At 40.1% G+C, this 72,089-nt stretch overlaps 1 protein-coding gene and 1 non-coding gene across 2 annotated transcripts; one reads left to right on the top strand and one right to left on the bottom strand.

Moving 5' to 3' along the window:
* Nucleotides 1-23,499: 23,499 nt before the first annotated feature.
* On the bottom strand, nt 23,500-66,435 carry TAS2R1 (taste 2 receptor member 1). The gene is made up of 2 exons (XM_049769025.1): nt 65,559-66,435; nt 23,500-23,579 (listed from the first exon to the last, which is right to left on the bottom strand). The coding sequence occupies exons 1-2, from the start codon at nt 66,433-66,435 to the stop codon at nt 23,500-23,502; spliced, it is 957 nt and encodes a 318-aa protein (XP_049624982.1).
* LOC126002132 (U6 spliceosomal RNA) lies at nt 50,016-50,122 on the top strand. Its single transcript, XR_007492907.1, has one exon. It is a non-coding gene; the product is annotated as a U6 spliceosomal RNA (small nuclear RNA).
* Nucleotides 66,436-72,089: the final 5,654 nt, after the last annotated feature.

Below are 72,089 nucleotides of genomic sequence, written 5' to 3'. Positions count from 1 at the left end.
CCTGGTGATGTTCAGAGGTTACTCCTGGCTATGTGCTCAGAAATCACTCCTGGTTTGGGGGACCTAATGAGATACCAGGGGATTGAACCGCGGTCTGTACTAGGCTACATGCTTTACCACTTGTGCCACCACTCCGGCCCCAATGTCACCAAGTTGAAGGCGCCATAAGTGAATTAGGAGAAGAAAAAATATTCTTCAGGAAACAATGCTTTCTTTTCCTGACCCTCTTGGTAACCTAGGGCAATCCCTGGGTTGAGTTAGGACAGTTAGAATCTAGCACAAACTTTTATGTGGCACAGAGGGTAGTGTCCCACTAGCCCCATGAGTTAAGTGTCAAGCAGCTCCTCAGGAATGTTTTCTTGAGCTACATGGCCTGGGAGCTGCTTCCCATCACCTGGATTCATAGGATCTGTGTCTCTTTCTTTGTAGGAAAAGGAAAAATTAGTCCTAATCTCTGCCCAGGCTTTTCCAGGATTGACCCCTCTCTCTCTCTCTCTCTCTCTCTCTCTCTCTCTCTCTCTCTCTCTCTCTCTCTCTCTCTCTCTCTCTCTCTCTCTCTCTCTCTCCTCTCTCTCTCTCTCTCTCTCTTCTCTCTCAATATTATTTAGAGAAATATGAAGGGCAGGAGAGAAGTGGGGAAAGATAAGGCAACTTCTCCAAAAGTTCACATCCAGAGACTTGCCCTATCTATCTACTTGAATAGCATTAAAATAATAAGATATTCAGAACCAGAGGGTACAATTGGTAGGGACCTTACCTTGAACATGTTAAATCCAAGTTTGATTCCCATATGATGACCCAAATCCACCAGAAATGATCTTTAAGTATAGAGTCAAGAGTAATCTCTAAGCACAGAAAGGTATGACCCAAAACTAAAAATAAGATAAATAATATGATCTCAGGCCAGAGAGCTAGTACTGAAGGTACGGTACTTGCCTTGTGTCAAACTCCAGTGAAATTCTCTACACTGCACATGGGCCCATGAACACTGCACACAGTGATTCCTAAGCACAGGGCCAAGAAGAAACCTTGACCACTGCCAGGTGTGTTTCCCAAACAAAGAAAACAGCCTAGCTCATGAATTCTTGATGAATTTTGCCTCGAAGATGTGGGCATCCTTTTTCTTCAAAGATAACTTCCTGTGGATACTTTCCCTGTATTCTAAGGCATTGGGTGAAGATACATACAAGAAGCAGACCCCCCAGATGTTACCAAATATGAGTGGACAGTTAACCAGAGATGTTGGTTCTTTTTCTGCAGAAAAATGCAGTGAACATCACATAGATTCTGTATGTGCAATTCTTGAGCTAGTTGATGGTTCACTCAGGGGTCCTCAAACTTTGTAAACAGGGGGCCAGTTCACTGTCCTTCAGACTGTTGGAGGGCCAGATTATAGTAAAAATAAAAATTATGAACAAATTTCTATGCACACTGCATATATCTTATTTAGAAGTGAAGAAACAAAATGGGAATAAATATAATATGTGGCCCGCGGGCCATAGTTTGAGGACCATTGATCCTAGCTAATGGTGAGCAAAGTAATATTGTACCTAGAAAACACCAGGTTAGGAAGGTCAAAGGGATCTGCCATGAAAGTCATTGGAGCAGGAAGACTGGGATACACGGAAACAGAATGTGTGGATTTCAGACTAGACCTGGAAACAGAACATCTGGATTCCATACTGAATCAATCACTGACTTGCCCCTTTGTGATCATCATATTGTAAGAATTCTCAATGCTTTTGAATTTAGGAGTGTCTTGGCCATTAGAAATGGCTGTAGGGCCAAGTGATAGCAAAGTGGTAGAGTGTTTGCCTGGCATGCGGCTAACCCAGGACGGACCTGGGTGGATCCCCAACATCCCATATGATCCCCCAAGCCTTCCAGGAGCGATTTCTGAGAGCAGAGCCAGGAGTAACCTTTGAGCACCACTGGGTGTGACACAAAAAACAAATGAAACAAACAAACAAAAAGAAATGGCTGTGATTCAGGTGAGTATAGTTGTGGTGCTTATGAATTATTTAATGGGGGTGGGGGTGGGGAGAGGTGTTTAATCAAAACTAACTCCTTTAAAGATGAATGAATATTCAGAGATGTTTTGGGTACATGTATACACACACACACATATATATATATATATATTTGGTTTTTTTGCTGGATATGTGTAAATTTAGGATGAGGAAGAGCTGTCCATACATAAATGATTTGAATGTTATTTAGTTTTGCTCCTGTTTTATATTATGTTCATTTCAGAGAATTGGCAGAATGTTCTTCTTTGTTCTGTTTCTCTTTCAAACATCAAAGCAGAATGTAAATACTTCACATGATATACTCAAAATAGTTTCCATAGGACCCAACAATTCTGCATCTCAGTATCTATTTGTAAAATTGGAAGATATGGACACTGGAAGTTATGTTCATTCCAGTGTTCATTGCAGAATTATTTACAAGAGTGAAGATATGAAGAGAACTGAAGAGCTTATCAGGTGATTGAATAAGGTGTGCTGAATTTCACTCCTAGTCTGTTAAAAAGCTGAAATTTTGCCATCTACAACAATATAGAAGATGCAGAAGGGTATTATCTGAAACAAAATAGCATAAGAGGAAAACGACAAGTATTGGGCTGTGTCACCTATAAGTGAAATAGAAGGATTTATATGATGATCAAATTAATTTCAAGAGAAATCAGTGAAGCCTGATGATAGAATTAAGACTAATGCCATGGGGCCGGGCGGTGGCGCTGGAGGTAAGGTGCCTGCCTTACCTGCGCTAGCCTAGGAGACGGACCGCGGTTCGATCCCCCGGCGTCCCATATGGTCCCCCAAGCCAGGAGCGACTTCTGAGCGCATAGCCAGGAGTAACCCCTGAGCATTACCGGGTGTGGCCCAAAAACCAAAAAAAAAAAAAAAAAAAAAAGACTAATGCCATGAAGAGGAGATGGGGAAGGAAGAGAAGTGAGAAGTATAAGAACAATTTTCATATCAATTCCCTGATCAAGAAAATTTCTCCCCCTCAAGGTTTATCCATTGCCTCATCAAGTAGGCATAATTTGTGATGGAAGATGCATTCATACTGTCAAAAGGAAAAGAAGGGGCTGGAGCAATAGCACAGCAGAGAGGGGACTTGCCTTGCATGTGGCTGACTAGGTTCAATTCCTGGTGTCTTATATAGTCCTCTGAGTACCACTAAGAGTAACTCCTGAGCACAGAGCCATGAGTAACCCCTGAGCTCCTCTGTGTGTGTCCACCCCCAATAATAATAAAGGAAAAGGAAAACAAAGTTGTTATTATAGTTTTTTATAGTACCAACTAAGTTCTGGTTAGATAATTTAGTTAAATAGGGATAGAACAAGAGAGAGGCATGGATGAGGGAGGGAGAAGAGAGAGAGAAATATGGCCACAATTTGAATTTCAGGCTTTTTGGAGTCAGGGACTGACAGAGCTGAAAAAATACATACATACATATATATATATACACACATATATCTTGTGTTTATATATACACTATTATTTCAAGTATAAACATATTCTTCAGCATGTCCTTTAATAGAAACAGTACTAAAGTGCACATATTCCAGCTTATGTGTAAATGGCAGAGAAACTATTGCTAATGATGGGTAGAAGGCTAAGTAGAGTTGGATAAAGTCCACTGGGGCACTTGTTAAGGCATTAATGACCTTGGCAAGGAAGGATGAATGCTGGGAAAGGGGTGGTTGGCTCTGGCTAGTCCGGGTTCCACTGCTAATTGTGACATCATGAGTGGTGCTGCCCATATGCCAGGAATGGAAGTCACCACATCCAGAGTGGCTGCTCCTTATCTCAACCATGCCCTCTGCCTGTCTTAGCTCTGAGTCATTCTGATAATGTAGTGTGCTGTTGGTGGTTAGTCTGTGGGACTCATGCTAGCATGAATTTTTTCATTTGTTTTTGGTTTGTGGGCTACAATTGATGGTGGTGGTGGTGCTCAAGGTCACTCCTGGCTCTATGCTCAAGATTCACTCCTGGTGGGCACAGGAGACAATATGGGGTGACAGCCATTTAACTCAGATCAACCTTAAGCAAAGAAAGCATCTTATCCCCTGGACCATCGCTCCAGCCCCAAAGAGTGGATTTTTGTTTGTTTGTTTTCGGGCTACTACCGGTAGCGCTCAGGGGCTGCTCGTGGCTCTGTGCTCAGGAATCGCTCCTGGTAAGCTCGCGGGAACTTATTGGATGTTGGGAGTCAAACCTGGGTTCGTCCTGGGTTGGCTGAGTGCAAGGCAAATGCCCTACCACTGTGCTATCACTCCATCCCCCAAATTATAGGATGCTTTTTTTTTTTTTTTTGGTCTCCAGCCACACCTGGCAGGGGTTACTCCTGGCTCTGTGCTTAGAAATCTCTCCTGACAAGCTCAGGGGACCATATGGGACGCTGGGGATTGAACCCACGTCCATCCCAGGTCTGCTGCTTGCAAGGAAAACACCCTACTGCTGTGCTATCACTCCAGCCGCCTTCTTCTTCTTCTTCTTCTTCTTCTTCTTCTCTTCTTCTTTCTTCTCTTCTTCTTCTTCTTCTTCTTCTTCTTCTTCTTCTTCTTCTTCTTCTTCTTCTTCTTTCTTCTTCTTCTTTTTTTAAATATTCTTAGTTTACTTGTGCAACCTTGAAGCCTTTTCATCACAAGTGTTTGCAAAGTTTGCAGGTACGAGAGGAAGTCTCAGAGGGAAAAAGGGATGTTCAACAGGAAAGTTGAAAAATCAAAAAGTTTGTTTTTCTGGAAAAAAATAGCACAGTGGCCTGGACTCAGATCCAGCCCGAGCCAACTTAGGTTGGATTCTCAGCTCTGTGTGGTCCTTCGAGTACCACTGGATACATCCCTAAAAGTTTCCAACACTGACAACTGAGGCCACAGCATCCTCATACCCTGGTATTGAAACACTGCTTGCTTACCAAATATCACTGGGGGCCCTAGCCTCCTGAAGCTCTGATTGGAAGAGACCCCTCCTAAAAGCTTTTGGATAGGGGCCGGAGAGATAGCATGAAGGTACAGTATTTGCCTTGTTTGCAGAAGGACGGTAGTTCAAATCCCGGCATCCCATATCGTCCCCCGAGCCTGCCAGGAGCAATTTCTGAGTGTAGGGCCAGATGTAACCCCTGAGCACTGTCAGGTCTGACCTCCCCCCCCCAAGAAAAAGCTTTTGGATATACAAAATATTTTTAAAAATACATCTTAGGTTTCCTTAACAATATATGAACAAACATATATTTAGAAATATATATATGATGTATATGTCTATATCCTATTTCTTTACATATAAAATGAAAAACTACCAAGTATGAATATACTTAGAAATATTTTTTCAATCTTTGACTGTATTAATGGCTGAAATGGATATACCCAACTTTTTTTATATAGGAAAATATTTTTTGCTCTCATAATCATCAAGTGAGATGTTCCTGGTCTTGAGGGAGTTTGATCTAACTCTTGATTCAAGATGATTCAGAGCTCCTGTTCTCATAAAATTATAGGTCCTCAGAGGATTCTGTTTCTACCCAATGGAAGGAATGATATGGCAGAGGAAGTGTCACCTGCTGCTTTCCTACTGCAGTGACAAAGTGACATGTACCACTTCTCAGTGGTGGCTACTGGGTCACAGCCAGATATAGATGCAAAGCTGAGCTGGGAATATTGGTCCAAGTAGGCAACCACCTATTTTAAAATATTACATTCCAGGAGGAGGAACACAATTTCAGTTCATGACATTTTATTTGGATCTACTCCTTTTGGGAATAATAAATTCTCTGTGTTATTCATGATGCCCAGGGCCAAAACCAGAGCCTCCCACAGGTAAGGTATATGCTCTTCCACTGAACTGCATCCCTGCCCCCTTGGAATAATAAGTAGTATTAATTGGTCCCATATGAATTGATAAACACTACCTTAAGAATGTGAATATCATATCAATTCTCCTTCAAAAACAAAAAGTATCTTGAGCATTGAATAATGAGCATTCTACTCTTTCTTACTCTCACACGACTAGTATTCTTCTTCCCAGGCACTGTTGTGTAATGTTGTTAATTAAAATATATCTCCTCTCCATCGGCCCTCTGAGAACTTTAGAAATTTGAGGAAGAAAGAATCTAGGTCATTTCCAATGATTTTATTCATTTCACCAGTAATAGAAATCATTCTTCTTTTAGATAGTGGGCATGAAGCCACATTTGATGATATTCTAACAATGTAGAGTATTTGGCTTCATTACCCATGATTTAAAATGCAAATGTGTTAGGGCTTCCCAGTGAACAGTACAGTACATGGACCTATCCAGTCCCAGTCCCATCTCCATCATCCTGTTGCTTCACTAAGTTCTAGCTGGTGAGTTCCACAGAAACCCTGTGTCTTAAAAGACTTTATTTAGGAAGGCATAAATGTCTGATCTTCCCCGAGTAGCCTGGACTCACAGTACCTGACCTTACTCTTCATTTTCTTCCTCCACTTATACTTGGCATTTCCATTCACCCTCCCGAGATCAATGTGTTCATTATGTGTCCACCAAGCAATCTGCAGACTATTGGTTTGGGCCCATCTCAAGCAATGAGCAAAAGAGCCTATACCAATGAATGCATAACGTAGCAGATGGGTTTCCATGCTTTTTTGGTTTTCAGTCAACAAAACTAGACTGAAAGAGAACTTGATCAAATTATTAGTTGACAGAGCATTAGAAAGAATTTTTGCAGGTAGAGGAACATTAAAAAATAAGTCACAGGGCCGAGAGATAGTATGGAGGTAGAGCATTTGCTTTTCATGCAGAGGGACGGTGGTTCGAGCCCCGGCATCCCATATGGTCCCCCGAGCCGGATAGGAGTGATTTCTGAGTGTAGAACCAGGAGTGACCCCTGAGCGTGGCCGGTTGTGACCCAAAAAAACAAACAAAAAAATTACATTTCCCATTGTTCAGGAACTGCTCCCAGCTATGGTGCTCGGGGACATGTAGTGCTGGGAATTGATGGGATTCCAGAAAACCCCTTTGAACCCTCTCCCTCATACTACATGTAGTATTATTTCTGTAATGTGTATTGCAAGGGTTCAAAGAATTAAGTTCAAATAATTAATTAATTAAAATTAAAACTATTTTCTTGGGGTCTGAGAGATAATGTAGAAGGTAAGGTAACCTTGCATAGAGCAAACCCAGTTAGATTCCTGGTGCTCCCTGAGGGTCACTCTAAGGCAGAGGTCCAGCTCGGTGCCTCTGCCCCCAAACAAATAAACCAATTTTCTTTGACTTCCATCTTATTTATGTTGAAGAAATATCCAAGAACTTGAACTTATAAAACAAAAATGTAAGAATTAAATTTGATCCTTTTTTCTCACTTTAGCAATAAGTAAGATTCACCCAGAGATATATGAACTGAAAGAGAAAAAGGCTAAAGAATTTAAAGGAAAAGTAAAGGGGCCTGATCGATAGCACAGTGTTAGGGCATTTGCCATGCACGCTGCCCAGGATGGACCCAAGTTTGATCCCTGGCAACCCCAAGTGGTCCCCCAGACTGCCAGGAGTGACTTCTAAGGTCAGAGCCAGGAGTAACTCCTGAGCTCCTCCGGGTGTGACCCAAAAATCCAAACTCCCTCAAAAAAGTAAAGGAAAAATAAAAATTAAGAAAGCATCACATCTCACTGAAAATGTAATTTTCAGTAAAAGATTGTGCTTTTTATTTAGACAATTCTCAAAAACTTGTGAGAATTTCCATTTTTGTTTCATTATGCCATGGTAATTGTAGTAAGGAAAAGTAAATGCAGAAGTGATTATTTAAAGCTGAGATGGGAAATTTTAAATGTATGATATTTTTGAGAATTAAATTTAAATACGTACCCATTTTGTGTTGCAGAAGTATAAAATAGAAATGCAAATATAATGAACAAAAGAAATGATGAAAAACTTCTGTAAAAGAAGAATTTGTTCCTGTATTTAAAAACAGTACATGGTAGATGTTAAATAACTTTGGAATTTATATTCAACTGGTCCTATTTAAAAGATAAAATCAAATGACTGGGGTGCAGTGATAAAAGTGCTCACCATGGGCCCGGAGAGATAGCACAGCGGTGTTTGCCTTGCAAGCAGCCGATCCAGGACCAAAGGTGGTTGGTTCGAATCCCGGTGTCCCATATGGTCCCCCGTGCCTGCCAGGAGCTATTTCTGAGCAGACAGCCAGGAGTAACCCCTGAGTGCCGCCGGGTGTGGCCCCCCACCCAAAAAAAAAGTGCTCACCTTTCACATAGCAGATCCAGGTTGACTTCTGCCTTCCCAGATGGGCCCCCAAGCAACACCAGAAGTGATCCCTGAGCACAGACTAGGAGTAAGCCCTAAGCAAAGTTGAGTGTGACACCCCACCCCCCCAAAATAAGTAAATAAAATTAAGGTTTGGGGTTGGAGCAATAGACCGCTGGAAGATCATTTACCTTGAACTGGGTTAAGATTCCTGGCATCTCATATGGTCCCTGAGCCTGCCAGGAACAATCCCTTAGCATAGAGCCAGGGATAAGCCCTAAAACAGCTAGCTATGAGCCCCCAAAATAAAAAGTAAATAAATATTTTTAAATTAGGATAATTCTAAACTTCTAATAAGGCATTTGAAATTATATCTTAACAATTCTTTAAGTTTGTAAAACATTTGGGGTATTAAGCATGTGTAGAGAGACACTTTGTTTTCAACATTGTTGGAAAACATGTGAAGATGCCGATTTGGGGGCAAGTGAGATGCACCAGATATTTGCACCCAAACACCTGTAAACTGAAAACTGATTTCTCAAGAGTTCCAATGCCTCATCTTTCTTGCATTATATAATAATACAATGGATCCCCCCCCCAAACCTTTGTGGATAAAGAAACTGAGTCCAGAAAAAACTAGATGGAAATATACATCATAATACCTGATTTGTTTTTGGTTTTGGGCCACACCCAGCAGCACTCAGGTGTTACTCATGGCTCTGTGCTCAGAAAGTATACCTGGCAGACTCTGGAGACTATATGGATACCAGGGATCGAACCCTGTAAACATTTCTCTGGTAAGAGGTTAGGTATAAACTTGCTTTCCCTTATTAAATAAACCTGGTGATGCAGCAAAGTACAGTTAATAATTATAGTGATGCCAGGAATGTTGACTACTCATGAAAATCACTAAAAAGTTACATGAAGTAAAAGATACTTGTGTTCAATTAATTGTGTTGAATTGTTGAAAGAGTAAACTTTTGAGTTCCACAATGATCTCTCATGACCTTTACAAGAATAAACAGGTATGTAAAGTAGAGTTGATATTGGTAGCTAGAAAGTCCAGTTAGAACACAAAGTAAAAGAAATATAAATTTGGAAAAAAAGTACAGTCAAAGTCTGTCCAATTTTGATGATTTGTAATGAGTCATTGATGCCAATCAAGGGCCCAGAGTCATAGCACAGTGAGTAGGACATTTGCTTTGCATAAGCCATCCTGGGTTTGATCCCTGGCATCCATATGGGTCCTTTAAGCCTGCCAGAAATAATTTCTGAGCTCAGATCCAGAGTAACCCACTGAGCACCACAAGATGGTTTCCTCAAACAAAAAATAATATATAATCATAAATAAAAAATAATGTTGATCAATAATGCACTTGATCCGCATTTTTTTTTCTTTAAACAGCTGCTTTTGTTCCTGCTGCTTCCAGAATGCACACACACATTCAACAGTCCTAGGGCTTTAATCTACACTTCCTCCCCAATGCCATTTCTTCTCCTGCTCCTCCCCAGTCTTGTTCTGTCTTTTCATTTTGTAGCTGGGCAAGCACCAGATGTTTAGCCAGTTACATCCTCTCCTACCTGGGCTGGGGAATTGATCCACTGTTCCTTTCTTCCACAATGATCGATCAGAAAATTTTCCCCTCTCTTTTCTGTTTCTTAATTCTGCCAGATTCTTTCTCATCTGAATATAAGTCAGCAAAAGGAATCCAATCACATTTTAAAAGGGATAGTGAGGGAATATATACAGTGTATTCAACTTTCAAGGCACTAAAGATGATGGCTTTAAAAGAACACAAGTTTAGCATACATTTCAGAGTCAGTTGGAGTATGGACCTACAACAAATATATGATCGCTCTCTCACTTTTGGGGGAGCACATATGATTTTGAAAAGAATCTGCATTTCCCTAGCTAACTCATGTAAACCAAGGGCAGAGAAAAAAATATTCAATAACTCAACTACAAACATGTTTGCTGTATTCATGGTGTTTAAATAAAGATATTATAAAAAAATAAAAAATATTCAATTATTTCAATAAAAGGGAGAAATGTCTTTCTGCAAATTGGCAATTATGCTTAATTCAAATGATTAGTAATAATTTCTCAGATTTAAAAATCCAGACAGCCTGATAGTCCAGGGGGAACAACAATTTATTGTTTAAAAACTGTTAAAGACGGTCTTTTATAGTTTTATATTTTCTAGTCAGACTAGTCCAAAAACAAATCTGGTTGCTATTTTTAATTTTAACTCAACTCCTTGTTCACACACTTTTTGCCGCTGAAGTGGTTACCCTAGAGAGTACCACGTCAAAATGCAAATATAAGTTCACACCAGAGGTTCATAAAGACTAGGCAATAGGTATTATATGACAAATTTTTTTGTCCTACAAGACCATTTCTGAAATAAGAGACGCTTTTGCATTTCAAAAGAAACACAAATATTTGTCCTTTGCTGTCTACTTTTATTGAACTAAAAATACCTGAAGGCCACTGCCTTTAACTGTTTTTGTCTTAAAAAGGGAAATTATGTTGACAGAGAAACTTACCCTGTGATTAACTACAGATCCAAGCTTGAGTGTTTGGTGAAGGGTCAGGGGCATGTTTGTGATACTCAAATTGCTGTGCCTGGAAAAGCTGCTTGGAACTTTCCATTTCTTCACTGTCCCAAAGCCAGCTTACAGCTCACAAAATGTGTGCCTACAGCAGAGATGCTTTGGCAAAGTCCCTTCACAAGTTCAGGTCCTTTGGTACTGAGACCCTAATCACGGAACTGTGCTTCTCCTCAAGACAAGGGACTCTGATTAATTCTCATAGCTGGGTTCACTCACTAGTGTTGGTGAGTATTATCCTTACTTAGCTCAGGGATAAGACTGGTGTGAGTCAAAGTGCCCAGAGGCAGAACAAGGCATTGTTCATGTGCCCCACTGGTTGTTCTAAACTTGAGGTCAGTTATTGATCTTAGCTTAATTGAACCAAGGTGCCTGTGGAAAAAAAGATGGCACCCTTGATGGAGTGACTCACTAGTTGTCCCTTCCTGTTCCATTGAGCCTTATTCGCAATACCTCTGGGGTGCTTTGTTTTCTGCAAAAAACACTGCAAGTTCCTTCTCCTGTTTTTTGAGGAAATCATGAAGAAATTCGGGCAGGAGTTGTCTGCAGAATGGGATGGGGAAAAGCAAGGCTTGCAAAAGAGGCAGAAGGAGGATTTCTTTCCTTTTTGTTCTGAAAAATGAGGAATATTTTGTTCACTTTTAATTTTTTTTGCTATTTTTTAAAATAATAATTAAGTACCTTATTTATAAAATTGTCATACTTGAGCTTTCAGTCATATAATGTCACCACACTTCACAGAGTGCACATCTTCCCACCACAATGTCCCCATTTTCCTCCCACTCACCCACACATTCCTGGCTTGCCTCTTGGGCAGATGTTTTATTTTTCTTTCTTTTTTTCCTTTTCTTTTTTTCCTTTTTAACACTGTGGGTTTGCACTATTGCTAATGCAGAGACATCATGCCTATTACTTTATCCTCCTTTAGCACCCAGTTCTTGTTACAATGATCATTTCCAATGATCATTGTCATGGTGGTCCCTTCTCTACTCTATCTTCACTCTCCTGCCTCGTGTGTACAAGCTTATACCATTGAATAGTTTTCCTAGTCTTCATCTATTTTATCTCCTGGTTATTAATTACCATACTATCTTTTATTTTTATTATATCCCAACAAATTATACATGTATCCTCTACTCTTTGACTCATTTCACTCTATATTCATCCAGGTATAAGCATATTTTATCATTTCATTTTTCCTAACAGCTCTATAGTATTTTATTGTTTAGATGTACCACAGTTTCTTTAGCTATTTATCTGTTGTCTAGGCCACTTGGGTTGTTTCCAAATTCTGGCTATTATAAATAGGTACTTCGATAAACATAGGAATGCAGAGGGCTTTTCTGCATTGTGGTTTTAGGGTTCCTAGGGTATTTCCTCTAGGAGTGGTATTTGCTGAGTCATATGAAGCTCAATTTCTAATTTTTTTTGAGGAATATCATAATGTTTTCCAAAAAGGCTGGATCAGTCTGCATTCCCACTAAAAAGGGAGATTTTAATAGGATGATCCAAATATTGATGCTAATGCTGATCTGCTGTATCCTTTTGGATTACATTCAGATCTCCAGGATAGAAAAGCCCATAAGTGGCAGTTGTTCATACAAAATGAAAGTGTCATGGGTCCCCACCTGGAAAAGTGGTCCAGAGGTAGGAAGAACTTATATGGTTTGCCTCTGTGAATGTTTAGGTCATTGTTTGTTTCACGAATCCATCCCTATTTGGTATTCATGACCTCAGTGTCCTTGCTGAATGCTAGAGCTCCAACCTCCTACAGCTGTGGTCCAAGGAGGATAGAAGGGGCATTTTCCTCCCTTTACAAAATCTTACTAGAATTTGTACAGAGCACTTGTTACTTGCTAGTTACTTGTTATTCATTGTTACTCCCGTGGTTAACAAACAACAAACAAAAACAAACAAAACACAGTCATTTAGTTTGGGCAGATTCATGCAAGTAAACATTAGGTTTGATGATAACAGAAAATTAGGGTTATTATTGGAGAGAAGGGAAGAAGGTGGGACATTGAGGAGCAAGCTTCTTATACTCCTTGCCATGCACAGCACTTCAGTAGGAGAAGAATTGATCTGATATATATTTTTTTTTCATTGAATAACCATGAGATACACAGTTGCAAAATTGTTCATGATTGAATGTCCTTCATCAGGGTGCATTTCTCACCCACCAATCGAAGAGTTGACTTTTTAAAAAGTGATCATGACAGATAGGCCCTAGAACTGAACTAATAGAAGTCAATAATATATTTATTTTGGTATATATAGAATTGCATCCTGGTTAGAAAGCCCATAAAATCCACTCATTATCTATTGAATCATTAAGTGGCTAGAGAATTTGGAAACATTCAAGATAGCTAGAGAAATAAAATTATTATTAAATAAAGAAAATAGAGCAACAATAGAGCAACTGTTACTGAAAATCATATTTACAGTACAAACATGCTCTCTGGATGCCTATATTCATTGCAGCTCTATTTACAACGGCCAGAATCTGGAAACAACTCAGATGCCTGGCACAGCTAAGTGACTAAAAAACCTGAGATACATTTGCACAATGGAATACTATGAAACAGTCAAGAAAAATGAAGTCATAAAATTTTCTTATACATGGATGAACATGGAAACTATTATGCTGATTGAAATGAGTCAGAGGAAGAGAGATAGACAGAGAATAGACTCAATCTTTTTGGGATTTAAGAAAAATAAAAGGTAGTATGGTAATAATACCTAAAGACAATAGAGATGAGGTTTGAAAGGATCAGCCCTTGATATGAAGCTTGCCACAAAGATTGATGAGTGCAGTTAGAGAAATAACTACACCAATAACTATCATGATAATGGTAGTGAGTGAAATAAATAGAATGCCTGTGTTAAATACAGGCAGATGGTAGGGGAGGAGAGAGATGGGGGCATTGGTGAAGGTGCGGTATTCTTTTTTATAACTGGAAACGTGTTTGCAATCATGATGCTTAAATAAATATATTAATAAATAATCTGAAACTCAATCATGAACAAAGTTTAAAAAATAAAAAAAATGATATTTACCCACTTGGAAGTTCTAAAACTAAATTATAAAAACTTCTTATCTTTTTTGCACGAACATTAGGGACTCAAGCCTTCAAAGAAAAATCTTGGTTAGTAGCAGGGTTATCTTTACTTTTAGAACAGACCCCTCCAAAAAAAAAAAAAGCACAGAAAATCAAAGTTGAATTTTAAATTCAGTTGCTATGACAACTACCACCATGACACTCCATTTCATTAGGTCATGCTGGTTCCATTTGTTTTTTAAGAAAAGGGTGTATTTTAGTTGCAGGGAGACAACGATGATGGATTGAGTCCCAGTCTGGAGGTCAGAGGCCGCTTTCTATTCTCAGCGGCCAACATTGATTCTTGTGGCCAAAGGCTCCTTCCTCAAAGGCGAATCTTGGGCTTTGTAGTCACTTTCTCTGAAAAGAAGAGCAATGGCCAATTCTAGCCACCCTCACAAAGGGTCAGTGGCCCTGAGAGAATTGGCAAGTCTGTGAGGTCCCCACCTTAAGATCACTGACCAGTTGTGAGTTTTCTAACTAGGTAACACTCACCTCTCCCCTCACACCTGTCAAAGAAGCAGAATCCCTGCAGTCCATTCATGTAGAATGTTCTTTCCTTGGCCTTTCTTCATCCACTCGCCTGAACAACTGCAGACTCGGCAGCTTCCAGACTTTCAGGAGTTGTTTGGGTTCAAATGTACTAGTTATAAGAACTATTTGCAGTCCAGGCTGAGAGAGGAAGCAGTGTTGTGTGGGATGAGACAAGGCCTCTGAGAGTTCAGTGAAACTCTGAGCAGCTCAGAGCCTCTTCTGGGATCCCAGTCTGCCTGGAGATCTGACTGAAGAATGCCTGGGATTATCTGTCCAATCGACACTTTTGTCTGCTTCATAAATGTATTTGATGAGTTTTTCCTTCTCAGTCGGAATCCATCTCCTGCCATGTTTAGACATGCACTGAGACTGGCAATTGCTCTATTTCCATAAAGTTGGGAAAGTGACTTGTGTCAAAATAAACCCTTCTGCTTATAATGTTTGGTTCACCTAGAAAATTTGAAACTGTCGACATTCTCCAGATTGAAAAATCAGTTCTATAATAGAGTTATGTATATGGATATATGTATGCATATATATTTTATATGTATATTTAGTTTTTGTTTCACACCTGGCTCTGCTCTCAGAAGTTACTCCTGGGAGACACCAGAGACCTTATGGGATGCATAGGATCAAACTCTGGTCAGCCATGTGCAAGGCAAATGCTCGACCTGCTATTCTGTAGCTCCAGCCCCGGTTCTTTGTTTATTTTTCCAAGGGAAGGATTTTTTTGATATCCAGTGATACCAAGATATTTACTCTTAGCTCTTTAGTCACTCCTGGAAGAGTGAATTTCAGATAATTTATGCTGTGCTGGGAGTTGAACCCAGTTCAGTAGCATGCAAGGCAAATAAATGCCTTACTTGCTGTACTGGTCTATTCGATCCCAGCCCTGTAAGGTATTGTTAAAGGTCTGAAAATAAGGGTCTATGTGAAAATCCAGCATGGTAATGAACTTGCCAAGAACTGTACAACTAACTACCCAAGCCACTTTCCACCCACCATTTACAGGGTCAATTACAAATCCAAGCTCCAAGAGCCAGAGTTTTTGGGACCAACACTGACACCATTTTAGTCCAGAGATAAAGAGTTCTTGAATAAATCTTAACCTTTGCTTTTTACCATATTTGTACAATCTTCAGAAAATAGCCCGTCAACCCTCAGGTTCCTCATTTATCAATTAGAAATAGTACAAGCCTCCTAGGACTGTGATATTTCAAGGGATGGATGGATGGATGGATGGATGGATGAATAGATGGTGGATGGATAGACGAATGAATGGATGGATGAGGACGCAGCTTGTTAATAAAGCATGGATTCCCAGACAGGGCATGTCTTGTGTTTAAATATTGACACAGAGAAACAGGAGTCCCAGCAGGTGGGTGTAGGGTTTGGGCATTGAGGAGGGTTTATGCTCATTCTTGCTTGAACAACATTGATGCTTTCTTCCCACTTAGTGCAAAATGCTGACATAATAAAATATAAAGCTCATAATCTGCACAGAACCTTATCCAACCCAGACTAAATCACTTTATCACACACTTGAAGTTCTCTTTAAAATAATTTTTAAATTAAGTATTAAGTAGGGCACTGTAATTTTCATAGTTATTCTTAGAGATTAGGGCATATAATGTTCCAACTCCAGTTCCTACACCAGAGTCCTTTTCCCACCACCAACATCCATAGCTTCCCTCCCACCTCCCAGACCACATCCTGACCAGGGACTTATTTTTGTTTTGTGGGTTACACCCAGCTTCTCTCAGGAATTACTCCTGGTGCTGTGCTCAGAAACTGATCCTGACAGGCTTGGGGGACCATATGGGATGCCAGGGATCAAACCAGGGCCCATCCTGGGTTGGCCGTCTGTAAGGCAAAAGCCCTACCGCTGTGCTATCTATCACTCCAGTCCCTTCAGGGACATTTTGAAGTTTGGTTGCTGTAGATTGGATGTTTTACTTTCAGGATTGTTGGTTCTATGCTTTAGAATTCAATGGTCCTCAAACTACGGCCCGCGAGCCACATATTGTATTTATTCCCATTTTGTTTCTTCACTTCTAAATAAGATATATGCAGTGTGCATAGAAATTTGTTCATAATTTTTGTTTTTACTATAATCTGGCCCTCCAACAGTCTGAAGGACAGTGAACTGGCCCCCTGTTTAAAAAGTTTGAGGACCCCTGCTTTAGATATACAGATAGTTTGCAATTCTGTACCATCCATATGCTCTAATCCTATGTTCCCAGCTCTTTTCCTTCCCATTCATCTATTCTTTTTTTTTTGGTTTTTGAGTTACACCTGGCAGCGCTCAGAGGTTACTCCTGGCTCTACACTCAGAAATCGCTTCTGGCAGGCTTGGAGGACCATATGGGATGCTGGGATTCAAACCACCATCCTTCTGCATGCAAGGCAAATGCCCTATCTCAATGCTATCTCTTCTGACCCTCATTCATCTATTCTTACTCCTCCTCACCACTCCATTTCTTTCTTTCTTTCTTCTTCCCTCCCTCCCTCCCTTTATTTTTCTTTCTTTCTTTCTTTCTTTCTTTCTTTCTTTCTTTCTTTCTTTCTTTCTTTCTTTCTTTCTTTCTTTCTTTCTTTCTTTCTTTCTTTCTTTCTTTCTTTCCTTCTTTCTTTCTTTCTTTCTTTCTTTCTTTCTTTCTTTCTTTCTTTCTTTCTTTCTTTCTTTCTTTCTTTCTTTCTTTCTTTCTTTCTTTCTTTCTTTCTTTCTTTCTTTCTTTCCTTCCTTCCTTCCTTCCTTCCTTCCTTCCTTCCTTCCTTCCTTCCTTCCTTCCTTCCTTCCTTCCTTCCTTCCTTCCTTCCTTCCTTCCTTCCTTCCTTCCTTCCTTCCTTCCTTCCTTCCTTCCTTCCTTCCTTCCTTCCTTTCTTTCTTTCTTTCTTTCTTTCTTTCTTTCTTTCTTTCTTTCTCTGATATTCTTATTGTTATGATCTATGGCCAAGGGTAACCTGGATACTCCTCCCATATCTTCCATCTATTGTTATTTTACATACTGCAGATAAGTGAGATCATCAAGTATTTGTTCTCCTTCTGACTCACTTCACTTAAAATAAGATCCTCTCATTCCATCCAAGTCGCAGGAAATTTCATCATCCCTTGCATCATATCCCACCATGCATATGTATCACCACCTATCTATATCATATTTTTATTATTCACTCACTTATTGTTGGGTACCTAGATTTTTTTTTTTTTGGTTTTTGGGCCACACCCATTTGATGCTCAGGGGTTACTCGTGGCTATGCGCTCAGAAATCACCCCTGGCTTGGGGGGACCATATGGGACACCGGGGGATCGAACAACTGTCCTTTCTATGCTAGTGCTTGCAAGGCAGACACCTTACCTCTAGCGCCACCTTCTCGGCCCCGGGCACCTAGATTTATTCCACTTTCTGCTAGTGTGCTGAGTGTTGTTATGGATAGTGATGTACATATATCCTTTTAAATGGATGTTCTTGTGTCCTGTGAATAGATACTAAGAGGTGGAATTGTTGGGACTTGATGTTTTCTTTCTGCTCGACTGGAGGAACATCTTTATCATGTGAGGATTCAAAGACAGTGGCCAGAAATTCAGGTCTCTGTAAGAGAGGGAGGAAGTGGCACAGGCCTCTGGTTTCACTCTGCCACACTTAGGAAATTACGCAAACCATTTCCCAGTTATTGGAGCTTCCTTAGGATATGTGGGATCCAGAGGTAGCCTGAAATTCTTCTCCTTGCCTATCCATAGAAGAATCAGGGACACTTGCCTTTACTTTCTTTACCTGTCCTTTGTCAAGGGAAGAGTTAACTACTTAGATTCTGAGAACTCCATGATTCTATGAGGATAAAAAGTCTTTAAGCAAGTCTCTTCTGAGAAGAGGCCTTTATTTTCAACCATTCTTATTCCAGATTGAGAAACTATCTGGGCCATAATGTTAGCTATACATCACACTCTCCTCCAGACTCTGCTGTTTTGCTGGGATAGATTTACAAATTGTGGTGATTATGTAATAAAGCATTCCATAAAGAGACAGACCTACACACACACACACACCTCACATCACCCCTTCCTAAGATGGCTACTCCTGTTTTCTCACTACTTAGCTGGGCAAGGGCTGGCATCCAGGGCTGGGGTGGAGCTGCAACTTGCATACTGGCAATGATATCAAATGTCAGTGCCTAGAGAGGATGAGGGAGACTGGGGGGCAGCTAATATTCTTTGATGAAAGCCTGTTCCATGTCCACCATTAGAGTCTGTTTCTGGGATGAGAGTTACACTGGCAACCAAAAGAAAATTCCTACTAGTAGCAACCAACATGAACTTCCACACATACCCCCTTGTCAGTACTCAGGTCCTCATGTAATTATCTGTTTAAACATCATCAATTTTCCCTGCAATCTGGCTCTTTCTTGTCACTGGACAAGAGGGTAGAGAAATTAACTCACCCAAACACGTTCTGAATTTGTGCTTCATGGAATTCTGCAAACTGCTGGTCCTGGTGGAATACATAACCATGGGCAGGGCATCATTACAAGTCTTTCCCTGAATGTTTCACAGAGATGGGGTGAAACAGGCGAAGCACCTGAAACCAGCTGTGGTGTTAAGTGACTTTCTTTCCTTTTGATCAAGGTACAAGGACCAATGACCACCAGAGGAAAGGAACTCCTGTAATGACAAAGAGAAAGCAGTGGTCTTGTAAGCCAAGAATTAAAAATTAGGGCCAGAGCGGTGACCCAAGATGTCTGCCTTGCACATGCTAGCCTAGAACGAACTGTGATTTGATCCCTGGCATCCCATATGGTCCCCCAAGCCAGGAGCAATTTCTGAGTGCATAGCCAGGAGTATGTTGCTGAAAAACTAAAAAAAAATTTGAAAATTAAAGAATTGAAAATGAATGCTACATGCCATGAGGAAAGACAAGGTTTGGAGAAAGGTATGTAGAGGTATAGAATAAAAGGCAGACGCTGCTTGGTGGCTTACAGCAGAAGATTAATGGAATAAATAGGAGTTACCACTATCACTAGTGCTGAGTCCATCTGATGGAATTGTTTGTAAACTCTAAAACTTACAGTTGGCAAAAGTGGACAAAGAAGCAAGGTATTTTATAGAGGATTTAGTCTTTTTCTGTGGTAAATAAACATGCTGGTTACAACCATCCCAAAGCTGAATCTACCATATAAACTTTTTTAAGTGGATTTGTGTTTTAAAAAATAATTTAAAAATACATTGTGCATCATGATAGTAAGACTTTGACACTATAGTACTCAGTTAGGTGACTAGATCAACATATCAGACAAGAAAGTGTAAAGGTAAGACCTACACTTCTGCAGTCACCCAAGAAGTGGCTAAAAGTGGCATTATAAGGCATCAAGAAAAGTTCAATTTTTTGATGGATGGTATAAGGTAAGTTGGCTGGACATATGGAAAAGATGATTATACAAAGCTCAAAAAGTCAATTACAGATGGAGCCCAGATTGGATGCAAATGCTTGAACAAGACATTCTTCAGAAGAAAGTGTATTCATGACTGTGGAGTAGGTACAAATTTGTTTAAACACAAGTCACAAAATGCCAATTGTAAAGAGAAAAAAACCCAGATAAATTGGAACCATATTCAAGTTAGAAACTTTGGTATGTTCTTAAGACATCAAAAACAAACAAATAAACAAACAAACATAAGAACAGATCAGAAAGGAAACCCATGTTACAAGAGAAGATTTTGCTAAGTATATCACTGAGAAGGAACTTAATTCCAGGACACATGCAGAACTTAAACACATCATCCAGAATTAAGGTGAAGCAAAGGATGAAGACTTAACTAGACACCTTAAGGACATTCTCCAATCATAATTAAGCATGTGAATGAAGATTCAGAGGCAAGAAGTAAATGTACATTTAATTACAGGAAATAGCACCATATGTTTCAAAGAACAACAAACTGCAGCATGAGTGAGGAAGGGTATGGAATAAAGGAGACCTTCAGGCTCTGAGAGTGTCATTCCCTTAAAAACATGCCTGATAATAAGAATAAAGAAACTTGTCAGGGCATGTGATACCTACAAGTCAGGGATTGACCCAAAGAGATTCTGCATCTATGTTCATCAAAAGGCAAGCAAAGACCTTCATAGCAGCACTGGTTGAACCATTCCCAAATAGGAAACTACTCAAATGTCTACCAATAGCAGACTGGATTAGGATGCTAAAATTTAGCCACACATAGAACTCGAATCTGCAGCTATGACAATGGCATGATATAGATACAGCAATGTATGATGTCACAAATGTCACCTTGTGAGCCAAACAGCAAATGAAGAGAATCTTTTAGACCTCTGAAAAAAGGGATTACTCTTGAGGGAGGTTTTCTGGGTGCTGTTATTCTTCTGAGTACTGGCTGCCTAGTAGTTTCATTTTGTGAAATTCATTACCTGTGTAATTCTGTTGTTGCTGGGTTTTTTTTGGGGGGGGCACACTGGGTGGTGCTCAGAGGTTACTCTTGGCTGCACTCAGAAATTTATTCCTAGCAGGCATGGGGAACCATGCGGAATGCCAGGGACTGAATCCACGTTGGCCATGTGCAAGGCACATACTCTGCCCACTATACTATCACTGCAGTCCTGATCTGTGTATTTCTATGCTGTGTTGCAAATAAAATGTTTGCCCCTAAATTGTTATTTGGAAAAAGACATTCATCAAACATCCACAAGTTCCAAACATCAACACACAATTTTATCAATAAAGTCAGTGGGCTTGAAGACCAAAAAGACCTGAGTCTTCTGTCATGCAAAATTTTGTGTGTAAACTTGACTGGGTCAACGGGCACTTAGTTATAAATATGATTTATGGGTGTCTGTGTCTGGCTGTTTCAGGGAGAGATTAGCATTTGAATCGGCAGACCCCCTGAATGCAAGTGAAGTGCAGAATAGTTGTAGTTGAAATGAAGTAAAAAGTTTAGAATAGACATTTCACCCGTTGAAGGCCAGAATTAGAGGTGAAAGCGGATATGACAGAGAAGAAGCTTTCTGACTAATGACTTAACTTGGAAGCACTGTTTTCTCCTGCCCTCAAGAAAAAATTGGATCACCAATCCTCTCAATTTTAGATCTTCTGATTCAGACTGAAGCTATAGCATTGACTTCCTGCAAATCTTCTTAAAGATAACATTTCTTGGGATTTCCCAGCCTCTGCAGTCATAAGAACTTATACTTGATACTAACTTGATCTCTAGGTCCTCTGGATTATTTCCGTATCTCAGAAGAACCCCTAATGCAACCTTACATTCCTTTTTCTTCACTTCTAGACCAGTAATCCTACCCTAAAACATTCTGCAGCTCCCCTTCTTACTATCCCACACAAGGAATCACTTGGCATCTTCTGTGATATAAAGGTGATTTGTTTGTTGTCACAGTCAATGACAGATGCACCAAATCTGTGTCACTGAGTGTTTTGCTCCATTTTGGGACCTTACCTTAAGCTGCTGATCTGTGTAGATTTGCCCACTGAGCCAAACCAATGGACTCTGGCTCTTCTTTTCACTCTACCAACAAGTTACAAGTAGTTATTGATCCCAATTAAATGTCAAAGTGGCTGCTGGTCATTAATGTTTCATGTAGCCAAAAGAGACAAATGAATCCAAGTTACACTTGTGGATTAGTGAGGTGTCAGACAACTTGAAGCAGGCAGTAAGGCCAACTTCTTCTAGAAGTTCCCCAGTCAAGTAACTCGGACTCAGGAAGGGAGCTACAGTTTGGAGATGCAAAAATTGAAGCCAGATAAGATTAACTGGTACCATTCAGTTAGGAGGATGCCTTTTAAAAATGAGAAGTTTGAAGAGGGACAAAGGAATGATAAGAGAAGAAGAATGAGGGGAGGAGAGCTGTCTACTCAGGTTCTGTTTGACCCCTAGTATCTCATGTCGTCCCCCAAGCACCTTCCAGGGTACTTCCTGAGTGCAGAGCAAGGAGTAACTTTGGAGCACCAGTGGGTATGACCCCAAAGCAAACAAACAAACAAACAAACAAAAAATAAGCATGGATCACTCAAACTCAAAGTTCTTCCTTACTGATAAAATCCTAGCAACAAGTTCTTAACTGCTTAGAATCCCTTTCTATGAGGTGGTGATGATGCAGTTTGGGAAAAATTCTTTGAAGATAAACTTTTCAAAGGCAACCAAGTGGTACATACAGTCTGCACTCCAACTGTTCCAAATGGGCATCCCTTTCCTTTATGGGCTACTTTCTGCTTTCACCTCCCTAAAGAAACTAATCTTCTCTTAATGACATTTCTTCTCTCTCTCTCTCTCTCTCTCTCTCTCTCTCTCTCTCTCTCTCTCTCTCTCTCTCTCTCTCTCTCTCTGTCTCTGTCTCTCTATCTCTCACTCTCTCTCTCATAAGTCCTAAATAAAAAAATTTAGTTCCTATTCACCCTGAAATTCTTTTCTGGTTTTGTTTTGTTTTGTTTTTGTTTTTCGGTCACATCAGTGATGCTCAGGGATTACTCCTGGCTATGCACTCAGAAATCGCTCCTGGCTTGGGGGACCATATGGGACAAGGGGGAATCTAACCCTGGTCTGTTCTAAGTTAGCGTGGACAAGGCAGACGCCTTACCCCCTTGCACCACCGCTAAGGCCCCCTGAAATTCTTTTCTGGGAAGACAAATGATGAGCCTGGGGAACCCTGAGCAGAGCTAAGATTAGAATTTACTTTCCTTTGCCTGCAAAGAACAAAACCCTATCCTCAAGCCCCCCAAAAGCTGCATTGTGGGACTGGGGAGAAGTTCTCCATGGCTGCAGGAGCTGTAAGCTAACTTTCCTAGTTAAATCACCTCCATATAAAAGGAACCTGAAGTATCCCAAATAGAAGACAATAGTTCACTCTCTCCCATCTCTCTGCTCTCTTTTCCTCTTCCTCTCCCCTCACCTTCCCTCCCTGACTCCTTTCTTCTCCCACTGCCGCCCACCCTCATGGATAAGATTGAAGAATCCACAGGGATCATCTCAGTGACCACACAGTGAAATTTATTTCTCAAATGCGGTCTTTTTCTGGGCTCTGCTCTTCCTCATTCTGAAGAGACTTAGATTTCCAGAGGCTTCTTGCTTCTAAATCTGTGAGAGATGAGGAAAACATGCTGTCTTTAAAAGCTTTGCTCTAGAACACAAATATTTCATGGAGAAAGTCCCACTGTTTTGTCCTGGACATCCTCCATTGAAAGGGACCATGAGCTTGTGTGTGTGTGTGTGTGTGTGTGTGTGTGTGTGTGTGTGTGTGTGTGTGTGAGAGAGAGAGAGAGAGAGACAGACAGACAGACAGACAGACAGATACTTGGGAGTAGATATTGGTAGTCTCCCAAAGGGAGATGATAGGGGGAATGAAGAACAGAAGTCATTGATAATTTTTTTTTTGGTTTTGGTTTTTCTGGGTCACACCTGGCAATGCTCAGGGTTTACTCCTGGCTCTATGCTCAGAAATCGTCCCTGGCAGGCACAGGGCACCATATGGGATGCCAGGATTCGAACCACCATCCTTCTGCATGAAAGGCAAATACCTTACCTCCATGCAATCTCTCCGACCTCCATTGATAATTTTTAATAACCATAAATCATTCCTCCCTTCCCCCCTATAGTTTTGAGAGGGGAAACATTCAATAATGATGCACTGAGTAAAGATACTCAGATGTCAACCAGGTCATCTGGTAGACTAGGATCTACCCTAGTGCTCAATAGTGACTATCACCACAGGAGATGACATTCCATTTGATTAAAATGTCATCAATTAGAAACATATCAACTTTGCAACTAAGGACTCCTGGATGATCATGTAAAACTTACTTTCACCCTACATTGTTGTCCCAGTGTAGTGACTTAACAAACACACTAAAAATCATAACACAATCCAAGTGTTGGGAAATGATCTCTATGCTGGTCAGAGTCTCTTATGGGTGTGTGTGTAAAAATAACACCCCACTGTACTATAAGCAACCTTGTAACCATGGTGTTTAAACAAAGTAATTTATAAAAAGGTTATCATATATATCAATTTAAGATAAGAAGCAGAGGGAAGAAGGAAGCACTTAGTGAGCATAGTAGAGTTGACCATATACAAATGAATTTTATTTGTGTCCTAGAAAGAAACAAAAAGAAATTTTTTTCTCTTATTTTTTGGGTCTGGGACCACACCTGGCAGCGTTCAGGAAATATTCCTGGCTATGTGCTCACAAATGACCCCTAGTGGCTTTCAGGGAGCCATGTGCAGTATCAGGGGTTGGCGTGCGGTCAGGAGGATGCCAAGCAAATGTCGTAATTCTTGTACTACCTCTTTAGCCCCACAATTATTTCTATAAAAGCCATTGTCTTTGCCGTAGGTTAATTATTAGACAGGACTAACCCTGTCTGTATTGTCCATGAAGGTTGAGAAGTGCTGAGATTCCGGTAACCGTACAATCACTGAATTCATTTGGGCATCCTCCTTCCCAGGCCAATTTGGAAACATTTACTGAGGGTTGGGTTCATTATGTAATAAAGTTAACTGCTTTTTAATAAGGCGTCTAACTGACCATGTATGTACATGGTCTCTGCGGTTGTAAAAATTGTAAAAGGAAGCAAAACTAAAAATGAATTTTTATATTGCAGATGGTAGAGGCTTTGTGCAAATCGTTAATTTAACAGGTGAATTATACTGCCATAAAAGAAGTGTCTGCATTTCTGGAACCCCTTCATTTCTTTTGCCTGGGGATCTGCTAGAAAAACTTCACAAAACTCACTCAAAACTCAGCTGTTCAGCTTGCAAAGGGACAAAATGGTTGTAAATAGCTTTGCCTCTTCCAAGGGAGCCCTTTCAGGCTTTGGAACTGAGCCTTGCAGGAAAGGAGGGAGTTGCCTTTCAGCTCCAGGTGCAGCGTGGTGCCTGATAAGATTAAAAGGATGTTTTTCCTCCCAGAGAGCATTCCCTCTGAGCACCTTGTTTCCTAAACAAAGTGATTAGATGACAAATGGTGCAATTTAGCCCCTCCGAGCTCAGTAACTTGCTCCTTACTTCCTGATAGAATGGTGAGGTTTGGGTTACCATTCCGAATTTGTATAATCAATGACATGGCCTAGATTTATTTTTTATTGGTATTTGAGTCAAAATTTGAATCCACAGATATAAGCAGTATATAACCATAGTTACAAGTGAACCCAGATTATACATGCAAAGTTTTGTTCTCAAAATTATAAGGTGCGGGTATATGAATTAGAAGCGTGCTTCTAGATTATGCCAAAATTTTTAAAATGCAGAAATGTAAAATTACATCTTGAAAATATGGAGATGGTTTAGATGGCTTATAAACTTCAATAATCAAATGTTCCTTGTACCAGATGTATGACAGCTAGAGGATTCAAGTGACAAGCAATAAAATCTCAAAAATTAATACTGGTCAAAGAGAATGGGAATATTTTTACATTTCACTGAAAATACTGGATTTTCCTGAGTCCTATCTTTTCCTCACAACTTGACTATTTACTAGAACACAAACTCAGAAGGTGTGGTTTGGTTAAGGAATTCTAGTGTCCACTGCAAAGGTTTTCATGATCAATTCACACTGGCTTCCTAACAAGATGCTTTTTGATTTTGGTCAGATCTTTTCATTCCTTCCACTGATGGAAAACCAGAGGGATTATTTACCTAATGTCTAATTATACCATCACTTGCTTCACATCATTGCTAATAAAATGAACCAGCTAAAACTTTCCATTGTGTAAACAAAAAATAGGGTAAAAGGTGCCATCTAAACCCTTCCAAGAGCAGAAATCAATGGCATTAATCCGTCCCCAAGGCTGAGCTGCCATCACCACCATCTAATTTGACTAAATCCAGCCATTCTTGGAAAATAGCCCATAATTCAGAGAAACTTTCAATTGCCATGGAAGATGAATAGCTGATGCAAATGATTTAATCCAGCAGAGCTTTGCAAGCTTGTCTTAAGCACAGGGAAAGAAATTCATGAGGGAATTTTTGGGGGGTTGGGGGACTGGATGATATTGGAGTGATTTAGACCAAACATTAACAGGTCACCCTGCCTTCTGCACAACTCCAGGGCCACAGGTAGTACCTGACAAGGGTTGTTTGAACACAGGTTGACTTTGAGTGAGGCAAACACTTGTCACTTTTTTACACTCCCTTTAGCTTTTTGAAGGGCTTTCTCTTTGGGAATTCCACTTTCCCACCCAGATTCGCTTAAAGCTCTACCTAGAGTTCCCCAGGCCATCTTATTGCCAAGGGAATCACCCACATCTAGACCTCTCCTTATGCATCCAAAGATGGACCAGCATGAAATTTCTGGTCCAGAATTAAGTCCTGAGATCTGGGCCTACTATCTGAGCAGTGGCTCTTGTTGAGCTGATCTCTCTCGCCTGCCAGAAACATGTAGTGGTTGAACTCAGCACTTCCTAGAATGGGAAAATCAGATAAGTTTTGGGAAAAGACCCGAGTTTCACTCTGTGATTTAACCTGGAGGACCTCTTAATTCCCTTCACTTCGGTGCCAAGAACTCTGCTTGACTAAGAAGTTCAGCTAGACTAAAAGAACATCTGGACTTGATTGTTGAGAAACGAAAAAAAAAAAAAATAGAGTCAACACAATGAAAGAAGTGTCTTTGCAAATAGAACCTTGGGGATCATGAAACAATGGGTCCTCCTCCTTGTTTCTCAGTGTAAACCTCTCCTCAAATCATAAAACCATGTGGATGCTTTTAAGTATTAAAATAAGAAACTTCTTTATTTCTATCAAAATAGTTAAGTTTCTGCAATGCAACTCAAACTGAACTCACTTTTTGTGATTGTAAAGACAAGATAATTGGAAAATTGAAAATATTATGAAATTCCAGAATTTTCTCAAAAAACAAGTGGTGTTCTCCAGTGGTAACAGTATTGTTTTTAAGTCTTTCCCCTTCCCCATATGTAAAATTCACTGATGTAGCCTCTGCATCTAGAACATGATCTGGCACAGAATAAGCATCCCCACAATATTTGCTGATTGAGACTTCATGAATATATGTGTGGACAGCCATGTGCAGGGCTCTACTTCTGACTCTGTGCTCAGCAATGCTCATTACTGATGCTAGGGGGACCATATGCAGCCCCAGGTATTGAGCTAAAGTCATCTGCATGCAAGGCAAGAGACTTACTTCCTGTACTATCTCTGTGATTATAAATAATTCCTGGATGGCCAACATTTGAGGGAAATTAAGATTTTTGTGACTAATGCCAACCTGTTGTTTCTATCTGGTAAATGTACCATGAAAGTGAATTTCTGCCAAAAAATGTCTCATTTTTGCCCAAAGATTTTATAGCATTTCCTCTCAAACTCAGATACCCAAAGACAATAGGGAGAACTTTAGGGGAGTTACTTTCATCTTCCTGGGTCTCTTCTTCTGCTCATTCCCTTTTCATCCTGATCCAGCTGTTCAGCTTATGTTGCATCTTCACTTTGCCTGTGCTCTTTTCTTTCCTTTATCTTCTCACATGGTCTTTGTGATGCCACCCTGAGACTGAGTGATAGCCCCAAACTCAACTGCTCAAAACTGATCCCAAAAGAGACTCTACTAACGACATTGCTACATAAGTATATGGAGGAATTAGGAAGAGAAAGATGAGAAGGAATGATCCAGATGAAAACTCCTGAGAACAGACCCAGGATAAACATTGAAGATATACAGAAGACAATCATTTCAGTCATCCTTTTCTTCCTCAGTTCTCTTATCTTCTCATCTTGCATGCTTTTAACCCAATGCAGAGTTCCTCACCCTCTAGTTAAGAGAGTACAAAATGATAATGTTTTCTAACTTTTCTGGGCTTCCCACTGAAGTATCTACATGCACCAGTTTCCTTGCTCTTCCATAACATCTTATTTCTTTCTTTTCCATGCCCCTGCCTGAGGACAAGAGCCTGAGTAACCTTAGATACTAAGAGGTAGGGTTTGTAAGGGCTTATTATATTCTGAGTTGGATCTCTCTAAATGGGATTTTTGCCCTTCTAAGAGACCCCAGAAGCTCTTCCTCCCGTCCCAATAAGAGATCAGAGGGTGACTGTTAATGAACTTTGGATGGAGTGGGTTCTCCTCAGACAATGAATCTCCTGGGTCTTGATCTTGGCATCCAAGTTTATAGAATAAAAAAATAAGTGTTTGCTCTTAGAAACACCCTGTCTCAGAGATTTGGATTAAAACAGATAATAAGCAAAACTAAGCTAAGCAGTAAACTATGTCTTTACCTTTCCTCCCTCCATTTTTCCTTTCTTCTCTTTCCTCTTACTTTTCTTTCCCATTTTTCTTTCTCTCTCATGTTCATTTCCTCCCTTATTTACTAAACACACAAAGTTGTATTTTTTTTAAAATTGAACCTTTTTTATTGTTTGATTTTTGGGGTATCATACCTGGTGGTGCTCAGGACTTACTGCTGGGTCATATGATATGAAACATATCTATGGACATTTGATATGAAACATATCAAGGGGTACTATGATATAAAACATAGATACCTTATGTACTAAACATAGTACCCATGTACTATATCTCTGATATTCCTGTTATGATTTTATTTAAAGACAAACTATATAATGCTGAATAATTCCACTCCTGTCCATCAGCCTCAAAAAATAACAGGGCAGGGCAGAAAGGCAGGTCCTATCAGGCTGGAGAAATCTGCCCCTGCCCAAGTGGTTACCAACTGCCAGAGACTGTGAGTGTCACCTGTCCGTGTTTTTCTACTTTCCTGTGTCCTGAGCTCCTGAGTGGGCAGAAAAAGGCCCAGCAAAATTGCTCTCCTAGAGTTGCTTGGGACCAGAAAACCAAGGGACACTGACTCTCTGAGTGAAAACCGGCAATAGAGATAGCTAGCAAATAGGCAGGTCCTCTGTGCCGTCAGGCTGCAGAAATCTGACCCTGCCCGAGTGTTTACCAACTGTGAAAGACTGTGAGTGTCGCCTGTGCGTGTTTTTCTACTGTCCTGAACCTTTCCTGAGCAGGCCAAAAAGGGCCCAGCAATATTGCTCTCCTGCTTTGCTTCGTGGCCGTGAACTCTTGATAATGAATGAACCTCACTGCAACAAGCAGAAAAAATCACACTACAAGTGTGACAATGGGGAAACCTCGTAGGCAAACACCATGCATGAATGAAGATGATAGATCTGATGACACAAAAAATACAAGCCATCTGATTAACCTCTCAGATAAAAAGTTTAGAATAGAAATATGGAGGATCCTCATGGAAACCAAAGAAATATAGCTCTAGCTGAACAGAACACAAAGACAGAAATCAGAAAAGTCTAAACTGAAATAACAGATCTGAAAAACACGGTAGCTCAACTGAAAAACTCAGTGGACAGCCTCTCCAGCAGGGTAACAATAGCCGAGAACAGAAGCAGTGAACTGGAAGATCAAATGCAGAACAACTCCATACAGCAGAAGAGACTGGAAAAGAACCTTAAGGCAAATGATCATACAATGGAAAAAGTACTCAAGGAATGTGAACAGATGAAAATAGAAGTCTTTGATAAACTCAACAGAAACAACATAAGAATCATTGGAGTCCCAGAGGCCAAGAAAGGAGATCCGCAGGAAGAATCAACAGTCAAAGACATCATCGAAGAAAAACTTCCAGAGCTAAGGATTGTATGCAATCAAATCCTGCATGCCCGAAGAGTCCCAGCTAAAAGAGACCCAAAGAAAAACACCCCAAGACACATCCTAGTCACAATGACGAATCCTACAGATAGAGATAGAAAAATAGCAAGTCCATCATTTCTGTATTAAAACATGCGAGTTCTTCAGTTGATTGAAATAAATTTTCACCTGAAATGTGAGAAGAAACTTTTTCTGCTAACATCATAAGCACTTAAGCCAACTCCTTTTTTGTGAACTTGTAGAAAATTATTTCATCATGGATGAAATAATTAGCTTATTTTCTTGATCAGAAGATTAATTTATCACATTGTGTGTTTCTGCGTTTTTATTTTTTATTTATCCAGTTTATACCTTTCTTGGCATGGTGCTTTTCCCTCTCTGATGCTCAAGAAATATGATTGGGTGAGACAATTTGTGATTTTGCAAATGCCAACTCCTGTTGATTCCTAAGCTCTTGCAGGGAAGGAAAGCAAGCATGTCAGGAGGGAAATATTCTTCTTCAGTATGTGTGGGAGGATGAGGGATGGTTGAATAGCTAGAGAACAAAGGGGCTAGGAAATAGCATTCTCTGTCATTTCTATAACCTTTGCTAACATTTTTCTTTTGAGGCTATAAATTCATTTTGTTCAAATAGAAAGCTTTGTTGAATAAAAATATTCTTCAAATTACCATGAAGTGCACTCTGATCCAAGATGAACCCATTAAACATTTTCTTTATTATCATTAGACCCAATACACAAAGATTGGAAATATTTGTCCAAATTCTAAGGATGAACTATCCCGCTTAGCAAGAACTGAGAAGCCAAAGGGCTCACTTTTGTTTTGTTCTGATGCTCAGGAAAAGCAGGTGGCTCCAACCCAGCTCTGTCCCTTTGTCACTTCCTATGAGCACATTCAACTCAGCTTTGTTCACATCAACAAGGGGAGTCAGTGCCAACCAGTGAGTGCTAAGAAGTCCTGAAACCAGTCAAACATTCTAGAGGGAAACACAGAGGACACAGGAAAGCTAAGTGCTACAAAGTCTATGCATTTAGCCAGCAGGATATACTGGCAACAGGCCCTTCAGGAGGAAAAGTTCCTGGCAGTGGTCAAAGGGACCTAGGGGGTGTCAGGCATGGAATCCAGGTAGGCCATATGGGAGGCAAAACCCCTCCCAACTCTGGCCATGAGAGACTGGGCAGTAGTTTTAAATTACAAATCCCTGCTGTGGAGATGTTTATCAACATCACTCTCTGAGGATTCTTCGGCTCGTAATTTTTTAAAGGCAATGAAAGGATCGACCAATAATGACTGAACATTTATATAGAATGAAAGCGATTCACAGTTTACTATGCAATAAACAGAAGTCGAACCATATATCCACAGACTGTAAATAGTAAGAAAGCGTGGGATGCCTTGATTGAGAACATTAGCTTTTGGTGGTTATAAAAGGAATAGAAGCTTATTACTGGCTAGTTTCTCTTTCTCAGATGGAAAAGGAAAGGATTATCTTGCAGCAGAGATATATAAAAAAAAAAAAAAAGGAGAGAAATGAGTGTACCACCCATGGCAGAAATCCTAGGGTTGGGGACCACAAGGACAGGGCTACTACTAGGGAACCTGGGTTCTTGATCCCATGACCTTTGGTGACACTTTTTACACAGCCTGTGCCAGGGGTGAAACCAAGTTCTCATTAAAGCCTTTTAAACAGCTATTGTGGACCGACATCTCTGGCATAAGAAATGGTGTCTAAAGAGGTGTTGCTGCTGCAATGAATCCATCCAGTAAAGTGACTCAGTAGGAAAGGTGTTGCTCTAATATGACTCAGCAGGTGCCCTGTGAGAGAACCAAGAGACAAGGAAGCGGTTCAAGCCACAGGGAGAGGCCTCAGAGGCAACTAGCCTCACTGACCCCTCTTCAGGGCATTGCTCACTTCCAGCACTGTGAGAAATGAACTTCAGCTGTCAGTCACCCAGTCTTGGGGACTGTCGTGTAGCTGTTCTGAGAGTATAACTTGCTGTCAGGCAGGGGAGCTCTGAAGAGTGAACCATGAGCAGCTCTGTGCAACTTAAGGCAGTAGGGCAGGAAGGGCGTAATAGTGCCCAGCATATCTGCAACATGCAACACTACATAGCCGTGAGGGAGAATGAAGTCATGAAATTTGCTTCTACTTGGGTGGATCTGGAGAGGACCATGCTGAGCGGAATGAGTCAGAGGGAGAGGGAGAGACATAGAATGATCTATCACATTCATTTGAGGGATACAGAAAAAAAGATAGTATGGTAATAATATCTACATAATATTCACATAATATCCATATAATATCAGAGACAATAGAGAGGAGGTCCAGGAGCACCAGTCCATGGTAGAAAACTTGTCACAGAGAGTGGGGAGTGCAGTGAAGGCAGAGAAGGGACCAATGTGACAAGGAGAGTTGAGAATGATCACTCTGGACAAGAACTGTCCAGAAAAGGTGGGAAAGTGGTATGCAGGATACCTCTTCAGTAAAAACACTGCAAGCTACAGTATCTAAAAGGAAAAAGGGGAGAGAGAACTAGAGAGAGAGAGAGAGAGAGAGAGAGAGAGAGAGAGAGAGAGAGAGAGAAGTAAAATGTCTGCCATAGAGGCAGGTAATGGGGAGGAAGGGAGGGAGGGAAACTGGTGGGAAAAGTGCAGTTGTGAAGGGTGTTGTGCAGTGTATGAATGAAACTCAATCATGACCATTTTTGCAAAGGTGTATTTCATAGTGATTCCATTAAATTTTTCTTTTAAAAAATAAAATATCAAACAACAACAAAAATAAACCTAAACACAAATGTTACCACAATAGTCTATTCACCTTAGAAGGTGCATTCCAACAAAAGGAGTGCAGAAGGGAGACAGTCAAAAACACAAATGTACATTGGGATACCAACAGGCACTTGTAAAGTTGGCATTTAAAACTTCTTGGTAGCCAAAATATCTTTCGCCTTACAAATAGCAGTAATGGGACAGGACATTCTAGCAAGTATTGCTTTGTCATGAATGGGCCACAGTCTTGGCTCCTGGCTTATTCCGGCTTTTTCCTCCCCTTTGCTCAGTGGGATAACATGCTTTTTGAAGTGGGATGGAAAAGTGACTCATAGTTTTTCACCCTATAAGTAGATTCTTATAAAAACAGCAGCTGTCTAGTTACAAAATGTTTTCTCTCCTTTTACCTTCATCTTCTCCACTTTTCAAAGTCCCCCCCCCCACCCCTGTTCCTCCTATCCGACCCTTATCAATGCATTTTCCCATGATTTTCTATTTTCCAACCCAGTGCATCTGCCCCAAGCAGTGATGACATGAGGACTGGCAACTCCCATTTCAAGTTCTGTCCAGGAAAAAAAATAAATGGGTCTCTTCAAAGCTCTGTTCTAGTTCTACTCCTGATTTCTGGTCACCTGGTCTTTGTGGCTCTGAGTTCTACATCTTACTGTTCAGGTGATGCTCAACCCTGTTCCAGTGCAGGAAGAAAGCAGAGGAGGAGATGGGGATTAGGAAGAACGGGGACAGCTTTCTCCCATTTTCTGTGGGTGTTCAGGAGCTGAAGCAGAGGAGGTTGAAGAGTCATACAAGGATCTTGATGAGGGAACACTTAGGGCAAAGATCCTGAGAGTTCACTGTGCTTTGCAGAGTCAGAAAAAAGGCAGTTGGGATGGGGTTGTGCTAATAAAGATAACTGAGTCAGACAGTGGCCAAATGTGAAGCGCCCCCTACAGGACATGTGTCCCATTCTTCAGGTCTAGAAAACCAACAGCGATAAAATGAAATGAGATGTCAATTGTCATTACTGGACAATTGGGAAGAGAAGTGGAAATTTGAAATAACAGCATAAGGTACAGCCCCTTGGAGTTTATCAACCGAGGTAGGACACTGAGTCATTCTGTGATGGGCACAGTCACAAACAAGGGTGGCTGGACTCAAACCCACTAATTTACCCTATTTTTCATACCATAAGATGTACGTTTCCCTCCATAAGTGTGTCTAATGGAGCAAGTGTCACCTAAACTGAAGCCTGAGTGCAAGGGAAGAGAACATTTAAAAGTAATGTGCACCTTATGGTCAGGCGCATCTTATAGAGTGAAAAATATGGTACCTTTTACTGCCAATGATGTGGCATGTGAAAAAAGATAATTACACACAATTTTATTTAGATTTTTGAGTTATGAGATCAGGTATATATCAGGCCTGTTCCTGACAAAGCAATACTTCTAGAATGTCCTGTCACATTATTGCTATTTGTAAGGTGAAAGGTATACAGAAAAAGACTGGACATCTGTGTTGCAAAAATCATCACTTAGTCTTGGTAACTTCTATAATAATTTTTTCTTTTTGTTTGGGGTCACAGTGGTGGTGCTCAGGGTTCTCTTCTGGAAGTGCTAGGCACCATATGCAGTATGGGGGTGAAACTTCTGTACTCTCTCTTCAGCCCTCAACAAACTTTTGCTTTTGTTTTGGAGTTTTATTTGGTGGTGCTCAAAGTTTACTCCAGAACAGTGCATAAGGAGCCTAGGCAATAGAACAGTGGGTAGGGGGCCGGGCGGTGGCGCAAGAGGTAAGGTGCCTGCCTTGCCTGCGCTAGCCTTGGATGGACCGCGGTTCGATCCCCCGGTGTCCCATATGGTCCCCCAAGCCAGGAGCGACTTCTGAGCGCATAGCCAGGAGTAACCCCTGAGCGTTACCGGGTGTGGCCCAAAAACCAAAAAAAAAAAAAAAAAGAACAGTGGGTAGGTGTTTGCCTTGCATGTGGCCAACTCAGGTTTGATCCCTGGCATCTCACATAGTCCTCCAGAGCCTGCAGGAGTAATTTTTAAACTCAGAGCTAGGAGTAACTTCTGGGTACCACTGGATATGTACCCAAAACAAAAACAAACAAACAAACAAACAAACAGAAGAGTACTTAAGGGGTCACTCCCAGCTGTGTGAGGGGCACTATATGGTACCAGGGATTGAACCCAGCAAAGCACATGCTCCAATCTATTGAGTTTCTTCCCCAGCTTAGTGGCCAATATAAATTTTACGTTAAATTTTACCATGTCTTAAGCATGGTTTTTAATTCTAGAAAAGTGAAATTTTAATATCAAAAGGGTCCCACTTGATTCATTTTATTTTTAGCTTTACATATGAAAAAGTCAAAAGTGAAAACCTCTTTATTGCTGTGCATGAATATGGCATGTGTGCTCATATCTGAAGTTCTATGTACCCACATGTACCTCCCCATGCCTGTGTTGTCAGGCCCATGCTGAAAATTCCACCATTTCATGGCCACTCCCTCGAGCTCCACCCTGGAATTCCAGGCATAACTTCTTCTGTGATCCACAATCCAGAGATAATCACTATCTCTAGATCTGGAGAGGATCATGATGAATGAAATGAGTCAGAGAAAGAGGGTTAGATATAGAATAATCTCACTCATTTGTGGAATATAAAATAAAAAATAGTATGGTAATAATATCCATGGGGCAGGCGAGGTGGTGCTAGAGGTAAGGTGTCTGCCTTGCAAGTGCTAGCCAAGGAAGGACCACAGTTCAATCCCCCGGCATCCCATATGGTCCCCCCAAGCCAGGGGCAATTTCTGGGTGCTTAGCCAGGAGTAACCCCTGAGCATCAAACAGGTGTGGCCGAAAAAAAAATCCAGAGATAACAGAGATGAGGGCCAGGAAGACCTGTTCATGGTAGAAAGTTTGTCACAATGAGCAAATTGGGCAGAAAAGGCACCGTTATGACAGTGAGAGCTGGAAATGATCACTCTGGACAAGAACTGGGTGCTGGAAAGAGATAAAGTTACATAAAAGATACAAACCACAAATGGCCACAAATCAATTTTTCAAAAGGAAAGCAAGAAAGAGAGAGACAGAGAGAGATAGAGACAGAAAAACAAAGAAACAGAGAGAATGAGAAAGAGAAGTAGAAGGGCAGGAGGGAAACTGGGGACATTGGTAGAGGGAAATGTGCCCTGGTGAACAGTGTTGGACATTATATTACTGAAACTCAATCATAAGCAATTTTGAAACCGTGAAAAACAATAACAACGGTATAAGAAACAACCTTGTAACCATAGTGCTTAAATAAATTAAAAACTATAAAGCAAGCAGCAAAGTGGTTTAGAAGTTGCCTCTTTTGGGTACTTGCCATTTATCTCCTCTCTTGGCAGCACCTTTGAACGCTCTTGGAATGTCTGGAACTTTCTAACCTGGTGAGTTCCAGCTTCCCAGAGCAAAACCCAAGGGGTTCCCAGATGTTTCCAGGCTTCACCAAGCAGAAGCTCACTCACAAGCTCTGCTTGGGAAAGAATCAGGTCAAGGAAGGGTCTGCAGGATCCTTTTTGGATGGATCATCTGGTTCCTGTTGCTATGGGCCCAGGAACAGCAGTGATGGGACTGGGCATATCGCAGACCCAGAGACAACAAACTTTCTATGTCTGGATAGCTTTGTGTCCAGTTGGGGATATAATTTTGGAAGTGGTGAACTGTTTTTTCCAAAAGTTTCAGGGACATTCTGGGAGCCTCGGTTTGCCTCCTCTCCTCCTGTCCTATCCACCAGTATTAATTATTAATACTGGCATCCAAATTTTAGACATGTTTTTATTTTATCAGGCATAAACAATATAACAGTGAAAGCCCTGACACGTTTTTCTTTATCAGTGCACACTGATTTTTATATCGTTCCTAGCAGTAAGATTGCCATATTATCACAAAAACATATTAAACAGTTTAATGGTTGGCATTAGATGACATTTTAAAGGTTATATATACTAATTCACTTGCCACTGAAGATGCATGAAAACACGAAATGGCCCCATACTCTCTGGCACTAAGGGTTCTTGGTCTTTTTAAATGTCGCTAATTTGAAAGGCAAAAAGCTGCATCTTGTTTAAGCTTCTATTTTACTGTTATTAGTGAGATAGAGCTTATTTTCACAATTTTAATTTTTTCTATACATACTTTCTTGCCTGTTTTTTTTATTAACAGGTTGAGATCACATTATGCTTTGCATTTTCTGTGTATATAAACATGTATTTTATACTACAGTATGCATTTTCTATGGATTGTACTGCAAGTTTTCTTTAAATCTTTCACTGATATTTTCATTTTGGAAGGTGTTTGAGCTCCACCCAGCAGCACTCACCAATTACTCCTGGCTCTGTGCTCAGAAATTACTCATGGCCAGCTCTGGGGACCATATGGAATGCCGGGGATTGAACTCGGGTTGGATGCATGCAAAGCAAACGCCCTACCCACTGTGCATTCCTCAGGCCCCTGATATTTTAATTTTGTGTCTTTTTATAACACCTCTATACAAAAGGTTGGTCCATACTTGCTATAATGGCTTAATTTGAGAGAATCTGACAACTTAATTAACTACATGATAAGTAAATAATTTGAGTAAAGAGCAATCATATCATCAGATTCTAAAAAAAAAAGCTAATCTCATTGAGAAGAAACATTTGTGACTAAAAAATAATTCAGATAAAATTTCTGTTTAAATATTTTAGCAGTGGGAGAGATAGTACAATGGGTAGGGCACTTGCCTTACATACAGCAACCCCAGGTTTCATCACTGGCGCCTCATATGGTTTCTTAAATCTGCCAGGAGTGATTCCTGATCACAGAGTCAGGATAGCAAGTGCTAATGGCACCACGAAACATGATCCATCAGACAAAAAATAAATTAAATGAAAAGAAAAATTAATATTTTAGAATGACATTATTTTTATAAATAGATTCCTTAAATAATATAAAATTATCATAAATAACTAAAAATTACTACATGCTCTATTACTGCCATAAGAATCAGAAAAGGGACTGGAGAGACTGGAGAGTGGGGAAGGCACTTTCCTTTAAGCAGTTGATGCCATTGGCTCTCTGCCACCACAGTTGGTTCCTGCTGCTCTGGTTCCATCTCTCTGGTTTCTAATGAAAATGCTTTTATAGCTAGAAAATTTAGGAGGCTTAACATACAAACACACACACACAATCCTATTAGAACTATCTTAAAAAAAACTATATGAAGATGTCACTGTATAAAAGAGATACTTGGGAAAGCTCTAAAGTAGGGCTGGAGAGAGAATTCAACCAGTAGGGACTGTACAATCTTCCTGAAGTTCTATCCCTAGGACCCCATATAGTCCCCTGAGTCCCACCAAGAGTTAGTACCGAGTACAAAGCCAGAAGGAATCCCTGGTCATGGATGGCTTTGTGTAGACCACAAATCAAAAGATATAGCCCCAAATCTCTTTAATTTAATAGCTCTCCTCTACAATAAGAACAACCATTTAGAAGCAAAAATAGTGATATATTTCATTTAGGAGGTGACCAACACTATACAGTAACTGAAAATAAATTTAATGGATTTGTGACATTTGTCAATCAGCAGGATTTATGTCAGTAAATTAGATATTATATAAAATAGAAAGCCAGGTTTCAGTAAATGAAGATATGATCCATGTCTGAGTGGGAGAGTTGAAAGTCATGAACCTTTTTAAGTCAATGTGTAAATCTAATTCAATTCCAGTCAGAATTTTTTTTTTTTTGGTTTTTCGGTCACACCCGTTTGATGCTCAGGGGTTATGCTCAGGGGTTACTCCTGGCTAAGGGCTCAGAAATTGCCCCTGGCTTGGGGGGGGGGGGGCCCATAACAGACACCGGGGGATCGAATCGAAGTCCTTCCTTGGCTAGTACTCCCAGTCAGAATCTTACTGGTTGTTTAGGTAGACTGATTTTGGTTTCATATGTGGGCGAATTGATTATACATTAAATAAAAAAGGATAATCCAGATGATTTCCAAGAATGTTTTGGAAAATATTATAATACAGAGCTTATTTTCTAGAAACTTAAATGTATGCTGAAGCTACTCTAATCAAAACAATATGATCCTGGCACAGAAAGAGACAATTTGATGAACAAGGCAGAACAGAGAGTTCAGAATCCAAACCCTCAAACCATGGTTTTTTAACATATTATAAGTTATGCTTGGATAACTAGTTAACAATTAGTGAAAGAAAAAAAATAAATGTCTCTCACTGTATGTATTTGTTTAAAATGATTTCTAGATGAATGAAAGATCTAGTTGAAAATTTAAGTGCATGAAATTATATACCAAGACATCAGTTATACTTTGCTGCTTACTTAACGATGGAGTAATGAAAGCACTTCTAAGAAGACAAGTGACTTAAATCCTATACCAAATAAACAAAACAAAACAAAACAACCCTCAAATCTGTTGACAGCATTCATTGGCTAAACCACACTTTTACAAGTTTGAATGTAAAGCCAATAGATGAGAAGAACGAAGTTGTCAACATTACTCAACTTGTTAAAAATGAAGAAGGTAGGGGCCAGAGCGGTGGCATGGAGTGGTAAGGCATCTGCCTTGTCGGTCCTAGCATAGGATGGACTGCAGTTTGATCCTCCAGCATTCCATATGGTCCCCCAAGTCAGGAGTGACTTTTGAGCACATAGCCAGGAGTAACCCCTGAGCTTCACTGGGTGTGGCCCCAAAAAACCAAACAAACAAAAAAAAGGTAATAAGCTGATCTACATATTTAACTGTTAAAAATTATACACTTCTTTTCTGGTGGATTTAAACTTTAGTAATCATACAAATCACCTCAGTGCTTATTAAAATAGTTGCCAAGAACCCAGCTGCAGTGTGCGACTTAATAGCTCATGGTAGGTCAGGCTTAATGATTTGTGCTTCTAATAGGCTCAAAGAGGGAGTTCTTGCTGCTGGCTATAGCTTCACTTAGGTAATACTTCAGTATAAAACTTCTCCACATAAATAGCAGTGGTGTAAATCTGTATGTTCTATGTCCTACCCGTACATGTGCCACAAAAGTTATGTAATAAACTCTAGCTTTATGTACTGATCGTGTGAAGAGACAGTAACAATTTAGGCTTTAGGAGGTCCAAATGTATGATCAGAAAACAAGGTCAAACTCTGTAACGAGGTCAAAGCCATCAGGTTCATGGTAGGCTCTTTTAAAGCAGTATAACTAAGATATTTGGTTCTCAACACAAAACTAAATGAAATCTATAGAATGGCAAAACATTCTCATCTCCAAATATTCTCCCTCTCGTTTTTTTTGGCCAAAATAGTTGAGGAAACTAACAAAACTTGGCAGAATCAACTTGTTCAGAACTCTGAAAAGTAACTAAAAAGTTCCAGTAATCCCAGGAGCATGTACTCAAAAAAACAAATGACTGAATCTCAATGAGACCAGTGACCTTTATGATATTTCATGTGCTCTAGTCTTCTCCCCCATTCCCCATATCCACAGTTTCCTTGTAAATCAACACCTGCATTCCAACTGAAACTTGGCAGCGACTGGATAGAACAGGATGGAGCTGCAATGATTTCCAAGCTCTGTTCCCCAAGAATTGTCATTGTTTGACCTATCTCCTGGTTCCCTGGGAGCTCTCCCTTGCAATGTTATCTGTTGTTCTGTTTTAGAGCTTCCCTGGGTGCTAAGAGACTACTCCACAAAGGGCATTTGTTGTCTTTTATAAGATGTGTTAAACTTTGTAGCTGCCTGAGATGAGTAGCTATAAACAATAATCTAACCAAAAGCTTTTATATATAAAGCAAAGCTCTGAGCTTCGAAAAGCATTGATTCATGATTGAGCATCTAGAAAACCATACACATAGTTGAACTGTGCATAAAGAACAGTGTTAAGAACTACAAGAAATTATTCTATCTCACCAAATAAATATCAATCAAGTAATAAAATAGTTAAATAGGAATTCTCTCCTTGAAATCTTTAATAATAGGCTTGGACAATAACTCCAAGTTTTGGAGTATATGCATTGCATGTACAAGATCTCAAATTTAATCCCTGGCTCTGTGTGGCTCTTAAGAGCATTTTGGGGTGTCATGGGGGACCAACATCACTGTGTATGAGTAGCATTACTAGGCCAGAACTGAACATTGAACTCTCTATTCTAGTTGAATGAGTACTACTAAAAGTGCCCCTGCCACGTTCATTGAACATTGCTTAGGATCATCCCCATAAATAAAACAATAACTGATGTGAAATTTTTACTAGAAATAATAACTCATTGGTAAATATGAATAAGATGAGAGAATAAGTGATGCCAGAGACAAGCAATTGAGGTTATCTAGTCTGAAAAACAGAAAATAAAAATCATGAATAAAGATGAGCAGACAGCCTGTGTGTAGCACAATTTAATTCTCCACATAGGAGTAACGAGAATATAAGAAAGAAAGAAAGAAAAAGAAAGAAAGAAAGAAAGAAAGAAAGAAAGAAAGAAAGAAAGAAAGAAAGAAAGAAAGGAAGGAAGGAAGGAAGGAAGGAAGGAAGGAAGGACAGAAAAAGGAAGGGAAAGGGAGGAAGAAAGGAAGAAGGAAAGAGAAAGAAAGAAAGAAAGAAAGAAAGAAAGAAAGAAAGAAAGAAAGAAAGAAAGAAAGAAAGAAAGAAAGAAGGAAGGAAGGAAGGAAGGAAGGAAGGAAGGAAGAAAGAAAGAAAGAAAGAAAGAAAGAAAGAAAGAAAGAAAGAAAGAAAGAAAGAAAGAAAGAAAGAAAGAAAGAAAGAAAAGAAGGAAGGAAAAGAAAGAAGGAACAAAGAAAGAAAAAAGAAAGAAGGAAGTAAGGAAGGAAGGAAACAAAGAAGGAAAAGAGGGCCCGGAGAGATAGCACAGCGGCGTTTGCCTTGCAAGCAGCCGATCCAGGACCAAAGGTGGTTGGTTCGAATCCCGATGTCTCATATGGTCCCCCGTGCCTGCCAGGAGCTATTTCTGAGCAGACAGCCAGGAGTAACCCCTGAACATCCCAGGGTGTGGCCCAAAAACCAAAAAAAGAAAGAAAGAAGGAAAAGAAAGGATAGAAACTGTAGTTTCAGAAATCTGACTAAAATATGAATTTACATACTCAAAGAATGTGGGTGTACCTATTTGAGACCCTGAGACCCACCCATTTCTGGGAGGGGTCTTGGGAACCGGATAGTAGGTGTAACCTTACCTGCGAGACCCTCCCATTCTTGGGAGGGGTCTTGGAAATGTTAGATAAGGCTTGGACCAAGGGAATTCGGCCCTTTTGGCTTTTTCCCTTTTTGGCTCCTTGCCCTTTTTGCGCTGCTGTGCGCTCTGGCTTCTGGGTTTCTGTGTTCTGGTCTTTGACCAGCATGGAGCCCAAAGGGAAGATGGCTAACAGGAAATAAGATGCAGGGCTAGCAAAATATTGCTGTGCTTGAAAGGTTATGAATAGGCCACACACACGTGGTGGCTAGGGCTTGAATAAAGTTGTTGCTTCCTGACGCCTGACTGTGAGTGAGTGATTTCACCTGGGCCTGGAACTCGCCGACTGCATGGAGGTTGCAGAGCCACGTGGACTGGATGGCACGAAGAGAAATCCACTGCCATCCAGCCCCATTGTTAATTATTTAATGCAACAAAAGAAGCTTATTAAATTTCAGCTAGGATAAATTCAAGAGAGTCACACACACGCGCACACACACACACACACACACACACACACACACACACACACACACACACACACACATATCTGAGTCAAATATCCCAAAGTCAAAGATCAAGAAATTATCTTAAAGTAGCAGGAACTGGTATTGGTATTGGTAGTAGTATTGGTGACATTCAGTGAGATTGACAGCTAATTCCTCACCAAGAACCATGAAGCTAGAAGGCAATGGATGAGAGAAGAAGAAAAAAATTATCAATCATGAACCCAGAGCTGGCAAAACTATCTTCAGAAATAACTGTAGTTTTTCTTTGTGTTTTTTTTTTTCTTTCTGGTTTTTGGGCACACCTGGCGACACTCAGGGTTTACTCCTGGCTTTGTGCTAAAATAATCGCTCCTGGCAGGCACGGGGGACAAAGTGTGATGCAGAGATTCATATCAACATTTGCAAGTCAAATGCCCCATCCATGTGCTATCTCTCCGTCCTCGATAACTGTTGATTATTAAAGGAAAGTTTGTCTCTTGCAGATCTTTCCTACAAAATATGTTAAAAAAAAAAAAGTCGTTCTGGATGAAATAAAAAAAAAAAACCACTAGATATTAACTTGAATCCACACAAAAAAATAAAGAACATAAAAAAATAATCATAGCTAAATAAAAAAGACAGTGAATTTGTCAGTGTTCTTTCTACCTTTCTCCTCCAATCTAATTGAAATGACTATAGCATGAAGCAACAATTCCAGAGATTTAAGACAATCATACTACAAAGAAAAGGGAGCTGGTTGAGCCGCAGAAGGCCAAAGTTTCTGGGTTGAAATTAAATTGGTATTAACCTGAACTACATTGTTATAAATTAATATATAGTAATTTCTAGAGTGACCACAATTAAACAACCAAGAAGGTATGGCAAAATAATTGGAATATATTATAACAAACAGGAGCCGGAGTGGTAGTACAGCAGGTAAAGTGCTTGTCTTGCATGCAGCAGACCTGGATTTGATCCCCAGCATCTAATATGGTCTCTCATGCACCTCTGGACGTCATTCCTAAGTGCAGAGCCAGGCCTAAGCCTTAGCAGAACCAGGTGAGGTCCCCAAAACAACAGCAACACCAAAAAAATAATGACAGACTGTGACATATGTATGTAGATGTCTATATGACATATAAACAAGGCAAGAATAAATGAAGGAACCAAATTTAATGAACAAACAGAAAAGTCACAAATGCAAAAGCAAGGTGCACATTCTTCATGGTGCCTAAAATGAATGACAATTGGCACAAATACCAGCATATCAATAGGGGAGAGGAAAGATAACAAGAATAAACCCTAAAAGCAAAATGTTGTGGCCTTCATTCCAGCAGGCAGGTCAGTCCCTTCTGTCTTTCACGCACACATTTGAGCTCTTCTTACATTGTCATATTATTGTATGGTTCCCATACAAGGCAGAATCACTACAAAGACAGCAAACCTGGGTGGTCTCCTTGAGAGATGCAGGGAACACTTAGTAGCTGCAATTGCTGCTACTAAGATATGGAGTAGTGCTCTAGCTCAGGGTTACATCACTTTATATTTTATAATTTTTTTGTTGTTTTTTGTTCTTTTTGGCCACACACACTGATACTCAGGGGTTACTCCTAGTTCTGATCTCAGAAATTGCTCCTGGCTTGGGGAATCATATGGAACGCCTGGGGATCAAACCATGGTCTGTCCTAAGTCAGCCATATGCAAGGCAAAAGCCCTACTACTGTTCCATTGCTCCGACCCTTATTTTTATAAAATTTTATTATTGATTGATTGATTGATTGATTGATTTTGGGGCTACACCCGATAACACTCAGGGGTTACTCCTGGCTATACACTTAGAAATCACTCCTGGCTTGGCGGACCATATGGGACGCAGGGGCATCCTGTCCGTCCTAGGCTAGCATGAGCAAGGCAGATGCCTTAACACCTGCACGACTGCTCTGGCCACTTTTTATAAAATTTTTAAATGGATTCACTGTGAGATGCATAGTTACAAAGTTCTTCATGATTTCGTTTCAGTCATACAAGGACTAGCACCCTTCCCCAATGCAAATTTCCTGCCACCAATGTTGTCAGTTTCCCTCCAGCTCTCACAAACCCTTCCTGCCTCTACTACAGATCTATTTCTTCTTTTCTTCCTCTTCCTCCCTCTCTTCGTCTTCTTCCTCTTCCTCCCTCTCTTCGTCTTCTTCCTCTTCCTCCTCCTTTTCTTCTTCTTCTTCTTCTTCTTCTTCTTCTTCTTCTTCTTCTTCTTCTTCTTCTTCTTCTTCTTCTTCTTCTACTTCTTCTTCTTCTTCTTCTTCTTTTCTTCTTCTTCTTCTTTTCTTCTTCTTCTTCTTCTTCTTCTTCTTTTCTTCTTCTTCTTCTTCTTCTTCTTCTTCTTCTACTTCTTCTTCTTCTTCTTCTTTTCTTCTTCTTCTTCTTTTCTTCTTCTTCTTCTTCTTCTTCTTCTTTTCTCCTCCTCCTCCTCCTCCTCTTCTCTTCTCCTCCTTCTTCATTATCACAAAAGGAGGCAATATTGGAGTATGTGTGATGGGTTGATGATAGGGGACCCAGAAAAATGAGGAGTGTAAAAAATTAATTTACTGCCTCTACTCATAATAGTTGTATTCCTTTCTTCCTGATAGGAAGTACTTCTTATAGTCCTTTCTTACCTTTCTTCCTGAGTGAGGCAATATTTATAAGTTTGGTGCATTTATTTATTACATCATTATCTAAATCTATATAAGCTTCAATCTCATCAAAACCTGGCCATGGCAGGATACAATTTAGTAGAGACCCCAGCTTAGCAGAATTTTCCAATTTATTTTTATGACACATGTCATAGCAACCTCTTCAATTTTCCAACTCTTTTTTACATCTTCATTGCCTCTATTATCATTTATCGAATTTATTTATAGTCTCCTCTTTTGATTTAATCAGCTATGTCAGTAGTTGATTTTATACTTTCTAAGGAGAAATAAAATTTTGCTTATATCAATTGTATTTGTCTTTTTAGTTCATTAATTTCTATGTGCATTCCATTTAAAAATTCTTTCCAACAAATATAGACTTGATATTGTTTCAGTAATTGTGGGAAGAATTTTTGAAGCCAAAAATCCCCCATTATGGGGAGGGGATGTTTTAGAAGGGAGAAATAATTAACACCTATATGTATAACTCAGTGCCTGGTGGTGATTGGATGTCGTGGGGAAAATTAAAGTTGAGTTAGGGAATTAAACAGATGTGTGAAGGCTCTTGTTTATTTGAGATGTCTAAGGTAGTCACCTTTAAGGATATAATATTCAAGCCATGACTCAAATAAGTGATAAACAAAGGTGCAATTTCCAGCCTGGGGGGTGGTGAGAGTAGCAAGAGAAGGCTTGAGAGTGAGAGAGTCATTAACTGGGAGCCTTGGGTAGCTCAAAGCATCCGAAAGGAGGGAGAGAGGGAAAGAACTCAGAGCAGCACAAGACTTAGATTTCATGGGAATTTAAAACACAATGAGAGAATGGTTTTCATTCTGATACGAACACATTCATTTCACAATAATTTTATCCTTGAGATGGAGGGATTGAGGCAGAGAGATTTCATGTTTCAACCAGTTACAGGTATGAGATTGGAGTGAGCTGGGGATGTGAGTCCTCACACCCCAGTGTGTTAGGGAGCAAGTAGAAGGTGGAAAGTAATGAGAGGGAGCAAAAAAAGAGAGAGAGCTGTGGAAGGCAGGTACTTCGGCGCACATTTTGTCTTTAGTACTGTGGCTGGCGTCAGCTCCTTTGTCAACTGTTGAGTCTGCTCTCTGCCCTCTGCCTCCATTCTTGTTATGTTAATCTTAATTCTGTTGAGTTCTGGGATGGTTTGCCAATATTCTATTATCATTGGCTTTTTTATGTAAAGGGGCTTTCAAGTTCTGTGTCATTATATGCAGTTTCTCATTTTGGGGGGCAGGAGGGAAACTAGGAATATTGATGGTGGGAAATGTACACTAGTGAAGAGAGAGGCTGTTGGATCATTACATGAATGAAACTCAACAATTAACAGCTTTGTAGTTGTGGAATTCACGATGTTCCCCCCAAGTCTGTCAATGTGCAGACAGTTTTCTGTCAGGAAAATCTAATTTCAACTTCAGACCAAAAAAATATCTGCCTTCCTCCTTCACTCCCTCATCCTCAACACACTCTCAATTTTCTCCCTTTCTTCCTTCCTACTTCCCCTTCATGATTCGCTCCCCTCATCACTTCCTTCTTCCTTCCCTTTCTCCTTCCTCCTTTTCATCCTCCTCATTCCCTCAGTCTTCTCACTCTCACCTCTTCACTCCCTCATTTTTCTCACTCTCACCCTGCTCACTCCCTCTCTTTTTTCACATGCACTCTCTCACCATTTCACTTCTTCAGGCTTCCTTCACCTTCCTCACTCTCCTGAAGATGTTTCATAGGTCTGTAGCTGTGGGAAAGCCGGAGGAGGTTATACCCACCTTTGTGGTGGTGCCTGCCCACTCCTGGTTCTATGGGGCAGAGACCACACACATAGTTGTGGTTCCAGTCAGTTTAGAACAGTCGGAGGCCAGACCCATCCCTGACGCTTGTGTGTGGCTAAGAGACAGCGACTCACAACCTTGTGTTTGCATGCAGGTGCTTTTGCCAGGGCCATCTCTGGGCCTCTCACTTTTTTTAAGGGGAAGTTCAAAAGTCTGGAGGCTTCACTCAATGATTGTTGGTCAACCAGATGCCTGTAGCTATGCTGCTGTTGCCTATGGTATTGGGTTACCCAAACCACTCAACTACTGCTTGGGGTCTGCAGAGCTGCACTGAATGGAGCTCAGAAAACCAAGTGGTGTATGGAATCAAATCAGGGTCATCATAAAGCAAGACATGTGCACTACTTTCTGCCCTCTACCTGGACCTCATCTGGATCTTGCCCTCTCTTCGGGTCACTGCCAGTGAGCACCATGTGGAACTTTCTGGCCAGTGGGAGACTGTTGAGCACTAGGTGAATGAGGCTTCTCCTTCTGCCCTCCACTCCCCAATCCCCAAGAACAGAGCAGTCCTGCACAGCTTCCACTCTCCTCTCTACCCATTTTTCTTGTAACCTTGTCACAGTCATGTGACTCTGGTCAGTCTCAGATCCTGTGCAGGAAGCCCCCAACCACACTTCTGGGGGAGCTTCTTCTCTTTATCATTTAAGACCCTAATTCCATATCTTGCCTCCTACAAGCAAAGATGATGGAATCTGGCCACCTGCTTCTTTCTGCACTCCATGTTCCCCTTATTGCTTACTTGACTTCACCTACCATCTCCTTTGATATCCTCAGTGACATTTTCCACTCTCTGTGATGAGCCCTCCACACCTCCAGGGGATAGTAAATCCATTCAGTTCATTGTACAGGTGACTTAGAACCCAGGTTCAAATAATGCCTTTTTCAGTCACTCCATCTCTGCCTCTGTGCCCTCATTCCTAATGAGATCTTCCATTCCCACCTCCGGCATCACTACTGGCAAGGATAACTACAATGTTCAAAGCACATCCCACCCGGACACCCTCTCTGCAGTCCTGAGCTTTCCAGAGTCTCGGAGTCTCAGACCATTGCTACAAGTTTCCTGCCAGCCTGGATCACAGCAATGGTCACTGAGTCAGGCTCTGTGTCCAGACCAGGGTTGCTGAATGAAAATGCTCAAGACTTATAGGTCTTATGAGTCATAGGTCATAGGTCATAGTTTATGACTCATACATAGGTTCAAGACTCATAGGTCGCAGACTCATAGGTCAACTGTGAAGTGCTGAGATAAAGCTTATGGAGATACTTAAAAACTGACATGGTGCTGGCTCAGGCCATAGAAAAAAGGCTTATGAAGAGGAAAAATAAAGTTCCTCTATAATTGTTTTCGAAACCAGAGATTTGCAAATTGCCACGTCTCTGTCTGCACCTATTAAATTAGCAAGTGTTCAGAGCCTTAAATTGCAGTGCTTGTCAAGAAATACTAAACCAAGCTGATCTGGGCATGGCTGATCTTCTTAAGATGCAATTTACCAAAGCAGATCTTAGCTACTGACCCAGGGATTCAATACTGATTTTGTCTAATGAAATATGCAGAGCAGGAAACACTGAGCAAGGATGTCCGTGAAACATTATTTGTGATAGTAAAAATGGAAGCAAAAACAATGCTTTCAAAAGAAGGAAGGAAGAAACCAATTGTATCCATTTATCCTTTCATTAAATACCCCAATTAAAATTTATTTATTAAATACCACAATTTCTGGGCACTATTTTGAATCAGTTCAGTAGAATATTCTGCCATCATTAAAATGATCCACAGGAAGTTGCTTCCCATAATAAAAGAAATGTCTGAAATAAATGCTGGTACTGATGACCGTGATATGAATGTCAAATATTTTATATATTTGAATGACAATGTGAACAAATAAAAGTTGATTTTTGTTTTCCCCAAAGCAGTGAATTCTCAAAGCTGGACAGATAATATGAATGACCAAGGCATTTGCCCTGCACACAGCTGAAACAAAATTTCTTGAGCCCAGTTAGAAGTGATTCCTGAGAACAGTGTCAAGAGTAAGCCCTAATGGGCAGGCAATATAATGGTTAGGGTGTTGGTCAGGTTCCATCTCTGGCATCCCCTTATGCTCCTTCAAGCCTGCCAGGAGTAACCTCTGAGCACCTATGGCTGTGGCCCCCAAACAGACAACAACAAAAAAGTAAGGCCTGAACACTGCCCCAGGTCCTAAAATCCCAGAACTAAAACTAAAGAAAATGTGTATATTCTCAGTGATTTTCTTCTTCATATACTGTTGTTATTACCTTTAAAAAATAATTATTTAAAAAAAATCAATTGAAAATATAAAGCCCCAAATCCTACTGACTAGTAAGAGCCTCCTTATTAGGACACTCACCCTCCTCATCCTCACCCCTGAAGGATATTCAGGGCTGCTGTGGCCTGGACCAGGGCAGGTTCATTTCAGGCATTCAAGGCTCTTTTTTCACTTGGTCCAGGCTGACTTGCCAATGCTGTTCTCTTTTGTTTTATTTTTTTCTCTTTCCAATATGATTTAAGGCCCCGAAGAGTACACATTGCAGAATTATTTCTCCCGACTTTCATTTATTCTCTTTCTGTAAAAACAAGGAGACAGAGCAATATTTATACTTGGGATTCCCCTGGGATGTTTTCAGGAGGCTCACAGGCAGCCGATGACAGATAAACCCACATCCCAACTCCTCCCTGTAGATCTGGGTTAGCGAAGTCACTGTGATTTGCAGAGGTGGATGCCTGGAGTAAGAAAATACAGAGCATGGGTATCTGTAGACCAAAATGCCCAATGAGCTAAAGACCAAAACCTTGGTTGCACTCATATTTATATAAGGACAGCTGTCTCCCAAGATCCACACCTGGTATATTCCTTAAAAGTCTTACCTCTAAAGATACAGGCCTCGTGCTCACTTCAGCAGCACATATACCAAAATTGGAACAATACAGAGTAGATTAGCATGGACCCTGTGCAAGGATGACACAAGAATTTGTGAAGCATTTCATAATTTTAATAAAGGCCTACAGGTATAGCTAGACCCCCCCAAAAATATATATATGTGTGTGTGTGTATATATAATATATGTATGTATATGTCTCAATGTCATGGAGTGTTTGACCTACATGTTGTTCTATATACTTTATGGTTTCAGTCTGATATCTAGGTCTTTAATCCATTTGGATTTTATCTTTGTAAATGATGTTAACTGGAGATCTAAGTTCGCTTTTTTACAAATGGTTAGCCAGTTGTGCCAACGCCACTTATTGAACAGGCCTTTCTTGTTCCATTTAGGATTTCTTGCACCTTTATCAAAAATTAGGTGATGGGGAACATTCTCTGAGTACTCAAGCCTGTTCCACTGATCTGAAGGTCTGTCTTTATTCCAATACCATGCTGTTTTGATAACTATTGCTTTTTTTCCCTTTTTTTTATTTAACCAACTTTATTACATACATGATTGTATTTGGGTTTCATTCATGTAAAGAACACCACCTAATACAGTTTAAAGTTGGAGTAAGTAATACCTCCCATATACTTTTTCCCAAGTATTGCTTTAGCTATTCATGGGTGTTTATTGTTCCAAATGAATTTCAGAAGTGTTTGATCCACTTCTTTGAAAAATGTCATGGGTATCTTTAGAGGAATCGAATTAAATCTGTACAAAGCTTTGGGCAGTATTGCCATTTTAATGATATTAATCCTGTCAATCCAAGAGCAGGGTATGAATTTCCATTTCCGTGTATCTTCTCTTATTTATTGTAGTTTTATAGTTTTCTTTGTATAGGTCCTTCACATCTTTAGTCAAGTAGACTCCAAGGTATTTGAGTTTATGTGAGAATAATGTGAATGGAGTTGTTTTCTTTTTTTTTTTTTGTGGTTTTTGGGTCACACCTGGCAGTGCTCAGGGGTTATTCCTGGCTCCATGCTCAGAAATTGCTCCTGGCAGGCACGGGGGACCATATGGGACGCTGGGATTCGAACGGATGACCTCCTGCATGAAAGGCAAATGCCTTACCTCCATGCTATCTCTCCAGCCCCTTGGAGTTGTTTTCTTAATAGCCATCTCTTCTCTATTATTATTGCTGTATAAAAAAGCCATTGATTTCTGTGTGTTAATTTTATAACCTGCTATGTTGCTATATACATCTATTATTTCTAAAAGTTTTTTGATAGAATCTTTAGTGTTTTCTAAGTATAGTATCATGTCATCTGTGAACAGTAAGAGTTTGACTTCTCCCTTTCCTATCTGGATTCCCTTGATATCTTTTTCACACCATGACATTGAGACTAAAGGTATCTTTAAAGAGGAAACAGCACTCTCCAAACAAGTGAAGGCATAAATAAATAGATGGGACTATATTAAGCTGAGAAGCTTCTGCATGTAAAAGGAAATAGTGCCCAGAATACAAGAGCCACTCACTGAGTGGGAGAAACTATTCACCCAATACCCATCAGATAAGTGGTTAATATCCAAAAATAAAATCCAAAATGACAGAACTTTACAAGAAAAAAACATCTAACCCCATTAAAAAATGGGGAGAAGAAATGAACAGACACTTTGACAAAAAAGAAATACAAATGGCTAAAGGGCACATGAAAAAATGCTCCACATCACTAATCATCAGGGAGATGCAAATCAAAACAACAATGAGGTATCCTCTCACAACACAGAGACTGGCACACATCAGAAAGAATGAGAACAATCAGTGCTGGCGGGGATATGGAGAGAAAGGAACTCTTATTCACTGCTTGGCGGGAATGTCGTCTGGTCCAACCTTTGTGGAAAGTGATATGAAGATTTCTCGAAAAACTGGAAGTTGAGCTCCCATATGACCCAGCTATACCACTCCTAGGGATTTACCCTAGGAACATAAAAATACAATACAAAAATCCCTTTCTCACACCTATATTCGTTGCAGCGTTGTTTACAATAGCCAGACTCTGGAAACAGCCTAGATGCCCCTCAATAGATGAATGGTTAAAGAAATTATGATACATATACACAATGGAATATTGTGCAGCCATCAGAAGAGATGAAGTCATGAAATTTTTTTATACATGGATGTATATGGAACCTATTATGCTGAGTGAAATAGTCAGAGGGAGAGAGATAAACACAGAATGGTCTCACTCATCTATGGGGTTTTGAGAAAAATGAATAACATTTGTGTAATGATTCTCAGAGACTGGAGGGTCCACCTCCTGACATGAAGCTCACCACAGAGATCATTTAGTGCAGTCACAGAAATAATTACACTGAGAACTATCATAACAAAATGTGACTGAATGAGGGAAGTAGAAAGCCTGCCTAGAGTACAGGCCAATGTGGGGTGGGGAGGAAGGACACTTGGGATATGGGTCATGGGAATGTTGCACTGGTGAAGGATATATTAAAAAATAAAAAAATAAATATGTATATGCATATATATGCCTCATCTAGGAAGGCCTGTGATATTTTGAACCTTCTAGAAGTATGCAATTTCTAATCAGTTTGTTCACTCTGAATTAGTTCCCAATGATTGGATCAGTATTTATAATTCTTTGCTACAAGAAATCAAACACAATCTTTTGGTATTGTTGTTGTTGTTGTTGTTGACAATTTGTTTAAAGCACCTTCTGCCCCCTAACAAAATCTGGGATGATTTACTTTTTGTTATATAGGTGTACCCTTGAGACACATTTACAATGAACTTCTTCTAAAAGATGATATCAGGGGGCTGGAGTGGTGGCACAAGCTGTAGTGAGTTTGCCTTGCACTTGCTGACCTAGGACGGAAGGTGAGTCCATTTCTCGGTGTCCCATATGGTCCCCCAAGCCAGGAGCTATTTCTGAGCGCATAGCCAGGAGTAATACTTGTGCATCACTGGGTGTGTCCCCACAAAATAACCCCCCCCAAAAGATGATATCAAAGAACTGATTTTTTTCTTCTATGTAAACAAGGGACACACACATTCTTGTGTGCAGTAGCTTGTAAAGCTACAGTTGGCACTTTGGACAGGAGTAGCTCATTCTTGAATGGCAGTTGTATATTTATATAACATATATAACACAATGACAGTTGTATATTTAACTCAGAAAGTACCTAAGTGCACAATATGTCTCACTCACCTGAAAACAAGCTGGTTGTGATGGAGTCAGTTATGATTCAACTGTGACTTTGTTTATAGTGTAGCTTGTCATCTATGTGTCCACAATCACATAGAGACCATGAAGGTGTGAGGACAATCTCCAGATTGTGTTTTTTATGAGGAATTTGCTTCTGTGATTACATTTATAGATATGTACATGTAATGATATCTATGTGTGTAGATATAGATGTAAGACTTTCCATCTTGGCCATATTTGGTAAACATGAAGTGGACATTAAGTATACTGACAATATATCTCTAGAAATATTAATTTTCCAGAACTTTTATTTATTTATTTATTTATTTAAAGTTTTTTGTTGTTGTTGTTTTGTGGGTCATTTAGTGGTGCTCAAGTTTTATGCCTGGAGCAGCACTTGAAAATCACTCTGGCAGTGCTCAGGGGACCATATGGATGCTAGGTATTGAACCTAGTCAGCTGCATGCAAGACAAGCATTCTACCCACTATACTATCTCTCTGGCCCCTTCCAGAACTTTTAAATCAACCAGTATTATACATGTATATATATATATATATATATGATATATGACATATCAATCGACAGTACTATACCTATTGAGCAGCTACTCCCCTCACTTCTTTCCCTCAGTACCTGGTGCTCTATTCCTACCAGGGAATCACATATCAAATCCATCCTGTCTTCTTTCACTTATGAGATGTTTTCTGATGTGGAATAAGCCCAGTAGAGTACATGTTTCACACATGTAAGGCCCTGTTTGGATCCTCAGTACCACAAAATTTGTAATAATTTTGTAATTTTTATAATAATTTTGTAATAACAATAGAAAGCATTTAAGATTCATTCATGTGACAAGCATTAGAAATTCATTTTTTTGTGTGCTTGAAAGATAATTCTATTGTGTGGATGGAGCATATTTTTTGTTTTTGGTTTTTGAGCCACACTTGGCAGTGCTCAAGGGTTACTCCTGGCTCCGTGCTCACAGGCTCGAGGGACCATATGGGATGCCAGGGATCGAACCTGAGTCTCTCCTGGGTTGGTTGCAAGCAAGGCAAATGCCCTACCACTGTGCTATCTCTCTGGATCCAGGAGCATATTTTGTTCATAATTTTTTTTACCATCACACTGTGATTTACTAAGTTGTTGATTTATGTCTATAGTTGCTTTAGCTATCAAATATTCCAACATCAATCTCAGTATCAATGTGACCTTCCCTCCACCATTGACCCCAGTCCCACCATCCCAACCTGACCCCTCAAAAATATAAACACATTTTGAATAAATAAATATGAATATTGTTTATTACAACACAGAGGCAAGTTGAATGGTCAAAATTAGAAAAATAAGGGCCAGAGAGATAGCATAGCGGTAGGGCATTTGCCTTGCAAGCAGCCTGTCCAGAACAAATGATGGTTCAAATCCTGGCATCCCATATGATCTCCCATGCCTGCCAGGAACAATTTCTGAACCCAGAGCCAGGAGTAACCCTGAGCGCCACTAGATGTGACCCCAAAACAAAAACAAAAAATAAACTTAGAAAAATAAGAGTCAGTTTAGAATAACCATTATATCTCTAACTCAGGGTTCTCAAACTCAATTTACCTGGGGGCAGCAGGAGGCAAAGTCGGTGTGAGGCAGGGCCGCATAAGGGATTTCGCTTACCGAATATTCTCAATAAAAAATCGTATTAGTAAGAAAAAAATCACATTAAACATTTGCATACCCCAAACAGAACTGCTTGGGGTATGCGAATGTTTAATGTGATTTTTTTCTTACTAATGTGATTTTTATTGTGATTATTCGGTAAGCGAATAATCTCGAATACTGCGATATTTGAAGGCGGGCTGCGAGTTTGAGACCCCTGCTCTAAGTGGTGTTGCTAAAGTCACTGTAAAGATTTACTAGGCTGTTGTTGGTGCTGGTGGAACCTTCTGTGCTATTATTTAGGCCAATTGGGTTTGGTGGTCTTCTATACAACTTTCCCATCAGATTTGCTGTGTTCTGACTGGGCTGACCGTACTATAAAAATTGGAGGTGTCATGCAGCCACTATCGATCTGGAATAATTTGATAAGCTTCAACTGTGGAGCTGGGCTATTTCTGTGTCAGAGTGGTTAGGTGTGGTCTGCTGTGCCTTCAGGCAGAAAAGGGAGTCTGCTTGCCCCCCATTCTGAGAAGACCCCAAAGTTGTCAGCTTGGTCCAGTCTACCAGGGAAGATTTAGTGACCTTCATGTTCTTTTAGATAGATCATATTTTCTTTATCTACTCATTGTCTGATTGACCTTGGGGCTTTGGAGTTATGGAAAATAATATTTCAATGACTGTTGTATGTTGGGTATGTGTTAAAATATCTGTTTCTGAGTCTTCTAGGTCTGTAAAATCACCCTGCGTGCTGTATCTTCAACCCCAGATGAAGGAGTCTGAATCAGGATCACACATGAAATAATCCATACCAGTCTGAGGGTGAAACATGGATAGTCTGGCTATCTTATACCTAGTATCTCCACCAAACTGCCTGTTTAAATGGTTTTTATTGAGTACTAGAACCACCCCCAGGTGAGGCAGCTATCCTGAGATTGTCCCATCCAGGTTTACATTTAAGACAATCTTTGTTTCAGGGATAATCCAAGTTGTGAACAACCTTACAAAGGAACCAGGAATGATCTTTGTAAAATAAGGTGTAACCTAACACTAGATCTAGACTCAAGAGAAGAATTGTTGGGCCATCCCTAATTTTGTTTCCCAAGCTCGTTTCTACAGGGCCTTTATTATTTTGTGACCTTCTTTTGTAGATGTGTATTTCTCCCCACATTGCTGCTGTTCTGTCTAAGTCTTTGTTCTTTCCCCTCTGCCTTAAGAACAGTAAGCCACCTAGGGTTGTTCCCATAGGATTCAGAACAGTAGCAGAAATGCTGCAGAATTGCAGTTGTCCAGCTGTGGCAAAGAGAACAAGCCTGTGGCTGCAGGGCTCTGGCTTTTGGGATCATTTACTGCAGCAGCAAAGCCAGCAGATGCTTCCTTGATTGCCTCTCCCACCTCTCCTCTGTTCTTTCCTACTTGCCTGAGTTTTTATTCCCTTTCTTTGTCAGTTCCTTCTGCATAGACTTTTTCCTTTGTCTGGAATGAGCTCTACTCCAAATTCTGGTGTGGACTGATTTTTTTTTTTAGGTAAATGATATGAAATAGTCCTATTTGCTGATCAAATCTCACTGCAGCAGATTTCTATGGTGTCACAATTGAAACAACAAAATATCGACACCACAAGTTCATCGACTTCTACAGCTTATCTTGGAATTTTTTTATAGTTCATCTCAAAGATGGGTTAAGGTTTACCAGCTCCATGGTGGTGGGTCTAGATTGAAAAGCTCCTTAGAGCTTTGATTTTCACTGTTGTTAAAGCCACCATGTGGATTTTCACTGTGTATCTTCCTAAGGCAGACACTCCTTTTTCTAGACACCCTCACAACTGCTATTCCTCTTTCTATGATTTGGGGTTATATTCTCTAATGTTCACAATTGGGTACAAGGAACTTCAAGAGATGTATTGAATTGCAGACAAAAAGTTATAAAGTTGCTCATGATGTTTCAGTCACAATGTTTGAGCATCCCTCAAACTTACACTAGTGTCTACTTCCTTCTACCAATGCCCCCAGTTTCCCTCCCTTCCCTAGCCTGCCTCTATGGTAGAATACCTCTCTTCTTTAGGTCTTTTAAGTACTCTGTATTTCAATACTATTATTGAAAGAGTATCAAGCATGTCACTTTATTTCTTTTGAGCACACTGCTCTTGTCCACGCCTCAATATCATTGTTATAGTGATTCCTTCCCTGACCTAAGTAACCTCCCCCAATTGTGAAAAGCTTTCTGTTAAGTACCAGTTCTCCTGGCCTTCATTTCTATTGTCTTTGGATATCCTTCTCCAACTTGATGTTTTTATAACCCATAAGTAAGTAGGATGCATGGAACTTTTTTTTTTTTTTGCTTTTTGACTTTGGGGTCACACTTGTTACTCCTGGCTCTGTGCTTAGCAATTGCTTCTGGCAGGCTCAGGGTGGGGTGGGGGGAAACCATATGGGATACTGGGATTCAAACCATTGTCTGTCCTGGATTGGTGTGTACTAGGCCAACGCCCTACTGCTGTGCTATCTCTCTGGCCCCTACATGGAACTTTTGATAGTATGTGTTAACTATCATCATTATTCTCATTTTACAGATGAAAGGACAGAGGTTGAGTTCCACTGTGTTGCTTACTGCTTGGTATAGAAGTTCCTTAAATGACCCACGTAAGGAAGCACCTACTTAGTGAGGAAAGCAGAGGAAGCCACAGATTGTTTAAGCAGAGAATTTTGGTTCATCTATTGATGAGTATCAGTACTCCTATAGTTTTATGTGCAACTGATTAGATCCCCAGTCTGAAATGTGAGGTCCAGTCTATCCTCTTTCCTCCCACAGAACCAGTTCTCCAGACCTATTATCAACCAGAGTCATGAACACATCATGACAGAATAATCAAAGCACGGATTGTCATTTCATTACCTGTATTATTTATTTATGTATTTATATATTCAAGACCTGTATTATTATTCATGTATTATTATAGTCAATGTAAAGTGGAAATATACTAGAAAATATTTATCTTTAAACTGGGCTTCCTGACCATATATGGTCAATGTTTCTAGAAGTTAATTGAGTTTAAAGAAAAGCTAAACTTATTAATTTATAATCAGCAGGGAAGTGTCAGGTGATTCCCTGATAATAACCAGGGAAACTATCTGAGTGAGTGGGTTTATGGCCTGAAGGTACTTCATGTACTTAATACCAATATCTCACTGTCAGACATTTGTTTATTTTCGTTATCTCCAACTATCTTCCAAAAATCTGAAATTTCCCCAGTGCCACCAGGAGTTAGATCATTAAGAATATAAGTTGTAGAATTTAAGCCTATCTGGCTTTGGGAATGTTGATGCTTTGGTATTAAAACTCTACCTCATGGGGCCGGGCGGTGGCGCTAAAGGTAAGGTGCCTGCCTTACCTGCGCTACCCTAGGACGGACCACGGTTCGATCCCTTGGCGTCCCATATGGTCCCCCAAGCCAGGAGCGACTTCTGAGCGCATAGCCAGGAGTAACCCCTGAGCATCACCGGGTGTGGCCCAAAAACCAAAAAAAAAAAACTCTACCTCATAACATATCAGCCTGTACTCTTAGATACTCAATGGAAGAAGATGTGTTTGTTAATAGAAACTAAAGATTTCACTTAAGGACGTGTATTCTAGCCTCAAATCTAAATCACGTTGCATTTTTCTTAAGAATTGTTGAGATTGTTGACATTGAAAGAAAAACATCATTTAAAAAAGGAACATGTGTCCGAAAATGTAGAACTTGTCTAATATTTAGTACAATACTATTATGCGGATGATCTTGTGGGGGAAACATGGCAGACATAAACAAATAAAACACCAAAAAGGAAAGAAGAATGCACAGCTCATTGATTTGAATATGTTTTAAATTATAGGACAAAATCACCAACTCCTGACCCCAACCAAAATGATTAAGGAGATCCAGATGTTACAGAGATGAAGCCAGTGTTTACATCACATTTGAAAAGCAATCATTATTTAGCCGTGAGAAGGTAGAGAAGGATGTAGCTAGGAGAGAAGGAGAAATGAAGTTAGCTTTATCTGAAAAGGCAAGCAAAACAAACACCTACAAATGATCTGAATTTATATAGGCTCTGCCCCCTAACTTATTATTTTCCACTCACTGAAGCACATTTCCCCAATCTATATCATTTTCTCTAATACAAGTTTGCAAATAAAAATCTATTATTTCTAAGTGGCAATAAATAATTTAGCATCACAAAATTTTGTCATCATTATTTACAATTCTGTTAGTGACAGGGTTCCATGTAGACAATGTCTCAAGTTCATAACCTCTAGCAGAGTATCTGCTTCCTTCCACTTTTGTCTCAGGGCTCCTCCTAAAACTTTCCCTCCTTCCTCTAAAGAAAAAATGTTCATATACTATACCAAGTTTGTGTTAGTGTAGTCTCTCAACTGACTCCAAACTTACACTCAAATAAAATCCGCTTTGACACAGGCTTTTCTCATTTGGATAGTTCTCTGGTAATGGCTCCCATCTGTCAGCCACATCTGCTATTTCATGGGTTGCCAAAGCCAACCGAAGATGGGGCTCTTCCTCTTTGAATTCTACTGACTACCTGTCCTTCTTATCCAAAGATGTATAGGTCCTCATGGACAAAATTTATGAAAACCATATTTACTAAATCTAAAATTAGAAAATTCACAGTCTGGTTGTACTTAGCAACCATTGTTTTACTAGGAGGCTCAATATTTGAACTCTATGAAGTACTAAATGTGGGTGTCTATTAGCTTGAAGACTAGTGAGCATCCAATATTAGTATATTTCTGGAACTTTCAGCTGATAACTTTTTTTGTTTATATTTGGGCCACACCTAGTGATGCTCAGGAGTTACTCCGGGGTATGCACTCAGAAATTGATCCTGGCTTGGGTGACCATATGGGATGCCGGGGGATCGAACCGCAATCTGTCCTAGGTCAGCTGTGTGCAAGGCCAATGTCCTACCGCTGTGCCATGACTCCTGCCCCTGAGCTGATAATTTTAAAGGCAATTATAATCTTTGAAATTTTCAGAATCCTAAGTTAACTCACAGAAACACTTGTCTTTCAGTTTGCAACTGGTCTTCTCCCTTACTGAAGTAAAGTTAATGACTTCCTCTATTGACAGAATCTAATTTACACCCTATACTCATTGCAACTGCCAAATCTTTTATTTGAGGAGGGACACTGAAAAAAAGTAAAGAAGAATGGACAGTCCATGTCTTGCAGTCAGCAGCCCTTTGTCCTGAGACATGAATAAGTGACTTCATGGTCACAGTTCAGAGGCACCACACTGTCCACTTCACTTCTAAATATGGTGTAAAGAAAAATATAGTACAAAGAGATAGTGAACAAATTTATAGAGGCAACCTTATGCTAGATGAGCAAGGCAAAAACAATTTGTCAAGACTAGGGAGTCCAGAAAAGGGTGGCCAGAGAACCAACAGCCTGAGTCTGCTTCGCTCCTAAAAGGTACAGTGAGTTTAGTATGCAACATTCATCAACATGATAGCCGGGCTGTGCCTCTTAAAGATGTAATCTCCAAAACAGTAGATGCTAGTGTTTTTAGAAGTTTTCTTTGCATTCATGCATGCAATATCATCATTATTGTTTTGGTCTTTGGGCCATACCCAGAAGTTCTCAGAGTTTACTCCTGGCCCTGTTCTCAGGGATTACTTTTAGAGGTGTTCAGAGAAACATATGGGGTGCAAAGATAAAACCAGGGCTAGCCACATGCAAGAAAAGCACCTTCACTTCTGTACTATCTTGTTGAATTAAATATTAAATATAAAGTCCTAGAGTTGGTTGTTGGATGATGAGGCCTTTCTCAGTCTGGTGCCTGCAACCCCTTCTTCAGCCCACAGGTTTGTGGGTTCAGGATAACAGTGAAGACATGATATACAGGCAGTCAGATGAAGTTTCAGGAGACATCCAGCCTTTATTACAAGGCTCTAACCGTCATGTGCATATTCCTCTCATGGCCTTTAAACTAAGCAGCCTCTCTGCATCCTCTGCCTCCATCCCGTGTCTCCTCTCCACCTGCTGCGTCTTCCTTGTTGAGTCTGTTCCTTACTCCTCCCACTTAATTACCAACCACAGACCCCTTTCAGCTGTGGGAGGGTCTAACCATTCAGGTAAGATTAACATTTGGCTTTGGGGAGGGGTAACACTATCTCTCTACCACCAGAATTATCATTTTTATAATATCGATAATGCTTTGCATACCACACTTTATTATACCTAAATACAATTTTTAAAAAAGCATCATTGGAGCTGGAGAGATAGCACAGTGGTAAAGCAGTTGCCTTAGATGCAGAAGGACAGTGGTTCGAATCCCGGCATCTCATATGGTCCCCGAGCCTGCCAGGAGCAATTTCTGAGTATAGAGCCAGGAGTAACCCCTGAGCGCTGGCGGGTGTGACCCCCCCCCCAAAAAAAAAGCATCATTAAAGGAGGAATTGCATAAAATGGAATCAGAATTTGAGTTCTGAGGGAAAAAAATCACATGAGAGATGTGTATTTGTATGTTCCTCCCTAAACATTTGAAACCTCTCCACTCTTTTTTTTTTTTTATCCATTTGCAAGAGTACATGTCATGAATCAAGGGACAGGCATCGAAACTGGAGATGTAAAGAAAATAAGAATGATTCTCACTTTCCCCTCCTAGAGCGAGTGCAATAATCACCTCTAGGACCTAACAGCTTCTGGGAGTGCATGATTAGCTACAAGCCTATCAAGTGCATGATTAGCCTACAAGCTACTCAGCCTGTCATTCTGCTCCTTGGTAAAGTATGAGACCATTGGAAACAGAAAGAGTAACCTTGCAGTTGGATGCCCACACTCAAAATCAATACTTCCTGGATCTCTTGTTAGTTCTTTTGTAGTACAACCAGGACTGCATATCTTTGGTTAGTAAATCAGTATTTGAAGTCACATAATGGATGTTAGATAAATATGAATGTAAGCACACTTTTCTGTCATTATATGGGAAAAAGATTTACCCAAACTGATCTACAAATGATCTGTTTTAGAAGTACACACACACACACACACACACACACACACACACACACACACACACACACACACACGCATGTGCGTGCGCGCAGTCACCAGCCAAGGAGAAAGTATATTTGTGACTTCAAGCGGATGGAGAGAGACACCCCAGAGCACTCACCTTACTGCTGTTGTTTCACTGGGAAGTCAAGCAGTGGGGTAGAAGTTCAGAATGTCTCATTTAGTTGAAAGGGTCCCAGAGTTGAATACACCAAGCAAAATGAGATATCTTTGCTGCAAGAGTTGAAACAGCATATCCAATGAAAGGGGAACAGTCCAATTAAGGGAGCTAATCTTGCTTCTTCTTCCTCTGTCTTTTTTTTTTTTTATGCGTTGATGGGACAAGTCAGCACAGTCTTTCAGCTGTTGGCATCTTGGTGTAAAAGAACTTGCCTGTGCTTCCTGGGGTGGCAGCCCAGGCGGCCAGACAAGGTGGGTGTCAGGGGGGGTCCCTCCTGGATGGGGTTTCAAGCTTTCACTGTCCTTCCCCCTGCACTAGGGTGGGAAGGGCACAGGGTGGAGGACGGGCAGATCCTGGCTTCTGGCTCTCTATCGATCCTTTCTTGATCTGGAGGCTAGCTCTAGCCGGCATGGGGTTTGGGGAGACCACATGTGGAAGGCCTTCTCCATAACTTGGGTGCACTGGGAGCCTTGATAGGCTCCCAGCCGTCCCCTCTTCTGCCCCCGGCCTCCAGGACTTCCCTGGGTTCCAGCCCAGGCGGCCAGAAATGGTGGGTCCTAACTTGGGGTGTGCTTAGATTTGCTCGGTTGCACTAAGTTTGTCACTGTCAATTTCTGACCAGTTTACATGTGGAAAACCATGTGGGGGCTGGCACACCCCCACGCACTGCATGTATTAAGAGTATTCCCTATCCTTATGTTATGTTTTGCGCATCCAGAATGTCCATTTTGTATTCTGCCCTTTCCCACACCCCTACAAAGCTCATTTTTACTCCTTAACTCTCTCACTCCCCAAACATCACTAACCCACATTACTCTTTTTTTTTTTTTTTTTTGGTTTTTGGGTCACACCCGGTAACGCTCAGGGGTTACTCCTGGCTATGTGCTCAGAAGTTGCTCCTGGCTTGGGGGACCATATGGGACACCGGGGGATCGAACCGCTGTCTGTCCAAGGCTAGCGCAGGCAAGGCAGGCACCCTACCTTTAGCGCCACCGCCCGGCCCCCCACATTACTCTTTTTAACTTCAGTACTGCACAATCCTAATCACAGACCAAAGCCGTGCATTGTGTGTAACAACCCCCAACTATTTCAAAAGACATAAAATGGACACGTATTTCTTTGGAATATTTTATGTGTTTTTTTCTCTGACAGCTATAAGTCTTACTAAATATTCTCTTATATAGTGACGATTCTAACCACTTTTTATCTTCTCTATGTGAGCTGTTCAATAAGGAATTTTGGTGAAAGAGTCCCCCAGTTTAATGCTGTTGATTAAAGCATGTCATGGGGATTGTTGGACTTGTTCTTATGGCCCCCATATGCGCCAATAATGCCACGTGGCATTGTTCCTTTTTTTGCATAGGCACATTAAAATGGGAAAATACTATACATACAAATAAGATCCTATCTAATAGAGATTAGAACACACAAATCTTGTAGTGCAAAGGGACCTTACACCCTGAACATTGACATAACGACCTGGCACAGGCCTCAGAAGAATGGGCATTATCCATTCACCCCTGAACCAGGGAAGCCATCCACGAAACATCCAAGTTTGTCTATAACATCACCTGAAAGAAATCCTCTACCACGGAAGACCCTACCACTGCTCAGACATCGACCTGCTCAAAAGAGACTTCCCTTAACACTGAGAAGACTTAACAACAACGACCTGCTTACAGGAGAGGGCTCTCTGCATTGCCCTTTAATTATGAGGTGAAACTAGAGGACGCTCCACATCCTGACTTCAATGTAGGATATGAAGATTCCAGGATCTTTAATACAGAAACATGATACCAATAACAGAGACTATGTGAAAAATAAAAGTGTGTTGACACTACAGACAATGTCTTGAATTGGACGATCTAGTTTTCTTGGAGCCTAGAGTTGGTCTTATGCCAGGAAACTTCAGGGGTAGGGTCTCTTTGTATTTAGACCAAAGTTATTCCTTTCCATGCCCCTCATATTTTGGTGGGCCTATGCAAACAACAATTGCCACTCTAACACCGTTTCTACTGTGCTCCTTTGACTCTAATCCTTAAAAAAAACCCACTTAAACTTTTGAGGTTAACTTAAATTAATATGCATGTACATGGAAATGTAAAAAAATACTATGCCTTTAATGTCTAAGGAGTTACATAAGTTTTATGGTCTTAGATTGCCTTGTCTGCTGCTAAGAAATGTTATAATGTATTACAATCTGGGGACTTGAGGGACAAAGTAATTGTACATGGATTCTGTTTTATTTATCTTAATGTTCTTTGGCTGAAAGTTCAAAGTTAAGATATCAGCAAGGGGACTTCTGAGAATTATGTTACGGGTGATTGTCCTTCACTGTAACTTTACCTTGTCCTCTTTCTTTGCATCTTTGTTCTCATAATTAAAAATAAAAAACTAAAAAAGAAAAAAAAGAACATGCCTGTGATGAAAAGAAGGCCAACCCTGCTCAGCTTCCTCATCTGATAAGGATGAGGTTCCATTGTCTGTGACTCTTACAGAGCAAAAATATATACACTGGGCTACAGACAAGACTTGGTGTCTTTAGTCAGAATTGATCACTTCAAACTAAGCACCAGACACACAAGGCAATCAGATATTTGTGCAACCTTCCAACATCATAGCATTAAGATTTTTCTCACTTTATTTTTTGCTGTAAAAGTTTCTGTTAATTTCAGGAACTGGAGAGAAAATACAGGGTTAAGGTGCTTGCCTTGCATGCAGCTGGCTTTGGTTCAAACCCAACACCCTATATAGTCCCCCGACAGCCAGAAGAGATTTCTGTATGCAGATTAGGAGAATATCCTGAGCACTGTAAATGTCAGAAAAACAAATATTTCTACTACTTTTAGATGTATGTCATATTATTTGACTTTTGTACCAATTGTAGAAGGATCACCAATGGTAAGTCTAGTTAATCTACTAACATACATAGTTATAAATTTTGTTTTCTTTGATGAAAATTTTTCATTTCTACATATATGCTTAAGTTCTGGGGTCACACCTGATGATGTTCACAAATTATTCCAGGATTTGTACTCAGAATCACTCCTGTTAGTGCTGGGACACCATATGGGATAAGGGGGTATTGAATCCAGGTCAGCCACATGCAAAGCATGTGTACTGTACTATCACTATACTATCACTCCTGCCCTCTAAATCATTTGTTCTGAGATCATTGTATATTTACATATGTTATAAAAGAGAACCCTTGACCCATTCTTCCCTAATAGTACCATTTTGCAAGATATTGGGATTAGAATCATCCACACATTTGTTCCTTGCATTATGCAAATTAATGCAGCCTTTTGATAAAGAAGCCAGTCCATAATGCCACAATTTGGATGAAGTTTTTAGATAATATTCATGTAGTTCCAGCAAGAAATTCATTTGGTTCAGGACAGTGGTTAACTCACTGGTCACCAGATCCTGGGCCCAGATCAAGATTCTCTCTCACACAATACTTACTATGAAAGAAAAGCTTCTTTACATTTTGTTTCAGTTTATAATTTCCTAAAATTAAGATGATGGAGTGTCCAGAGGGGTAGGAGCCAATGACAAATATGCTAAAATGAAAGAAGAAGTCACTTAATGTGAACAACTGAGAAGAGAGCACGGCAGCAGCCATATAATGAGAGAGAAAGAGGACCAGGAAGGAGAGAATGGACAGAAGAGACTTGATATAGGTGCTACAATCCTTGGAGCCTCTTGCTGTGTTTCTCACTTGTTTTGTATGTCTTATGAGGGAACAGATCAAAATCAGGGCAAAAATGAGGAAGATAAAAAATGGAAGAAAGAACTCCATTGAAAAGAGGACAAGGTAGAAAGCAGGTGTTTCTTGGATTTGAAATGTCACGTTTTTGGAGAAAAGGCTCAACCACAATTCTTTGCCAAAAATCCATGTATATTTGCCATGGAATATAGAAGTTATCATGGCATAAAGCAGAGTCCCAAGGACCAACCAAGGTACCATATTGGAGATCCTCATCTTCAACCAGAAGAATAGCGGGTGAGCAAAGGGGGCAATCTTCACGCAATAGAAAACGCTGAGCCATGTAGCCAGCCAAATACCCATGTCATTTACAAAGATGAACATAGCAAACCCCTCAGGAATGGTTTTGACTTCTATCACAGATAAGACTCCCAGGTGAATATAGGCAATGAATGACTGCATACAAAGCCGGGAAATTGCCAGGCAGGAGAGAAGGAGTTCCAATGGAGTCAATTTTCGCTGTTTGGCCAAATCCAAGCCATTGACAATCATGATGATGCCATTTGCCAAAAGCCCAACAAGAAATTGTATCATGACCACAAAAGCTTTGATGATGTGGTGAGATAGAAGCATTTTGAGGGAAAAAAAGTCTGCTTAAAAACATGCAGTCACATGATTTTTTTCCTCTTTGACAAGACTGGGACCTCTTTTCAGAGCATAATGAAACAATACCAGTAATGAGAACAAGGAAGTTGCTTATATTATGACTGTTTTCTCATGACTGGTTGCATGACAGTCAAATAAGAAAGGCATATTCTAGCAATGATTTGCTTCTTAGTGGCGGCTTTGCATTTTCCCAGTCGACTTGTGTTTCTAGGTCATCAAAAGCAAATGGTGCAATCAGACATGTGGGGGGTGGGAGAAAGTTTTCTGAACAGTAGAACCTCTTCAGTTGTTGTGTTTATCAAGAATATTAATGGTAAATAATTAGACCATTAGATATTAGACATTAGACCATTAGACATTAGACCTCTTATGGAAGAATGTCAAGGCAGTCTTTAAATAATATGTGCAGTGATGTACATACAGCAGGTAGAACACTTGCCTCACACATGGCCAATCTGGGTTTGATACCCAGCATGGTATATGGTACCCTGAAGCAGAACCAGTAGTAAGTCCTGTGTACTGCTGGATGTGGCCTCAACCCCATGCAAAAAGTAGCATTTTGGGGAGGTAGGGAAAATAATCATCTTTGTTATTTTGACAGAATATAACCTGCAACCGAAGAGCCCTGACTGTTCTCAAATATACAATGGTTTAACAATTCAGAGCCATCCTATTTAAAACAATTGCACAATGACTTAAGGGATAAAAGCAAAGTAATTACCAGTACATGGAGACCAATTTATTAAATGTAGGTAAAATGGAAGCCTTTCCATCATGACTGTGGATCTTTATGTGTTCGGCAGGTACCTTGGCAGCTGTCTTTCTGGATATGTGTTGCTTTGTCTGATGTTATCAAAACTTAGGTTGAATCTCACTTGTAGTGAACAGCTGGATGGAAGGGAACCTTCTGAGAATGTTTGTGGCAAAGGGAAGTCTCCAGATAGATCCATCTTTCCTTTCTGGATGTATGTCGATACCCTGAGGTCTCTTCTTTCTTCATATCACAAATTTAGTGAGATTCTGTAAAATATAGAAACACCTTCTAGGAGACTGGGAGGAAGGTAGATTATCAGGAGATTCTATCATAATAAATTGCAGTTCAAGTATTACAATCAGAATCAGGCAATTCTTGTTCTCTTTCCTCTGGCAGAAAGATGAAATGCTTTAAAAAACTTGGACATCACATTCCTCAGCCTGGAATAGCAAAGTAGATGGGCACCCACCTATGAAATGAAGAAACTGAGAACCATCAAAAGAGAGATAAGTGCCCTCCTGACATCTTTATCGAACCATTATCACCACACTCTAGTCACTATCATAGCAGTTACCTGTCCATGACCTTGGGGGCTCCACACTGTGAGGGAACACCTGAGCTTTCTTTTTCTGCCAAGCATCCACTAATTCTCTTGGTGGGTAATGTGTTCTTTCCATTCCAAAATCAGTTATCTAAGGGTGTTCATAAAGAAAAGAATGAGAAAGTCATTGCTAAAGAAAGTTCCATTCTTGGAGATAACTGCTAGTCTTCTGATGCACATGCCATGCATTATGGAAAAGTGGGAGATAAATCTTTATCTGAGATTCATATAGCATAAGTTTGTCTACACCAAAGGCAAATATGAGTAAAAGTACAGAACAACCAAACTTACAGGAAATGAGTGCGCTCAATTCTGCAGTCACATATGGTTGTCTTTTAATTCATGCATCTGGAGTGTGTGTGTGTGTGTTCAGTTCTCATATCTTCTGTGATCACTTTTTTTCAGGGCTATTGTGGAGAGTAAAGGAAATTCTACACAAAAAAAAATTTATTTCATGGAAAATAGGTCTTTTGAGGCCCAAGTCCCATGGAGCAAAAAATAAAAATTCATGAGGCTGATGCTACTTCTCTTTGTTACCAAGAAATAGTTTCTACAACCAAGCTCTCTGTGACCTCAAATAATGGCTCCCGAAAACACACCAATCCTGGCCCACTGCCACCTACTCGCTGAGTCCTGCTGAGCTTGTACTAAAGGCATGTGTGGCCTGAGAGGGCCAAGTCTGCAGGGACTCTGCACTGATGTGGGGGCTAAAGCCCCATTCAAGCCTTTCACAGCTGCATTTTGGTGTTTGGGCATTGATTCGAAGCTTCCAACATTCTGTTTCCTGTCTCTTACATTCAAACACATCAGTCAATCAAGAGAGCCATGTATATAGACCAGGCTCTTGAGTAATGCAAGAGAGAATAAGCTAACTCTTTCAATGAGAGAGATGGAGAGAGAGAAACACACACAAACAGAGAGAGAGAGAGAGAGAGAGAGAGAGAGAGAGAGAGAGAGAGAGAGAGAGAGAGACCCTAATACAGAACTCCATGGTGTGTTTTCAGCAACTTGTTTCCATTCTCTGATGGAGCCATTGGAGAATTCTAGCTCGGAGATGAAAACCAGACATGTCGGCCCACCTGTCAGTCATCAGCTCGGAATGGTGACAATTTTACATGGACAAATGGTTCTGGAACAGATGGAGCAGGGCCCCGATGTGGAGAAATTCACATGATGATTACCCCGCATTACCCTGATTAAATCTGTTTCCTGGCATTCATCTGTAATGAGCAATCATTAAAGGAGACAATACTAAATATTCTTGAGGAAACTGACAGGCAGAAAGAGTTGCTGATTTATATTCAAATCATTCAACTCCCCTCCAAAGAAAGTGAGTTTTTTTTTTTTTTCTTATGCAGTTGAACTGACATGGAAAAGCTTTTCTTTCAGGTAGAAGAACTGGAATGATCATCTGTGATTTCTTGGAAAGTGAGAGATAGTTTTAATACCCTTCCCAAGTGGCTCTTTCCACTTCATTATTAAGGAAATACTTGCTGTTTCAAGAACAAGTGCATGAATTAACATTATTGTATATTTAATAAGATCATTCAAATAAGAAAGACAGAACAGACTCTGGGCAGAACCAAACCGAAGTTCATTCCAAAGTCTCCCTTACTACACATAGCCCAAAGCTCCAAAACTCCTTACAGATTTTATTTTGACTAAAATCTATAGCATTTTGGTTAAACCCTCCCAGACAAATCATTCTTGAAGTCCATTCCTTTGCCTATATCTACTTGAATTTGCAGTCTTTGCAGCTAAAAATCATTGCATTTAATATTCAGATCACTCTATACTTGTCAACTCTCTTTCTTTCTTTATGCTACTAATATATGTCTGTGCTTTACTCCTCTCAATATTCAGAAATTTATTTGCATCGCAGCAAATAGAATAATAGAGCAATTGAATACATTGAATTGAAAGTCTGAAAAGTGAAGAACTGAAAGTGCTTCACAAACAAGAATCTTTTGTTAGTGACAGCCAAGAGAAGGAAGCCAGAGAGTCTGCATTGTATCACAGAAATCAGTTCGCAAAAGCACAATGTCCAATGTCGTCTTCAGCTCTAAATCCTAAGGAATTTCAAATCTTTCCTTGCAGCCTATCTTCCTTCCCTCTGTTCTTTCTCTTTTTTCCTTCACTCACTATCTCTCCCATCACTCTCTTTCTCTGTTCCCTCTCTTTCTCTTTACCTCCCATCATCCCTCCATAGTTCAACACATACTGATTATGTGTCCTGTGGACCAGACGCTGTTCCAAGCCTGGGGCAGACTAATGAATAAGACAGATGGTCCATGTCACCTTGGAAATGACATTTTAGTGAGGGAAAGTGTGAAATAAATGCATACGGAAATACTTCTAGGCAAAGCAGCTACAGGTAGTCTATCCAGAAATGCATTCAGGGAGTGAACAGAGATTGGAAGGGAAATGCATCAGTTCTGTGCATTTAGGGAAAGAGGTTTCCAAGTAGATAGGTCAGGCTGTGCCCTTTTTCAAATCAAGGAAAGAGCATAAATATTTAAAAAAAAAAAACAAAAAAAAAAAAACAACAAAGGTTGACACTTTTCAGCTTCTGGTATTGTGAGAGCAAATAGACAAGGTCAAGGGGGTGAAATAAGGTATAAGACATATCACAGAGTACTTTGAACTTTTGAACTCAGGAAGGACATTTTTCTCCTTAACATGGTGGAAAAACAATGTAGTGTGTGTACGTGTGTGTGTGTCTTTGTGTCTGTGCGTTTGTGTGTGTCTATGTATAAGCATCACAACCAGATCTTTGTTGTAAAACATTTATACTGGATGCTTTAAAGAAATGAACTTGGGTATGTGGACGTGGATATAGAAAAGTCCTGTGAAGATTTTGCATAGATAAGACAAGAGAAGTTGTTGGCTTAGTTAGATGGGTCAGGCAGGATGAAAGAAAGTGTCAGCCTTTGAAAGATGGTTTGAAGTTAAAATCCATAGAGATTTCAGAAATTTGAGTAGGCAAGTGAGGGAAGAAAAGAAACCAAGGATTAATTACACTTAGGTTATTGGTATGATGCTGATAAAATTTTAAGTAAGCATTGCTGCCATTTTCCAGGAAGCAGGAAGTTTGGAAGAGAAGCCTGTGTTGTATAATCTTGGTCTGGGATGTCTACTTCAGGTAGACAGGATATTGCTAAGCAGTAGCTCATAAATTCATGAGGATTTATGAGTCACGAGACCTGCATTTGGAACTTACTAGTGAGAGCTGATATTTCAAATACTGCTGTATAGGGAAGAAATTGGCCATGTACTGTACAAGAGGCCAAAATAAATTATTTTAGATGCATTTCTGTCACCTAACTGTCCCATCTGATACCATTCCTACTTTGTGGAAGGCAGTCTGAGGAGAGCAGATTAGATAAGATAAGATATGCATCCCCCAAATTAGCCCCTACTAGCTGTGGGGGCCTAATCTCTTTATTTATGTCGATTCTATTTGCTGTTTCATTTAGAAATATTTCTCCTTTATTCAGAAGGAAGATTGGTTTGCAGATATTTGGGTTTCTACATTTGATAAATTTGAGTATGTTATGCTAGATTTATCAAAAGTTGTTATTCTTTCTATTTCCTATTCAGTGGACCAATTTAGAATCTTAAAATTGTTTCCTTCTGGGGGATGGAGAGAATTCACAGTGAAATTATGAATCTAGGACCAGAAAGATTCTGATGAAGAGACAGAGGCTGATCATTTATTTTGGGCTTACATACTATATAATAAACCTATTAGTCATGATATAAACTGAGGTAATTTAAAGTTAAAACATTTCAGAATTAAAAATTAACATATAAAGTCTTAATTTGCCCTTTGATGAGTCTATAAAGTCAGTGTTATTTCTAAGTTAAAGGTGATTAATTAGGAGCAGGAATAATAGTACTGAAGATAGGTTATTTGCCTATGTGGGTGACATGATTCCCCAGCATACCATATGGCCCCAAGATCTTGCCAAAAGTAATTCTTTGAGTGTAGAGCTAGAAATATCCCTGGAGCATGTATGGGTATGCACCCCCCCAAAATAAAGAAGATTAATAAGTTTAGGTGCATAGAGCATGGAAAATTCTCCCATCACTCTGTTAAAAGTAATTATTTCTATGGCCTGGATCATAATCAGATTTCTACTCATAACTACTTGTGTCTGTACATAACTCCCTAGAATAACTGTTTCCTTTGTTACCACTCACAGTGACAGTGTTTACTCTTTCATTTTAACTTCAATAAAAAGTTTTATACACCCTCATCATATT

The sequence above is a fragment of the Suncus etruscus genome, chromosome 2, assembly GCF_024139225.1.
Source record: "Suncus etruscus isolate mSunEtr1 chromosome 2, mSunEtr1.pri.cur, whole genome shotgun sequence".
Taxonomy (NCBI): domain Eukaryota; kingdom Metazoa; phylum Chordata; class Mammalia; order Eulipotyphla; family Soricidae; genus Suncus; species Suncus etruscus.
The sequence above is the reverse complement of the archived record's forward strand: the minus strand, read 5'-3'. Positions and strand labels throughout refer to the sequence as shown.

Bases quoted from the DNA above. Each gene is read 5' to 3' on its own strand.
- TAS2R1 (XM_049769025.1), bottom strand. From the start codon at position 66,435: ATGCTTCTATCTCACCACATCATCAAAGCTTTTGTGGTCATGATACAA. The intron at 23,580-65,558 runs GTAAGTATTGTG...CATCTCTCACAG, and splicing joins AAAGAAGCTTTTCTTTCATA to ATTTAGAAGCAAGAAGCCTC.